The 55,791-nt window shown below is 57.4% G+C and overlaps 1 protein-coding gene and 1 long non-coding RNA gene across 3 annotated transcripts in view; one reads left to right on the forward strand and one right to left on the reverse strand.

Moving 5' to 3' along the window:
• Positions 1 to 9,108, reverse strand: part of LOC129404318 (uncharacterized) — a 19,976-nt gene extending 10,868 nt beyond the window's left edge. The window contains exons 1-2 of the long non-coding RNA XR_008629835.1: positions 8,997 to 9,108; positions 7,599 to 7,700 (exon numbers count right to left, since the gene is read on the reverse strand). This is a non-coding gene — a long non-coding RNA (uncharacterized LOC129404318). The remainder of the gene's footprint in view (positions 1 to 7,598; positions 7,701 to 8,996) is intronic.
• A 3,071-nt stretch (positions 9,109 to 12,179) lies between these two features.
• On the forward strand, positions 12,180 to 52,763 carry TTBK1 (tau tubulin kinase 1). Of its 2 annotated transcripts, none has more exons than XM_055136628.1 (15): positions 12,180 to 12,425; positions 14,774 to 14,935; positions 20,158 to 20,305; positions 21,424 to 21,497; positions 21,694 to 21,834; positions 22,904 to 23,008; positions 23,149 to 23,214; positions 24,061 to 24,153; positions 24,253 to 24,378; positions 26,324 to 26,478; positions 28,822 to 29,053; positions 29,134 to 29,312; positions 31,616 to 32,177; positions 48,500 to 50,079; positions 50,560 to 52,763. In XM_055136628.1, the coding sequence occupies exons 2-15, from the start codon at positions 14,828 to 14,830 to the stop codon at positions 50,894 to 50,896; spliced, it is 3,906 nt and encodes a 1,301-aa protein (XP_054992603.1). In that variant the 5' UTR covers positions 12,180 to 12,425; positions 14,774 to 14,827; the 3' UTR covers positions 50,897 to 52,763. The 2 variants fall into 2 exon arrangements, with proteins under 2 accessions (XP_054992603.1, XP_054992605.1); XM_055136630.1 differs by having other exon boundaries at positions 14,778 to 14,935.
• The last annotated feature ends 3,028 nt before the right edge of the window (positions 52,764 to 55,791 follow it).

Raw genomic sequence — 55,791 nt, forward strand, 5'->3', positions numbered from 1 at the left:
AAGGAAGGAAGGAAGGGAGGGAAGGAGGCAGGAAGGAAGGAAAGAAGGAAAGAAAGGACAGGAACGAGAAAGGAAGGAGGAAGAAGAAGAAGGAAGAAGGAAGGGACGAGGAAGGGAAGGAAGGAAGAGAAGGAAGGAAAGGAAAGGAGGGAAAGAAAGAAGAAAGAAAGAAAGAAAGAAGAAAGAAGAAAGAAAGAGGGAGGGAGGAGGAAGGAAAGGAAGAAAGAGAGGAAAGAAGAGAAGAGAAGGAAAAGAAGGAAAGAAGGAAGAAGAGAGAAGAAAAGGAAAGAAAGGAAGGAAAGGAAGAAGAAGAGGAAAAGGAAAGAAGGGAAGAAGAAAGAAGAAGAAAGAAAAGAAAGGAAGGAAGAAAGGAAAGGAAGGAAAGGAAGGAAGGGAAGACAAGGAAGGGGAAGGAAGGGAAGGAAGGAAGGAAGGAGGAGGAAGGGAGGAAGGAAAGGAAGGAAGGAAGAGAAGGAGGGGAGGGAGAGGGAGGGAGGAAGAGAGAAGAGGAGGAAGGAAGGAAGGAAGAAGGAAGGAAGGAAGAGGAAGGAAGGAAGGAAGGAAGGAAAGGAAGAAGGAAGGAAGGAAGGAGGAAGGAAGGAAGGAAGGAAGGAAGGAAGGAAGGAAGGAAGGAAAATGCTCTCTGGCGGGACTGGAATCGATAGTACTGCAGGACAGGCACTTGCCTGGCAAGTGCCAAGCCAGGTTCCATCCCTCACAACCCACATGGTCTGCTGAGCACCACCAGGAGTAAGCACTGATCATCTCTGGGTGCGGCCCCCAAACAAAAACCCAGAACAGTCTTACTCAGAACTTGAGCAAGACTTTTTGTTTTGTTTTCTGATGGTGCTCGGGGTTCCCGCCTGGTTATGCACTCAGGAATCCCTCCTGGTGGTGCTCGGTGGATAGACCTTATGGGTTTCTGGGGATCGAACCCAGCTTGGCCATGTGCAAAGCAAATGCCCTACTCGCTGGACTATCACTCTGGTCCTCTCAGGGTCATTTAAGTGGTGGTTGTTGTTTTGAGGCCACACCTGGTGATGATGCTCAGGGGTTACCCCTGGCTCTGTACTCAGGAATCACTCCTGGCTGTTCTTGGGGAACCATATAGGATGCCGGGGATGGAACCTGGGTGGCCCAGTGCAAGGCAAGCACCCTCGCCAATGTGCTATAGAGATGTGTTATAATGGAAAGTGTTTATTTTTTTAATTAATAAATCTTCGTGAGGGTACAGATACAGATTTACATATTTTCGTGCTTGTGTTTCAGTCATGCACTGTTTGAGTACCCATCCCTCCACCAGTGCCCGTTCTCCTCCACTGATGACCCCAGCATCCCTCCCACCCTCCCATCCCATACCCCCCCCCACCCCACCCCGCTTCTGTGGTAGGGCATTCTCTTTTTGTTCTCTCTCTCTCTCCTTCTGGGTGTTGTGGTTTGCAATGGAGGTATTGAGTGGCCATCGTGTTCAATCTATAGTCTGCTTTCAGCATGCATCTCCCATCCTGAGCGGGTCCTCCCACCACACTTTACTTGGTGTTCCCTTCTCTATCTGAGCTGCCCTTTCCCCCAGCATGTGAGGCCGGCTTCCAAGCCATGGAGCCAACCACCTAGTGCTTATTTCTACTGTTCTTGGGTGTTAGTCTCCTACTCTGTTATTTTATATTCCACAGATAAGCACAATCTTTCTATGTCTGTCTCTCTCTTTCTGACTCATTTCCCTTAGCATGATACTTTCCATGTTGATTCACTTATATGCAAAGTTCATGACTTCATCTTTTCTGACAGCTGCATAGTATTCATTGTGTAGATGTACCAAAGTTTCTTTAACCAGTCATCTGTTCTCGGGCACTCGTGTTTGTTTTTTTTTTTTTTCCAGATTCTGGCTATTGTAAACAATGCTGCGATGAACATACAAATGCAGATGTCATTTCAACTATACCTTTTTGCCTCTCCGGGATATATTCCCAGAAGTGGTATTGCTGGGTCAACTGGGAGCTCAATTTCTAATGGGAAGTTTTACCTCTCTTCACTACTTTCTCCCTTCTTACCTGCTACTTGCCTCTTTCCTCTGCTATATTCTGTGTCTTTGAAATCAGGTGTTTTTGGCTTTGTTTGGTTTTGGGTTTAGGGTCACACCCAGCAGTGTTCAGAGGCTACTGCCAACTCAGTTGCTCCCCACAGTGCTCAGGAGACCAAATGATATTCAGGTATTGAACCTGGGGTTCTTACATGCAAAGTCTGCACTCAGCACTGAACCATATCCCCATCTAAGATGGTTTTTCGCTTTTGTCTTAAGATTTCTACACACAAGTATTACACAGTGTTTGCTTTCTCCATCTGACTTACTGCACGTAACCTAATTCCATCAAGGCCTTTGTCATCACAAATGGAAAACTTCCTTTCTCCCCCAGCCCCACCCCCACTAGGGGTGTCCCATCCCATAGTGCTCAGAGCTCAATCCTGGCTCTTTGCTCATGGATCACTCCTGGTCAGGCTCAGAGAACTGCCTATGGTGTAAAAGATGGAAGCTGTGTCAACTGTACAGAAGGCAAGCACCTTACCCACTGCACTATCTCTCAGGCCTCTTCCTCACACACACACATACACACACACACACACACTCTCTGTCTCTGTCTCTCTGTCTCTATCTCTCTCTTACCCTTTCATCCATCAACGGGTATTTGCATTATTTCCCTGTCTTGCTATTGTAAATAATGAGCCTGGAAGTGCTGATTATCTTTTCAAGACCGTGATTTCATTTCCTTTGAGTAAATACCCAGTCTCGGAATTGCTGAATCACATAGTTTGTTTCTAAGTGTTTTTGTTTTGGCGGGGTGTGCTCCTAGGCAGAGAGACAGGGTGTGGGGGCCCAGTCTGAGCAATGCTGAGCTAACCAGGCCGATGGTTTAGCGCTGGGACCCAGTAGCGCTACTTAGCTCCTAAGATGTCAGGGGATCTTGGGGCCATAAAACCCAAAGCCAGACCCTGTGCTATCTGCCTAGTCTTTTATTTCTGAGATTTCGGTGATGTTGTGTGTGTGTGTGTGTGTGTGTGTGTGTGTGTGTGTGTGTGTGTTTAGTGAAAACAGGTTTTTATTTAGAAAAGTTTTTCTTGTTTTGTTTTGTTTTGGTGGGGCCACACTCGATAATGCTAGTGATCCAGAGGTTACTCCTGGCTCTCATTCAGGCATCATTCTTGGTGTTGCACAGGGGACCATATGGGATGCCAAGGATCAAATCCAGTTTGGCTGTGTGCAAGGCAAATGCTCTACCCACCTTACTATGGCCCTGGTTCCTTATTTGGAAGTTTTGAGGAAGGCGAGGGAGGGAGTATTGTGCTTAAAAGAGAACATGGGTTTCTCCAAAGTGAGAGAGAGCCCCAGCACACATCCCAGCATTAAAGTACGAAGGTGTGAAAGCGCATATCTCTTGGGGCTGGAGCGGTAGCACAACGGGGAGGGCACTTGCCTTGCACATGGCTGACCTGGGTTCATTCCCAGCAACCCATATGGTCCCCTGAGCACCTCCAGGAGCAATTTCTGAGTTCATGAGCCAGGATTAACCCCTGTGCATCGCTGGTGTGACCCAAAAAGAAAAAAAAAGTGCAGATTTCTCGAGGGGAGACACGGTGGCACGTACTCAGGCAGTACAGCACGCCTCTTATTTCTGAGTTGGAGGACGGTGCGTGCTGTTCTGCACAGGAGCTGCACCAACTGACCTTCCATGAAGCAGAGACCCTCCTCGCAGCCTTGCTGCTGCTTCATGTCCCAGTGTGCCTGCTGACTGCACTCTGAAAGGGTTTGGGAGCAGCTTCCCCGTGACACTGAGCTTCTCTCCCTGTACTTGGACGATTTCTATATTTTTGTTTGTTGGTTGGTTTTGTTTTGTTTGGGAGCTACACCTGATGGTGTTCAGGGGTTCCTCTTGGCTCTGTCCTCAGGAGTTACTCCTGCGGTGTTTGATGAGCCACAGGGGGTGCCGGCGATTGAACGCAGGTTGCCTCGTCAAGGAGAGCGCCCTAGCTACCTGCTGTACTATCACCCCGGCCTCTTGTGAATCTAGTTTGGAAAAAGATTCAATGGCTTTTATAACAGACCTGATAAGCCTTTTCCAAAGCAACTCCTCCGTCCTTTGGGGGGACACACCCAGCAGTGATTTGGGCTTACTCCCAGCTCGGTGCTCAGGGTTCCTTCACAACCATGCTTGAGGACCATATGTGGTGCCCAGGACTTACTCTGAGGTTGCAGCCCTCATGGCCACGGGTCAGGCAAGTGCCTTCCCTCCTGTACTGTCTTTCCTCTTCCTGTGTTTTCCTCTTCATATGTCATCTAAGAGTAACTCCTTGTCACATGATGACTTGCATGCATAGGCTGATGACCTGACCAGTAGTGTGGCTCTGAAGTTTTGGTGCTTGGGCTAGCAAGATATTGCTGCTCAGCCCTCAGGCCATCGATGGTGGTGTTCAGTGACATGCAGGGGCTAAGCAGAGCTGAGAGCTGAACTTGGAATTTTGTGCATGCACGACAGGTACTCCATGTCTTTGAGATATCCCCCAGCCTCATTCTTTCCCATGTTATTTTTTCCCACACCCTGCGGGGGTCAGGGCTTACTCTTGGCTCTGTGCTCAGGGATCACTCTTGGTGCCAGGAATTGAACCCAAGTCAGCAGTGTGTAATGCAAGCACTCTACTCACTGCACTATTGCTCTGGCCTCATTTCTTCCCATGTTTACACCCTATCCCGGCAGGATACAGGAAACAGCACTGTATGGCCATTAGCCTCCAGGCAGCCTAGGACAGTGATTTCCGGTGATCAGAAAGCCAGTGATTGTCTTCTGCTTTAATTATGAATTTTGCTTTTTTTTTCTTTTGGGGTCACACCCAGCGATGCTCACGGGTTACTCCTGGTTCTGCACTCAGGAATGACTCCTGGAAGTGCTCAGGGAACCATATGGGATGCTGGGAATCGAACCTGGGTCAGCAAATGCCTTACTCGCTGTGCTATCGTTCCAACCCCAATTTTGCTTTTTTTTTGAGGGGGGACATACCCAACTATGCTCAGGGCTTACTCCTGGCTCTGTGCTCAGGGATCACTCCTGGCGGGGTCTGGATGGTCATATATGGCTTTAGAACCCCAGCCTTACTGCCCCCTCTCCTTTCCACACACACATCTTTCCCTGCATAAAACTGTCACGGTATCTGTAATGCAAATTACCTTTTTGTTTTTGCTTTGGGGCTACATCCTGGGATGCTCAGAGGTTACTCCTGGCTCTGCACTCAGAGCACTCACTTTACCTATGGGAGGCCCTGGGTTTGAGCTACAATATAGGGTACAGGGGCAGCAGAGTGAGGGGATGGTAGTAACCCTTGAAATGATCAAACTGTTCCTGTCACTGTATCACTGTCATCCCGTTATTCACTGATTTATTTGAGCGGGCACCAGTAATGTCTCCATTCCTCCCAGTCCTGAGATTTTAGCAGCCTTCCCTTACTCATTTTTCCCAACAAATGGAGGCTCTTTCCAGGGTTCAGGGGTGAGGCCTGTTATTGGTTATTGTTACTGTATTTGGCATATTGAACACACTATGGGGAGCTTGCCAGGCTCTTCCTTGCAGGCAGGATACTCTTGGTAGCTTGCTGGGTTCTCGAGACATATATGTGTGTGTGTATATATATATATATATATATATATATATATATATATATTTCCTTTATGTGATTTGTTACACAGCTGTTCATGCATGAGGCTAGGCCCAAGTGTGTGGAAGCAAAAATTAAATTCTTCAAAATTTGAATCAGTGGTCAAGAAGAATTGTATAGTGATTGCAGAAGTGATTCTTCCACCTTCATTTCTCCAGGGGCCCTCAACTCCAGGATTCTCCAAGGAAATCACTTTCAATTCCTACCACTTCCAGGAGTCCATTGAAATTGCCCTATGAAGGTTGTCAATTACCTCCATGTGGTTACACGTTTGTACAGGGTCGCAGAATTCGAACTAGAAGGGACAATGGAGATCACCTCATTAATGTTTCCTATTTTGCCTATAGCAAGAAAAAAATGAATTGACATCTGTGCAAGAGCATCAGGCTAGCAAGTGATAGACCAACAGCTCAAGATTCTCTTTTCATAATCCTGCTTCGACTCTCCTCGAACAATGGTCTAGCTCTGTCCTTTTTCTTAAAACCATCCTGCTTTAGCAGTCTTAGTGCCTCTTGTTCTTCACTTCTTTGATCCAGATCAAGGGCTCTTCTGCTTGCATCACTTTGCCTTAGCTGTTTCTAATGCCTTTACCAACTGACCACACAATATACTATGAAAAAAGAACTTTAGTTTCCTTACCACTCTACTTGCCACTGTTCCCTTTTCCTATTTTTTTTTTTTAGCTTTTTGAGTCTACTTGGCGATGCTCAGGGGTTACTCCTGGCTCGGCACTCAGGAATTGCTCTCGGAGATGCTCAGGGGGCTATATGGGATGCTGGGGATTGAACCCGGGTTGGCCACATGCAAGGCAAACGCTCTATTCACTGTGCGATCACTCCAGACCCTCGTTTCCTTTTTGGAACTTGTCTTTTTTGCCTAACTTCCATCATAATATTTTGTTGTGTCACTCTCCCCTTTCTTTACCTCTCTTCTAAGTTGTTGTTCTCACTGCTGCTATTCTCTCTACTCACTCCATGTAGCTGAGCTATTTTCATGGTTTTAACTTCTACCTTTCACTGGGGACTCTCCTGATACTGTCTGCAATAGACAGGAGGGACCTTTGTGGGCTCATAGAAATATTCTGTGTCTTCACTATGGTTGATGTTACATAGCTATACACATTTATTGATATTTATCAGGTGTAAATTAGCTTAATTCACTGAGCCTATGTCCTGGCACCCAGTAAATTTATGTAGCACAGTGAAGCAAGCATTGATATAGAAGAGCAAAAAAGTGATTACACAAAGGAATCAAGTATTGTTCATTAGCCAAGTCACTCTTGTGGACCCTAAGCCATTGTAACCTACTTTACTCCATGACTGGCAGGTGTCCTTGTAAAGGCGTTACAAGAAATTATGTATACAGTTATCAAATAACTCCACTAAGTAAAAAGTAAACTTCTAAACTAAATGTCATATTTTAACAAACAAAAAATCATAGCTGAACAATAGCTCAACATGTCTGAAAAAGAGACTTTCTCCTGCACCCACTATACAATTCTTCTTGACTACTGATTCAAACTGTTCCTAAGTAAATTAATTACACCTAAGGAAAAAGCTCAAGAATATTTACTATAGGGGCTGAAGAAATAGTGCAGTGAGTAGGGTACTTACTTTGCACAGGTTTGATTCCCAGCACCCCATATGGTCTCCTGAGCACTGCCAAAACGACCCCTGAGCACAGAGCCAGGAGTAATCCCTGAACACTGCAGGGCGTGGTCCAAATATATATATATATATGTATATGTGTATATATATTACTAAAATACAATAATAACCTAACCATGACCCAATAAGGCAAAGTTCACATTATTTTACTACATCCAATACAAATTGTGATATGGGGCTAGAGGGTAATACAGTGGGTAGGCATTTGCCAAGCACAAGGACACGGCTGACCTTGGTTTGATCTTTGGCACTCCACAGGGTCTCCCAATCCATACCATGAATGATCCCTGAGCTCAGAGCCAGGAGTAAGTTTTGAGCACCACTGGGTGTGACCTAGAAACAAACAAGCAAATATTATAGCATGGAAAGGTAACTGAAAAGTGACCCAAAGTGAGAGGAAATTAATCAAAACAGATGCAAAAATTGTTAAGATAATAAAATCATTAAACAACCACATTAAAAGAGTCATTATAGCTTCCATGAATTTTAAGAAGTTGAAAGAAAATTGAACATGGAAATATTTTTAAATATCCAGAGCTGTCAACTGCATTGTAATACATGGGATGGAATTAATAGCAGATCAGACACTGCAAAAGAGAAGATAATAAACTTGAAGACATAGCAGTAGAAACTATGCAAATTGAAACGCGTGAGAGGAAAGTCTGAGAAGAAATAAGCAAAGCATCTGAGAGCTCAGTAGGGAAAATTTAAGCAGACTAATATATAGGGCAATTGGAGCTTCTGAAGAAAAGGGCAGGGTAGAGGGGCCAGAGAGACAGTATAGGGAGTAGCATGTTTGCTTTGCATGTAGCCAACCCGAGCTAGATCCTCAGCATCCCATATGGACCCTGAACACCACCAGGAGTAATTCTTGAGTGCAGAGCTAGGAGTAACCTATGAGCATTGCCAGGTGTGGAAAAAAATAAATAAAGAGAGCAGGATAGAATGAAAATTTTGAGAAAACAATGGATAAGAAATTTCCAAACTTGATGAAAACTATACATTGACAAGAAACATAAGTAAAATGACCCCAAGGCACCAGTGATAAGAAAAATTAAAATCTTAAGAGTAGCCAAAGAGGGGCTGGAGCAATAGCACAGCGGGTAAGGTGTTTGCCTTGCATGTGGCCAATTCAGGTTTGATTCCCAGCATCCCATATGGTCCCCCAAGCACCGCCAGGAGTCATTCCTGAGTGCATGAGCCAGGAGTAACCCCTGAGCATCGCTGAGTGTGACCCAAAAAAGAGGAAAAAAAGAGTAGTCAGATAAATAATAGACATAAGAAGTAAAAGTCCTGCTGAAAAACGAAGATAAGGGATCAGAGAGAGAGTACAGTAGGTCAGGATCTGGCCTTGCATGTGGCCAACCCAAATTTGATCCCTGATATACCATAAGGTTCCCTGAGTGCCAGCAGGAGTGGTCCCTGAGTACAAGCCAGGAATAAGCCCTGAGTACATCCAGGTGTCACAAGTACCCATCTCCCCCCAAAAAAAGAATAAGGGTTATTGCAGATTTCGCATCAGAAACAACTGGAGTTAGGAGACAGGAGAGTAACATTTTTATGTGAGTAGGGGAAGTGGTAGTGGGAAATGTCAACTTAGGAAATCTAACACGATACTGTTCGACTTACATCAAATTTCTCCCCAGCTTCTTATCTGAAGGTGAGACTCCCCCGGGTACTGACTGTGAGATTGAGACAATCATGCAAAGGGCCTCCTGGGATGTGCTAAGAATCCACACCTACGGAGGAGAAAACAAGCAAGATGGGCAGAGAGGAAGTTGAGCTTTGTGGTCTCAGTGAAGGCCTAGGCTGATTTCCAGGAGTAATTTTAAATATGGGATGCCCCATCGGAGTTTCTAGGGCTGGAATGAGGGAGGCCAACCTGCGTTCTTCCAGGCTGATCATCAGCTGGATATGGGATATTCAGGCAAGGCTGTGCATAACACAGTGCTCTCAGCCAACAGAAGTTCCAGGAGCGAGAGCAGAGGCTAGTCAGCCTTCTGCATCCCAGGTTGCTGGAGGAATGGGACCTTGTCCTAAAGGGAATTTACCTGGCTTACCACACTCTCTGGGGCTGGAGAGGTAGCACAATGGGTAGGGTATTTGCCTTGCACATGGCCGACCCAGGTTAGAATCCTTCATCCCTCTCGGAGAGCCCAGCAAGCTACCAAGAGTATCCCACACACACGGCAGAGCCTGGCAAGCTACCCACTGCATATTAGATATTCCAAAAACAGTAACAAGAAGTCTCACAATGGAGACAATACTGGTGCCTGCTAGAGCAAATCAATGAACAACAGGAGGACACTGCTACAGTGATACACTGTATCACTGTAGTGGTGATACATGTACTGGCAGAACTTGATGTCAGAGGACGGACAGTGATGTCAACCACACTCTCTGCTCCAGTCACCTACACAAGATGGGGGCAGGCCTGGTGTTCTTAGCATGGGGCACAAGGACTGAGACAGTCTTGGCAGTTGTTCACCTAAAGGGTTTTTTCAGCCTGGAAGACTCTCTTCTCTCTGTCATGACTCCATTCATTTATCTGTTGGAAAATTTGCATTGATCTGGCTGGGCCACAGAGATAATACAGCAGGTTCAGTGTTTGCCTTGCATGCAGCTGACCCAGGTTTAATTTCCAGCCCCATATATGGTCCCTGGAGCCTGCCAGGAGAGATCCTTGAGCACTACCGGGTTACTCCTGTCTCTGCACTCAGGAATTCCTCCGGTGGTGCTGGGGCACCATATGAGATGCCGGAGATTGAACCTGAATCAGCCACAAGCAAGATAAGCGCCCTCCTTGCTGTACTATCGCTTTGGCCCCTCAAATCCCATCTGAATGTACCTCCTCTGTGAGGTCTCCTTGCTTTTTCCAGACTCAGTGACCATTCAATTGAAAGCGTTTGCATCACTAGAGAGAGAGCTCAAGTGGCTGAACTCATGCTTTGCATGCTGAAGGTCAGGGTCTGACCCCATCATCACATGTCCCCCTGAGCACCACCAGGAATGACCCCTAAACACAGATCCAGGAGTAGGCCCTGAGCTCACCACGTGTGGTCCCCCAAAACTAAAATTAAAAAAATTAAGACAAAATCATGTGGGGTCACAGCAATAGTACAGTGGATAGGGAGCTTGCCTTGCACTCAATTGACCTGGGTTTGATTCTCAGCATCCCATTTGGTACCCTGAGCCCAATGGGAGTGATTCCTGAGTGCAGAGCCAGAAGTAACCCCTGAGCAGTGCTGAATGTGGCAAGCAGGATGGTGTGGCCCCCAAACCAAAACTAAAGTAAACAAATAAAATCATGAATTTTGGAGCTGTGTGACCTAAGGCAAATTACTCAACCTCTCTATTCATCATCTATAAAATAGGTATAACCATATTACTTCTACTTCACAGGGTGGTCATGAGAATTAAATGACAATATATCTGTCAGAACAGTGTCTGGTAGGAATAAATTGCTACTGGCGTGATTATTGCCATTGTTGTTACTGGAGATGCACTGGCTGAAGTTGTTAAAGATAGGAGGAAGGGTCTAGAGGCGGATAAAGTACAGGTAGTATAAAGAACATGCAGAAAATATTGAATAATCCTCAATCCTCTTAAAGGAATTGTTAGGAAGAATTTTTAATATTGTAGTATTAACATAAGTACATGTTTCTTTGTAAGAAGTAAGGCCAGAGAGATTGTACTTGCCTTTCATGTGGCCAACACTGGTTCAAATCCTGATGCTACACGTAGTTCCCCATCACCACCAGGGTCACTCCTGAGTGCAGAGCTAGAAATGTCATTATCTGGTGTGGGCCCCAAACCAAACCAAAACAAAAAGGAAGTAGTAAGGAACAGTGCCACAGAAATAGTGCAGGAGGGGCTGGAGAGATAGCACAGCGGGTAGGGCGTTTGCCTTGCATGCGGCCGACCCGGGTTCAAATCCCAGCATCCCATATGGTCCCCTGAGCACGGCCAGAGGTAATTCCTGAGCGCAGAGCCAGGAGCAACCCCTGTGCATCGCCAGGTGTGACCCAAAAAGCGCAAAAAAAAAAAAAATAGTGCAGGAGTAAAGGCCCTTGCCTAGTAAGCAATCAACCTGATTCAATCTGGGCCACTGACTATGAAACCTCAAGTACCACCAGGACTAAGCCCTGAGCACAGCCGGGTGTGTCATCCCCCCAAAATAATCCAGGGGTATAGAAGTAAAGAACAATGGCAGAATTCAATCAACAGATGGAAGAAAGTGTCAGAGAGTGATGATGGTGCAAGGAGTTAAAGTGTGCACCTGTATATGTGTGCATGGGTGTACACACCTGTGTGAATATGTGCGTGTGTGCATGTATGTGTGCGCACGTGTGCGTGTCTGGGCGCGCGTGTGTGTATACTGGAGTTATGGGGAAGGGTATGTGAGGAGCAATGGGGAGGGGGAGATCAGGAAGGCTGCAGGGAACTGAATTTAAGGAAAACATGCAGGTATGGAGGATGGAATGAAGGACCAGATCAGTTCAGGCTGACGGGACAGGTGAGCAGTGATCAGGACCCTCAGAGAGTGGAAAGGATAATCACAGGTATGGACACAGGTGAGCCTCACGGGGACAGGTAAGAAGTGATGGGGCCTTCCTGGGGAGAGGCAGCAAGTCACTGCAGAGCCCAGCAAGGAAAACTGAGAGCCCAAAGCCCGTGGCGGGGCGGCGCGGGCGACGGGCGCGGGGCAGAACGTGATGTCAGAGGACGGACGGTGATGTCAGCGGCGGGCGGGGGGCGGGTGATGTCAGGGCTGGTGCTGATGCTGGCGGCGCGGTGCATTGTGGGCAGCTCCCCGCTCTGCCGCCGCCGCCGCCGCCGCCGCCGCCGCCCGAGAAGGATCGGGGCCGGGCCGGGCCGGGCCGGGATGGTCCGGGTCGGGAGGCCGCCGCCGCCGCCGCCGGAGGGAGCGGGCCGTCCAGCGCCGCACTGAGCCGCCCCCGCCCCCGCCCCGCCCCGGCCCCGGGGGATGCGCCGCCCCGAGCCGCTGCCGCCGCCGCCGCCGCCGCCGCAGCCGCAGCCGCAGCGGGCACAGAGCAGGTGAGCGGGGCGGGGCCGCCGGGCGGGGGGCGGCGGGGGGCGGCGGGGGGTTCCTGCCCCGGGTCAGCGGGGCTTCGGGCCTGGTTCGCCCGGCTGCCTTCTCTAGCTCCCCCTCCCTGCTGCCATCGCCGCCCCGGGGACGCTGGCCTACACCGCCTGGGCCGCATCCCCGGGCCTGGAGCGTTCCCTGCCCCCGCACACAGCCCTCCGACTCTAAGGCTCCTCTCTCCCGGCACCCCTTCCCCACCGGCTCCAGAACCTACCTCTCTCTCTCTCTCTTTCTCTCTCTCCCTCCTGTTCTCCTCCCTCCATTCCTCACTCCCTCTCGCGGTCCCCTCGCCCCCTCACCTGTCACTCTGATCTCTGCTGTCTGTTTCTTCCCCAACCCCCTCCTCCTCGTCCCTTCCTTCCCTGTCAGCCCCCTTCCACACCTCTGTTCACCTGTTCCCATTACTCCTCACTGGTCTCTGCTCCTTCCTTCCTGAGCTTCCACATTCCCACACACACCTCACATAGCTGCACATCAGCACCTGCACCTACCCCGCCACCAGGGAAGTTAGGTAGATCTCTCTCTCTCTCTTTCTCTCTCTCTCTCTCTCTCTCTCTCTCTCTCTCTCTCTCTCTCTCACACACACACACACACACACACACACACACACACACACACGCCACACCTGCTTGTGTGCATGCTGTGACTGCTACTCGAGACCTCCTCCTTACAAGCCCCCTCCCCACACCCATGCTTCCACACACCAGAAGGTCCTGAGGGGGTGGCAAATTCCTGAAGTTTGTGGGGTCCACCCCAGTGTGAGCTGAGTGTCATCCCCCGAGCAGAGAGGGAGTCGGGGGTCAGGGAGAGACAAGGGGCCCCCATTCGCCTCTTGCCTCTATGCTTCCATTCCCCACCTCGCCTCTCCCTTGGAGGCTTACCCATCCCTAAAAATGGAAGCAGCACCAAATTTTCCTGTCAGTCCATAGACTACACCTCCCAGCCCCTGGAAGCCCCCCAGAGCTCACATGCTTCTGCTTCTTTTGCCCCCTGCCAGCTGCTTCCGTGGCTTCTTCAGTTTTCTCCCCATCCTTCACTGTGTCCTACTCCATCTCGGCCACCTTCTCTCTAGGGCCTCCTGTCCCTGGCCTCGCCTTTGTAGTCTAAAGAGGCCTCTTTCTCTCCACAGTCTTGTATCCTCAAGTCTTGTGGAGTGGAGCAGCCAGTCAGTCAGGTCATTCGAACAAAGAGAGTGACAGTTACTGTTCCCGTGACGATCTCTCTCCCACATGTCCACAGCACACCATGACCCATGAAGGTGGTTCCCACACCTGCCTCAGGGACTTTGCTCCCTCTTCCTGCCCTCTCTTCCAACCTGTCACCCAGAGTCACTGTGAGGGCCAAGCAGTAAGCAGAGAACAAGAGCAGGAGGAAAGGGGGTGACAGGTCCTGCTGTCCACCCCTTGCTAGCGTGGCGCCGATCTCCAAAAGCATCCCTTACCCCTTGCCTGCACACCTGCCTGTCACACACCGACGACACAAAACTGCACCTTAGCACACACACAGACCCACACAGATGCACACAAACGCATCTCCATTCCTCGGGTGACACAGGCCTGCTCTCCCTGCCCTCACAGGAGGGACACTCGCCCCGGGAGCCAATTGCTGCCCTCCCTAGTGCTATGTTCCTTCTTGCTGACCCCTGAGCAGCCACAGAAAGGTGTGGTCACTGGCTCTCACCCCTGCCCAGTGATCTTCAGCTCCCTGGCATTCTGCTCCCCCCCTACTTCCGCTGGACTCTGGCTCCCCAGCCCCCTTCCCTTCCCACCTCCCTGGTGAGCTGGGGCACCCCTCCCTGCCTCCATCTCCAGGCTCCTCCCGTGTTCTGGATTAGCAACACCCCCTCCCTGGGTGAGCAGGTCCAGGGTGCATGGCCCACGGGCCCTTCTCCTTGGGCACACAGCTCCACAGGCGCCCTGTGGCATAGCAAACGTGTGGGTGCTTTAGGGTCACAGAGGAAATCCCTGAAACTGTTCCTCCCCCCCCAGCCCCTGCCCCATCTCCCTTTCACAAGGTGGGTCCCAGTTGAGGCTGCTTCCCTGCTGTCAGCATGTCCTGGCGAACTCCTTCCCCCCAGCCCCTCTCTGCCCATCCGCGCGCGGGGAACGCTTTCCCACCGCTACTTGTAATTCTCGTCTCCTCTGACCTCCACGGGGCTGTTCACACCGCGCTTCCCGCTGGCGAATGTACCCGGTGGGCCAGGGAGGCTGCCAGCCAGGACTGGGGGGTGCTTCTATCAGCCTGCCAAGTGGCCCAGGGTCCAGAGTCGCCCCACTCACAGCCCCTCCGCACCCCCCAGGTAGATGGCCTCCCCAGGGCAGGCCCTGCGGACACCCCTCCCTCCGGCTGGCGGATGCAGTGCCTAGCGGCAGCTCTTAAGGACGAAACCATCATGAGTGGGGGAGGGGAGCAGGCCGACATCCTGCCGGCCAACTACGTGGTCAAGGATCGCTGGAAGGTGGTGAGTTAGTGACCCCGCGGGGCAGTGGGAGGGGCCGAGGGCGGGGGGGGGCAGGAGAGGATCCGGCCGGCAGTTACCCCCCCATCCCGCCCCTACCATCAGAGGGAGGTGGCCCTGTCTCATTTGCATAATGCTTGCGGAGCCTTGAATTTTGTCTACACTTGTGCACAGTCGCCTCCCCCGAGCCTGCTCCCCGACCCTGCCTCGGCTCCCCCTTTCCCCGCTGGGTCATGTTGGTCGGGCCCGGCCTGGAACAACTCCTGGTTGGATGCCTGAGCCGGAGCTGCAGAGCGCGGGGGGGGGGGGGGGGGGAGGAGGGACGGGGAGGGGGCTCTTTCTCCGCCGGACCTTGGGGACGGGCGGGGAGGCCTCTGTCGCTCCGCTTCCGCGGAGGTTCGGGAAAGAGGCTCCGCAGCCGGCTCCCACCGCAGCCTCACTCCATCTCGCCATCCACCCTCCTCCCCTCGCGGCTTCCTGCGGCAGGTGCAACACGCCGAGACTCCATCTCCCAGTGTGCCTTGCTCCCGCAGCCCCAGCACTTCAGGCTGCTTTGCCTGCCGGGAGTTGTAGTCCGAGCTCCTCGGGGCGGGGGCTGGGCGCGTGGGGAGAGGGCCACGTGAGGGTCGTGGGGGAAGAGCGTCTCTGATAAGTGGGTTCCGTTGGAGACCAACCCCTGCGACACCGCCTCTCCCCGCTCCCGCCCCCCATCGCCAAGAGCGCTCTGGAATCCTCTTTATCTTTCTGGGGGGGAGGGATGGTGTGGGGCTGAGTGTGGGTCTGCACCAGGGTCGGGAGCCAGGAGGAAGGAAGCGGGGCGGGACACAATAGTCAGCACTGAATTATTGTTGGGGAGCAGAGGGGGAGCTGGGAAGCAGGTTCAGCTCAGCAGGGTTGAGGGGAAGGTCGGGTCTCCATGGCAACAACCCCTGGCCACAGGACCCCTAATAGCCAAGGGAGTGTCCCGCCAGAGAAGCCCCTGGGACTGGAGGGTGGTGGGTGGCGGGAGAGAGGGTAGGGGAGGAGGGAAGGAGCTTTCTTTCTTTCTTTTTTTGGGAGGGTGGGGTGGGGGGCACACCTGGCGGTGCTCAGGGGTTCCTCCTGGCTCTGCACTCAGGAGTTACTCCTGGAAAACTCGAGAGACCTATGGGGTGCTGGGAATTGAACCCAGGTTGGCTGCATGTGCCCAACCCACTGTACTATCACTCCAGCCAGGAAGGAATTTTTTATGCTGGAAGGAAGATTGCAGAAGAGGGAGAGGAAGAGGGCAGAAAATGGGGATGGAAGGGGGACCAGGACGGTGATGAGAGGAATGAGTGTGGCCACGGGGCGCTTTGGGTGTGGGGGGGAGAGGGAAGATAATCCCAGAGCCCCAGAGCCTCTGGGTTCTCTACACTAACGCTTAGCCTGACCACTTCGGGGAGGAGAGAAGGACCTTTGCGTTGAAGAGGTCTGGAAATGTGGGTTACATATTAAGCTCGTGCTAGTTGGCCTTGCCTTGGTTTTGAAGGATGAAGCAGAAGGTGAGGGCGAGAGAAATGGCTGGGGAAGGGGTGAGCTTACATCTGTGCCAGGACTTCGACCTCTCTTCTACCCCTCTCCCTCCCCAGCCCCTAGGCAACCAGAAAGGACAGCATGGGGTATCAGCTGTCCCCCCTCCTGTTCCTGCACCCAACTCCCAGTGGAGGGGGTGGAGTGGAAGGCACAGGAACCCAGAACAAGCCCCCAGAGCTGCACAGTGACAGGAGAAAAATGTGGGTCTGAGACACTGGGTGGAGTCCTAGAGCAATAATGACACTTGACTCGAGGGAACGTGCTCTCGGCAACAGAAGGACAGATACTAATACTAGGAAGAAACCTTAACATTTGATTTAAACTCTTACTGTTTCCAGGAACTATCCAAAATGCCTTATCTCAGGCCAGAGCAATAATACAGCTGGTAGGGCGTTTCCCTTGCATACCGCCAACCTGGGTTCAATCCCCGGCATCCCATATAGCCTCCCAGAGCAACATCAGGAATGATTCCTGAGTGCAGAGCTAGAAGTAAGCCCTGAGCACTGCCAGGCGTGCCCCCCCCCAAAAAAAAATACAACAAAATGCCTTACCTGCATGATCTCAACACCTATGGAGTAGACAATATTAGTATAATTTTCCCTGTCTTGCAAGTGTGGATACTGAGACCCAAAGATGCGCTATCCTGCCAGATTCTTATGACCGGTCAGGGGAATCAGGTCTGTGTGACTGTTGTTGGCTCAGAGGCCAGCAGGCTCTGCTGTTTGCCCAGGACTGGAATCAGAATCAGAATCAGAATCACAGAGCGAAGGAAGCTTTCACCAGCTCTAGTCCCAGGCTGCCATTCTACTCATAAGGAAAATGGAAAGCTCAGAATTTCAGAAACTCACCCCAGTGCACCAGAGCTGGGCCAAGAACATCAGGTTTCCATCAATGCTTTGTGAAATCTGGGCCCATCAGGTCATATTCCACCTGCAGTTCAGAGAGGTCTTTCAGCAGGGAAGGGATCCTGAAAAAGGCAGGCTGGGAGGCGTGGGGTCTGTTTGTTTTCTTTTGTTGGGCCCCATCTGACAGTGCTCAGAACCCATTCCTGGTTCTGTGTTCAGGGATCACTCCTGGTAGGGCACGGAGGACCCAGGTTTGAAACCTGGGTCAGCTGTTTGCAATAGATACTTGCACACCAAGTATGCTCTGGCCTCCGCTCTCACTTTATTCCAGCTTAGCCCTCCAGTCCATGAACACCCAGGTGAAGACTGTGTTCTGCACTAGATCGCCTGGGTTTAAATCAAACCTGAATTGGGGGCTGGAGCAATAACCCAGTGGGAAGGCTGCTTGCCTTGCTTGCAGCCAATCTGGGTTCTATCCCCAATATCCCACAGGGTCCCTCCAAGCCCCACCAGGAGGGATCCCTGAATGCAGAGCCAGGAATAAACCCTGAGCACTGCCAGGTGTGGCGGTAAAATAAAAACAAAATAAACAAATGAAATGTGTCTTTGCCATGTCAACAGCACCTAGACAAGATCCCTAACTCCGCATCATCAGTTACCTTCTGTACAAAATGGGGGAATACACTGAACCTTCCTTCCTCAGTCTGAGCTACTGGGAGTTGGTTTTTTTTTTTTTTTTTTTCTGTTTTGTTTGTATGTGGTGGTGTGAGGGTAACAGATGTTGATGCTCAGGATTGACTCCTGACTCTCTGCTCAAGGATTATACCTTGCAGTGCTCGGGGAACCCTATGTAGTTCCAGGGATCAAACCCAAGTCAGCTGTGTGCAAGGCAAATGCCTGACTATCTCCCCAGCTATCCAGCCGGGAGCCTTGAGGCATGAACTGAGGTAGTGTCTGTGAGTTGGTTGGAAGAGGTGGCACTTCCCTCTCCCTCGCCCTTTCCTCTGTGCTCACACACAGCAAGCTGCAGAGGAATCTAGAAGATAGCAGAAACTCCCCTGAGCTTAAGGTTCCCAGGGAAAGACATGCCATTGCTCCCCTGTGCGTCGGCATGCTCTTGGTTCTGAGACGCTCCTCCATGTCTGCTCTTCTTTGGCACCTCAAGAGGTGATAGACTCTAGTTTATTATAATTCTTCCTCCGTCCTCTTTCCCTGTCCCTTCCTGGACCCAAGCACCTTCCAGATCCCCACCAGCCTTCCACTCCTCTTCTGCAATCCTCCCTCCAGTCTTCTCTCTGCCTTTCTAGCAGGGGTTCCTATTATTAGCTGCTGGGAAGTCCTCTGCATTGCCATGCCCTCCCCCACGCCCCTCCACTCATACATCAACATTTATCTTGAGCCATTAAACATTTATTGGACACCGAGTGAGTGCTGGATAAATGCTAGACAAGGGCTCAGTCAGAGATTGGGAGACTCTGAGAGGGCAGCTGCTCGGCAGGGCAGTCTGGGTGCTCATTAGCAAGCCCCGCTGCTCCGAGGAGTGGTGAGGCTACAGGACATGAAGGTGGAGGGGGTGCTGGCAGGTACTGGGGAGGGACCCTCTGGAGGGACAGGCTGCCTGGGCAGCTGAGAACTGAAACGTACATCATCTTTGTGTGTTTTGGGCCACACCTGGCGATGCTCAGTGGCTACTCCTGGCGGTGCTCAGGGGACCATATGGGATACTGGGATCAAACCCGGGTTGGCTGTGTGCAAGTATCTCTCTCTAGTCCTGAGGTGTATATCCTAAGCCCAAGGGAAAACTTCTCGGATCTCGGCACCTCCTCCTCAGTCCCCATCACTGCCACCTCCCCCTCACTCTCCATGACCTTGGGGCCTGACTGGGAAGGACTAGCTAGCTGACTCTCACCCCTTGCCCATCCTTCCTCCATCACTGCGTGTCCCCTGCCTTCTCTGGGCACCCACCCTGGGCCAGCTGTCCATGGCCCTGTCCTACAGCAGTTATCTCCCTCCTGCCAATCTCTTGCAGCCCCTCTTCCCTGAGAGAAGGCTCAGGTGGGCTTGTGGGTCTGGGCAGTGAACGCCCTTTGCTGGATGCTGTCCTCCACTCCCTCTCTCCCTCTGGGGACAGCTTTCAGGGAACACTGCCAGCCCTGGCTGCTTCCCCCAGGGGCTCTGCAAGAAGCTGGGAGCTCCTGAAACTGATTTTCCTTCTGGAGGGAGGGGAGTAGTGGTGGGGTTGAGGGTGTCCCCCAGAGAAGAGAGGGTCCAGAGGGCCTGTTTTCTCCTGACTCCCACCCAGGCGGGTCCTCATGTCTGTTTGCAGTTGGTCTCCAGTCTTGCACCACCCACTCTGACATCTGACGCATATGTGTACACATGCATACATACACATATGCATACGCATGTGCTTGTGTAAACTGCATGTTGTACATGAGCACGCAGTATGCACATGCACGTGTGTGCACCTGTGTCTGTATGTGTGCATGCTTGTGTGTACATATACACATGTGCACTGTGTGTATACGTGTGTGCATCTTTTTTGTGTCTGTGTGGCTGTGCATGTGTATGCAAGCGTGTATATGAATGTGCGCATGCATGCAAGTGCATGGGATCATGTGTATGTACGTGCGAGTGTGTGCGTGCATATGGCTGCCCACTCCTGGACTGACCAGGTCGGGGGTGGGTGCAGGAAGGGCGACACTGTCCTCCCTTTCACAGAGTCCCCGCCCCCGCCCCGCCCAGGGAAGATGCCACCCCGCTGCGGGTGGGGTGTGACACTGCTCAGCCCCTACTCCTACCGCCCCCCCCCCCCCGTCTCTCCAGCTGAAAAAGATCGGAGGTGGGGGCTTCGGTGAGATCTACGAGGCCATGGACCTGCTGACCCGAGAGAATGTGGCCCTCAAGGTGGAGTCGGCCCAGCAGCCCAAGCAAGTCCTCAAGATGGAGGTGGCTGTGCTCAAAAAGCTGCAAGGTGTGTGGGCAGGGCGGGAGGATGAGAGCGGGTGGGGCTAGGGGCGCTAGGCGAAGGGACGGGGCGAAGCCAGTGAGCAATGGGTGGGGCTGGGGGCGGGGCGGGAGGATGAAAGGCCAGTGGGTGTGGTAAAGGGCGGGGCTATTAGAGTGAGCCAATGGGTGGGACCGGGGCGGGGCGGGAGGATGAGAGCGGTCAGTGGGTGGTGCCAAGGGCGGGGCTATTAGAGCGGGCCAATGGGTGGGACCGGGGCGGGGCGGGGGGAATGAGAGCGGTCAGTGGGTGGGGTAAAGGGCGGGGCTATTAGAACGGTCAGTGGGTGAGGCCGGGGCTCCTGGAGGACAAGCCTAAGAGTGAGGATGGAGCTAAGGGCCCTTCTAGACTAGGTGGTAGGGAGGGAGATGTTGGACAGGCAGAGAGTGTGCGGGGAGTTCTTAGGGTTGAGTGCGAGAAGGAGGAAGCTGTGAAGAAGGAGGACTCAGGGGCCTGGCGCACCTGCTTGGCTGACCGAGGTCCAGCTGGGGAGGTCCTGAAAGAAAATAATAAATAGGGCCGGGGAGAAAGTACAAGTAGGTAGGACTCTTGCCTTGCTTGTGACCGACCAGGGGTCAATCCCCAGCATCTCATATGGTCCCCTGAGCAATGCCAGGAGTAATCCCATAGCACAGAGCCAGGAGTAAGCCTAATGTGGCACAAAAACTTAAAAAAAAAAACTATGAAGGAACATCTCTGAATCTCTGAATTTCTTTCTGCCAGAAACAATTTCTTTAGTTGAGCATCAAAGTAAATATTTGAGAAGCACAGGTAGGACTGGAGTGATGAAACAGCAGGAAAGGCGCTTGCCTCCTACGTGACCGACCCAACTTCATTGGCACCTCGTATGCTCCTCTGAGTCCTGCCAGGAGTAATTGCTGAACAGAGTCAGGAAGAATTGCTGGGCACTGCCGAGTATGGCCCAAAAGCAGAAAGAAAGAAGAAAAAAGAAAAAGAAGGAGAGGAGAGAGAGAGAGAGACAGAGAAAAGGAAAGGCAAGCAGGCAGACAGGCAGACAGGAAGAAAAGAAAAAGGCCAAGGAAGGAGGAAGGGGTGAGGGCTGAGCTGCTGTCTTTGCCCCTCAGGTAAAGACCACGTGTGCAGGTTCATTGGCTGTGGCCGCAACGAGAAGTTCAATTATGTGGTGATGCAACTGCAGGTGAGGGCCAGGGTGTCTGTCTGTCTGTCTGTCTGTGGACCCAGGGCGGGAAGTGGGAAGGAAGGGTAAGGAGAGTCCCTGCAGGAGTGGAAAATGGGCTTGAGCTGTGGCGGGGGGGGGGCAGGCTGTGCAGAGCCCAGGGTGGGGGGTGGGCAGTGGTCAGGATGGCCGCTGAGGGCTCCCTCTGCCCCCCCAGGGCCGAAACCTGGCTGACCTACGCCGCAGCCAGCCCCGAGGCACCTTCACGCTGAGCACCACACTGCGGCTGGGCAAGCAGATCCTGGAGTCCATCGAGGCCATCCATTCGGTGGGCTTCCTGCACCGTGACATCAAGCCGGTGAGGTCACTGAGCCCCCTCCCCCAGGGCAGCCCCTCCCCCCTCCACTCCCCTTCATTCTCCTGCAGAATAGAAACTGGGTGGGGGACACTTTCTTCCCTCTGCTCCCCACCCCGTTCTGTAGCGCCCCCTGCCCTCTCTGTTCTCTTCTCTCTCCACCCCCCACACCTCTGATCTGACCTTGAGCCCTAGAGAGGGGACGTGGGCGGGGGCTGAGGGAAGGTACAGTGGCTGCAGTTCAGGAACTGCAAGTTGCTGCTTTTGTGACTTCTTGGCTCTGGTGCGAGGAAAACATCTCCGGTCCCCTGGGCCACAGACTGAAAGGTGAGAGGGCTGCGGGGCTCCTGCGGCCTTAGGACAGGACGCCACGCTGAGCCACGCTAGCCACGCTGAGCACCGGGGCTCAGGCTGACACCCCCATGACACCCCCAGCCCCCGGGTTCTCGCTGCTGTGTGACCTTGGAGACCCCCCTCCTCTTTTGGTTTTTGGGCCACACTCAGCGATGCTCAGGGGTTACTCCTGGCTCTGCACTCAGGATAACTCCTGGGGATGCTAACCTGGGGATGCTAATGGGACCTGGACCATATGGGATGCTGGGGATTGAGCGGCTTGCAAGGCAAACGCCCTACCTGCTGTGCTATCACTCTGGTCTCCCTCCTCTTTCTTTTAACCCTTTCCCTTCCTCATGAGAAAAGGCACTGGAGAGACAGTACAGGAGGTAACACACCCGCCTTACACACAGCTGACTCCAGGTCCATCCCTGAGGACTGCTGTGAGCAGGCCATAAGCACTGCCAAGGTGTGGCTCCCAAGCACCCACACACACACACACACACACACACACACACACACACACACACACACACAAAAGTAAAGAATATAAAATAAATTAAATTAGGAGACCCAGTCCTGGCTCAGAATTTGGCTCCTTCAGCCGGAGGACACAAAGGTGAAGGAAGAGGTCTTAGCTGTGGGCCCAGCCGCCCTCCCCATTAGCTGTTGCTGGTGCCTCTGTCATGGCCAGGTGGCGGGGGGATGCCAGAGGCTCATGTTCCCTGTCCCACCGTAGTCTAACTTCGCCATGGGCCGGCTCCCCTCCACCTACCGGAAGTGCTACATGCTGGATTTTGGACTGGCCCGGCAGTACACCAACACCACGGGGGACGTTCGACCTGTGAGTAGCTGCATACTACTAGCTGCAGCGGGGGGGGGGGGGGGGGGGGTGCGGGGGTCAGGATCCTGCAGGTGGGGCCGGGCTGGCAAGCAGGGTTGGGGGGCAGTGAGAGAGGACCCTGGTGCTCTTTTCCTTTGCAGCCTCGCAATGTGGCCGGGTTTCGAGGGACCGTCCGCTATGCCTCAGTCAATGCCCACAAGAATCGCGTGAGTGGCAGAGCCCAGACCCGGGGGCTGGGGCAGGGCCAGCAGCTGACACCCAGTGTGGGCAAAGCGGTTCTTCAGAGACTCTTGGTCCTTGCTGGGGGCGGAGTCGGGGGGAGGGGGGCATGCTCTTTTGATGGCTGTCGCCCATCTCCATAGCATGGTAAAGCTCAGACAGGGTTCTTGGTGTGCGTGTGCTCTGTGAAGCCAGGAATGGAACCCAGGTCCCTGCACAGGCCGGGCAAGCACTCCCGGGCTCAGATCCAAGCACTTTTTTGGGGACCCAAAAAGGAATACTTGGCCTGGTGTGGTGAGCTCACAGTTTCAGTGCTCAGGCCTGTTGGTGCTGGAGGCCACCGGGGCTGCTCACAGTGGTGCTGGAGACGCTGGGGATTGAACCTGAGTCCTCCCTCAGGCACGCACTCCAGCTTCTGGGCAGCAAATCCAGGGCCATGCGCTGTTGCTGAGATGCACGCCCAGGCCAGGCAGACGCTGAACTGGGAGACACAACCATGGTCTCAGAAAAATCCCAGTTCTGGGGCTGAAGCAGTAGCACAGTGGGTAGGGCGTTCGTCTTGCACGTGGCCGACCCGGGTTCGATTCCCAGCATCCCATATGGTCCCCTGAGCACTGCCAGGGGTAATTCCTGAGTGCAGAGCCAGGAGTAACCCCTGTGCATTGCCGGGTATGACCCAAAAAGCAAAAAAAAAAAAAAGAAAAGAAAAATCCCAGTTTTGCTTTAGGGCCTGCATGTGGCACTTCTGTGGCTCAAGGAAGGGTCAGCCCTCCTTTCCAGGGAGAAACCTGAGAGCTGTACCTGTCCCCCCTCCCCGCCCCGTGCCCCACCAGGAGATGGGTCGCCATGACGATCTGTGGTCCCTCTTCTACATGCTGGTAGAGTTTGCTGTGGGCCAGCTACCCTGGAGGAAGATCAAGGACAAGGTGAGCAGGCCAGGTGGGCCTGAGGAGGGGGTGGCAGGGCCGTCAGGGGACTGAGGGCGGCATCCGGGGCTCTATCTCCCCCTGTCCGCGTGCCTCCAGGAGCAGGTCGGGATGATCAAGGAGAAGTACGAGCACCGGATGCTGCTGAAGCACATGCCCTCTGAGTTCCACCTCTTCCTGGATCACATTGCCAGCCTCGACTATTTCACAAAGCCAGATTACCAGGTGCCGCTCGCCCCTCCACCCGCTCGCCAATGCCTTGTTCTGAGCCCGGGGCCTGCTGAGGCCAACACCTGCCGCTCTATTCGCTCCTGTTTGGGGGCCATATACGGCAGCGTGCAGGGCTTACTTCTGACTACACTCAGGGGCCATCCTGGCAGTGCTAGAGGGACCATACAGGATGCAGGGGATTGACCCTGGGTCAGTTGCATGCAAGGCAAGCGCCCTACCCACTGTACTATCTCTCTGGCCCCAGTACCCTGCCATGTGGTCCCGAGCATTTCCCCCGTCTTCCCACTGCACAAAAATGTAGCCCCCTTGTAAACAGCAGCTATAGCTCACCATGAATATACCTCTTCCATGGTTTTTTTTTGTTTGTTTTTTTTTTTGTTTGTTTGTTTGTTTGCTTTTTGGGTCACACCTAGCGATGCACAGGGGTTACTCCTGGCTCATGCACTCATGCACTCAGGAATCACTCCTGGTGGTGCTCAGGAAACCATATGGGATGCTGGGAATCGAACCCGGGCTGGCCGTGTGCAAGGCAAACGCTCTACCTGCTGTGCTATCATCCCAGCCCCGGGTTTTCTTTTTATGCATTACTTTTCCTGCATTCATTCTTGCAGGAAACATTTTCACTTCTAAACACTTTTACTCTCCTTTGTGACAATGAGTGTACTTGTGTTACTGATCTAGCACTTAACAATTCATGAAGCCAGGTGCTTTATTTAATTAGTTTTTGTTGTTGTTTTTTGGGTCACATCTAGCAGTGTTCAAGTGCTACTCCTGGCAGTGGTGCTCAGGGGACCATGCAGTGCTGGGGGTTGAACCTGGGACTCCTGCGTGTGAAGCATGCACTCAGCCCTTGGCCTCTTTCGGTCCCCTAATCATTCTCAAGACTTTACACCCCAGCTCTGCAGAGGGTCAAATGGCACAATTATTCCCATCTCCTGGTTGAGCAAACTGAGGCCCAAAGGTAGTTAGGGCAGGGCTGGGCCCATCTTCTCCCTTCATGCCCAGTGCCCTTCCTAAAGCCCCTCATTCTGGGGGACGCCCCTGACCCCATCAGCCTTGTTCTGCCCCATGCCAGGCACAGAATGAGCACTCACCGAAGTGGGTGCTCCCGGCAGAGCACAAGCTGCATGTTCTGGGGAGAGCGGTTAGCAGCAGGCAGGCTCGTCTGCAGCTCCGTGCCCCAAATCCCTTGAACCACAGTCCTGGTACTTGACGGAGAGCCATGACCCCCCCAGTCCTAGTTCGACCTCGGGGCAGTGGTGGAGCCCAGACCACACAGGTGTAGGGGGCCCCTCTGGGCCCCTGCTGGCTATGCACTGCAGAACCTACCAGATCCCAACACTTCTTCCTTTTTTTTTTTTTTTTGCTTTTTGGGTCACACCTGGCGATGCTTAGGGGTTACTTCTGGCTCTGCACTCAGGAATTACTGATGGCGGTGCTCGGGGGACCATATGAGATGCTGGGAATCAAACCCGGGTCAGCCGAGTGCAAGGCAAACGCCCTACCTGCTGTGCTATCGCTCCAGCCCCAGATCCCAACACTTCAGACCTGCCCAGACCTCATGCCCCGCTGGGTCAGCAGCAGGAGCCATCAGGAGAGGCCTCAGAGGGGTCAGGGTGTGGGAAAGCCGGAAGGCCAGGGGGCAGTTTGGGAAACACATGGGGTTTGTTCGCTGAGAGGCTGGAAGTGGCCAAAGGGATGGGGCATGGAGCGACCAGCAGGGAGGGACATGTGGGTGTGGCTTAAATAAGAGTCATTTGCATGATGATTTGCATATCCTCTGCATGTTTTCATTGAAAATCAATGTGCCCTTCTCCTTCCAATGTCCCCTCTCCTGGATGGCCCCTCTCTCCCCCACCCCACCATCCCAGCAAGTGCCTGCTCCTCCTTGCTAGCCCCCGGGGTCACCTCTCTGTCCTCCCCCCTCCGGCCCCCCCAGCTGATCATGTCAGTGTTCGAGAACAGCATGAAGGAGCGGGGGATCGCAGAGAATGAGGCCTTTGACTGGGAGAAGGCTGGCACCGATGCCCTGCTGTCCACGAGCACCTCCACCCCGCCCCAGCAGAACACCCGGCAGACGGCAGCCATGTTCGGGTGAGTCTGGGGGTCGGGGAGTGCAGGGGCCCGGGTCGGCCTCTCGGCCTGCCAGGACACCGCGGACCGTCTCTCCTCTCCCATGCTCAATGCTGGGCTCTTGGTTTTGTGTGAAACTTTATTTAAACACTATAACTTATGAAGTTGTTCACCATACAGTTGTTTCTGGTGTCCAACATCCCAACACTGGCCCCACCAGCAATGCGCCCTTCCCTCCACCAGCACCCCCAGTTTTCCAGCCACCCCCAAGCCTGCTCTCTCAGCAGACACTAATTCATGTTCTTTCATATTGCCCGTTGCAGCAGGTATCTTGTAATGGTGTTGCTGCCGGCCTGGCCGAAGGGTTTCCTGAGCTGTGAGTGAGGCTGGGCCTTCTGTGTTACTGTTTTCACTCTGTGAGCTTAGGGGGCTTCTGCTCAAGTTTCCCATCTAATTTTCTTGCTTCTACGGGGCTGTCAGCTCACAGGTGCCGCATGCCTGCACTCGGCACCTCCTCATGGTGACTTCAGTGGACAGTCCACGGGCTCCAGGAGTGCTCCTAGATGGTGGCTCCCGACGCTGCTTTGTTTTGTTTTTGTTTCTGGGTCACACCGGTGGTGCTCAGGGGTCACTCCCGTTCTACACTCAGGGATCACTCCTGGTGGTGCTTGGGGCACCATGTGGGTGCTGGAAATTGAACCCAGGTTTGCCACGTGCAAAGTAAGTGCCCTTGCCCTCTGTACTATCGTTCTGGCCCCATTTTTTGTTTGTTTGTTTTGGGCCATAGCCGGAGATGCTCAGGGTTACTCCTGGCTCTGTACTCAGGGATCACTCCTGGCGGTGCTCAGGTGACCAGATAGGTACCCACAGCTCCCCCCTGGATGCCCTCACCTTCCCCCTGGACACTGGGGACTGAACTGGTTGATCATGTGCCAGGCAAATGCTCTACCAGCTGTGCTACCACTTGGGCCCCTGAGGGCCTGTTTTTTGGGTTAATTTTATTAAGTGGCCATACCTGGCAGTGCTCAGGGGCTACTGCAGGCATCCCCGCTAAAAAAGCATGTGTCTCTCCCTTCCCTTGGAGCAGCCCCCTTCAACAGGGGGATTCTTGAGCTTCAGGCTGCCTCGTCTTCCTCTCCACCCTCAATCTGGGTCCGGGGTGCCCTCTCCTCTCGGGGATTTGGTCTTACGGGGAGGAGGGGATCCTGACTGGGGTTACCCACATGTCTCTCAGTGCTGTGGGGAGTGAGCACAGCCCCAGCCTGTGGCCCTGTGGGGCCTCAGACAAAGCATTTGCCTTCCAGACCTCCCAGATGGGGCCCCAGGGCTGAGCACAGGCGTTTTTTGTTTTGTTGGGGGGGCGGGCAACACCCAGCGATGCTCTGGGGTTACTCCTGGCTCTGCACTCAGGAATCACTCCTGGCCGTGCTTGGGGGACCCTATGGGATGCCAGGGATCGAACCTGGGTTGGCTGCGTGCACGGCAAACGCCCTCCCTGCAGTGCTATCACTCCGGCCCCAGCACAGGCTTTTAGATATCACGTGGTTGCCACTGGTGAGTCAGAGTGGCCACCAGTCCCCGCACTTCCCAGAGGGCGCCCCCAGCCAGCACCATGAGGTGCAGCCCCCAGACCAAAAAACCAACCGTGGCATGCTCTGTTCTGAGCTGTGGCCCCGCTACCTAATTTTAAAGCTTTTGTTGTTGTTGGGGAGGGGGCACCCATCAGTACTCAGGGCTTATTCCTGGCTTTGTGCTTAGGTGTCACTTCTGGTGGGGCTCAGGGCACTATATGTGGTGCCATGGCACGAACCCAGGTTGGCCACGTGCAAGGCAAGAGCCCAGCCTGCTGTGCTATCACTCTGGGGTGACAGACCCTTTCAAACTCTGCGAGGAGCACCAAGATAGGGCTGGGGCATGCCGTGAGAGGTGCTGCTGGTGGTGGGGGGTCCCCCCATGAGCCCCAGGAGTGAAGTGGGGAGAGGTGGGCTGGGGAGCTAGGGGTTCTGGTAAGAATTTTCATTTTATTGCTGGGGGCTGTACAGAACCCAGGGACTGGGATGCCAGGTGCTGTGCCCCTGAAGCCTGGGGGCACATTTGTCAAGGAGACACCAGGACGCCCCCATCTTTCCCCAGGCACCCCCCACCTCCCCACAGGACTCCCCCACCTTCCCTCTGGATGCCCGCACCTCCACCCAGGACGCCCCCACCTTTCCCCTGGAGCCCCCACCTCCTGAGTCTCTTCCGAAAGAGGCGCACGGAAGCCCAAGGGCCGCGTGTCCAGCAGATCCCGGGCGGGGAGGAGAGGGCGTGGGGGTCAGCCCCCGCCCCTCGCCCCTCTCATGCCCCCCCGCCTGGCCCCCGCAGTGTGGTGAACGTGACGCCCGTGCCTGGGGACCTGCTCCGGGAGAACACTGAGGACGTGCTGCAGGGCGAGCACCTGAGCGACCAGGAGAACGCGCCTCCCATCCTTCCAGGGAGGCCCCCCGAGGGGCTGGGCCCGGGCGCCCACCTCAGCCCGCACCCCGGGGGTCCCGAGGCGGAGGTGTGGGAGGAGACAGACGTCAACAGAAACAAGCTCCGGATCAACATTGGCAAAGTAAGCGCGGGGAGCCCGGGCGGGGCGCGCCCCCCAGCCCCCGCCGCACGCTCACCCCGCTCACCCCGCGCTCTCCGCAGACGCCCTGTGTGGTGGAGGAGGAGCAGAACCGGGGCGTGGGGATGCCCGGCTCCCCGGTGCGGGCGCCGCCGGACTCGCCCACGACCCCCGTCCGCTCCCTGCGCTACCGGAGGGTGAACAGCCCCGAGTCGGAGCGGCTGTCCACGGCCGACGGGCGGGCGGAGCTGCACGAGAGGAGGTGGGTCTGGGGGCGCGGGGCGCGGGGGAGGCCAGCCGTGTGGTCCCCAGAGCCCGCAGAGCCAGGAGTGACCCCTCAGCATCCCCGGGTGTGGCAAAAAAGGGAAGAAACAAAAGATGTGAGGCGACTTGGGCTCCCCTGCAAGACTCAGAGGGACAGACCAGGTCCTGGCCTGCTGGTGCGTTGGGGTGGGGGGCAGGCAGCCCAGAGAGGGACCATCAGGTGGCACTGCGGTTTCCAGAACACTCCCTGGAGACTCCTGAGGGATGCCAGGGTAAAACTCAGGACCCCTCTGCCTTAGGACAGGGGCTGGGGCGCCACTCAGTGGCAGGAGGGGGGATGCAATTTGGGATTAGTACAGCAGGTCGGGCACTTGCCTGGCACACGCTGACCCAGGTTCTGTTCCCAGCACCCCGTCTGGTCCCCTGAGCCCCCCTGGAGTGATCCCTGAGTACAGAGTCAGCCCTGAAGCCCTGAGCACAGCCTGGGATGGCCCAAAAACTTACAAAAAAAAAAAAAGGAAAAATGGTGACTGTTGAGGAGGGACCTGGCTTTTTTTTTTTTTTTTTTTTTTTTGGTTTTTGGGTCACACCCGGTGATGCACAGGGGTTACTCCTGGCTCATGCACTCAGGAATTACTCCTGGCGGGGCTCAGGGGACCATATGGGATGCTGGAAATCGAACCCGGGTTGGCCACGTGCAAGGCAAACACCCTCCCCGCTGTGTTTTGCTCCAGCCCCCGGGGACCTGACTTTTATGTGCTCTGAAAGTTCCAGTCTCTGGAAGCCTTGAGGACCGGGCATGAGAGGGAAGGCTGTGGGCCTCGAGTGGCCAGCAGTTGGCAGGGAGCAGGGCCATGTCCCCCAGACACTGCTCCTAGCAGCATCCTCTCAGCCTGGCTGTACTGGTACTAGGGGGCCCCAAGGCTAATCTTGAGGACCTGGGCAGTCCCAGGGGTCAAACTCAGGGTCACAAACACCCTGTGCATGTGAGCTGTGGGGACAGGATGTTCTCTGGAAGCCCATCAACAGGAGAATATGGCATGCATCGTCCCGTGACGCCCGCCCAGCTCCCCCGGCCACGAGCTCTGATATGCCCCCTCCCCTTACAGCCCAATGATGGGGGGGGCGCAGGGGGACAGGGAAAGTCAGCCCTGGTTTGAGTAGGGATGTGCACAGCAAAACTTGGGGAGGGGCAGGGCACCGGGATTTAGGGAAAGGGCGAGTCTTCCTTGTGTTGCATCCACCCACCCTACAACTGAAAGCGTCTCCATAAGGGTGTCAGCCCCCTCCTGTTTCCCTCCGCGCCCCCTGCCCCGTCGAGGAGCCCTGGAAGCAATGAGAGTCTCAGCATGGGTTTACGATAATAACAAGCCCGAGTCTCCGAGTGGGTGAGTTCCCCAGGGGTGGAGAGTCCACCGGGACCCAGCCCTGCTGGCGGAGGCAGGTACGTAAACACAGGCCTGCAGGGCAGAAGGGACCCCGGAGAAGCACACGCTCCAGGCGACGGGCTGTGAGGGCAGGCTGAGCTCGCAGCCATGGGGGGAACGGTCAGTGCAGCTGGATGGGTCTGACTGCAGCGGGGAGGGGGGCGTGGGGGCTTAGACCCCTGAGCCCAGGGGTCTGCACTGCCCAACTGAGGAAGGTGGACTTTGTCCTCACGGCTGGGGATTCCTCCGGAGCTTGTTGGGGAGCAGCGAAGGAGGCCAGAACCATCTCCACACACAGGCGCCGGGCCGGAGGGGGTGTCCTGGTGCCAGCAGGGTGGAGCCCCTGAGGGCTTAACCCCAGCAGGACAAGCTTAGCATTGACTTCAGGAAGGCTTGGTGTCTCTGGGGGGGGATCCAGAGGAGTGATCCCCGGACACACGAGCCACATTTTACTCCTGATCTTCCTCATGCTTCTATTCCTGGAGCTTGGTACCACTCAAAACGGTGTTGACTTAGTGTGTGAGTGAGAGTGAGTAAATGAACATGAATGAGTGAATAAACGAAGGTATGAAAAAATGAGTGAATGAATGTATGAATAAGTGAGTGAATGTATGAGTGGGTGAATAAATGTACGAATGAGTGAATGAATGAGTGGATGAGAGTGAATTAGTGAATGAGCTGTGGATCAGTGAGGCCTGTACTGGGTGGAGTGAAGCTGGAGGGTGACAGACCGTCCGGAAGTTCCTGGGTCTGGTTCCGAGGGAGCAGGTTGTGGCTGTCAAGAGGCTCAGGGCATCTCGTGCCACCGCCCCCTGCCTGGGGTCCTGGGGACGCGGCGAGGCCGGGCACTGAGTCCCAGTGGGTGACTTTGCAGGTCACGCATGGATCTGCCCGGCTCGCCCTCCCGCCAGGCCTGCTCATCACAGCCCGCGCAGATGCTGTCGGTGGACACGGGCCACGCCGACCGCCAGGCCAGCGGCCGCATGGACGTGTCTGCCTCCGTGGAGCAGGAGGCCCTGAGCAACGCCTTCCGCTCGGTGCCCCTGGCCGAGGAGGAGGACTTCGACAGCAAGGAGTGGGTCATCATCGACAAGGAGACGGAGCTCAAGGACTTCCCCCCGGGGGCCGAGCCCAGCACGTCGGGCACCACGGACGAGGAGCCCGAGGAACTGCGGCCGCTGCCCGAGGAGGGTGAGGAGCGGCGGCGGCCAGGGACGGAGCCTTCTGTCCGGCCCCGGGGACGCGGCATGCAGACCCTGGCCGAGGAGGACACGCGGCAGGTGCCGCCCCTGTCCCCGCACCCCCAGCTGAGCCAGGCCGACGGCCGGTCAGAGACATCACAGCCCCCCACGCCAGGCAGCCCTTCCCACTCGCCCCTGCACTCGGGACCGCGCCCTCGGCGGAGAGAGTCAGATCCCACGGGCCCACAGAGACAGGTAAGGCCGGGCTGGACCCCCGTACCCCACCCCAGGAGGGCCCACAGGTCCCGGCATGTCGGCCGGGTGCTCCCCAGGAGCTGTTGGGCTGTGATGGAAGCAGGCAGGGGTGAGGGTCCGCCACCCATGCCCGGAAGGGGCGGTGAGGGACAAGGCTTCCCGGAGAAAGGACCTTCCAAATTAGGAGTGCGGTCCTGGACTTGGGGGGGAGCGAGCCAGGTGATCAGGAGACCACTTCACATCAACCATCCTCTAGGACAAAGGCGGGGCGGGGGCAGGGGCAGTGGTCAGAAGGTGCCGGAAGGGAGGCCGCCAGGTAGGTCAAGAGGCTTCAAACAGCGACACAACAGGGCCAGAGCGGTCAGCGGGTTACACGCTGGCCTTGCACGCAGCCGCCCCAGTTCAGTCTCTTGCACTTCATAACATCTTTGGAGCCCTGCTGGCAGAGAACCCTGAGCACAGAGTCAGGAGTAAGCCCTGAGCACTGCCAGGTGTGCCCACCCCCTAGCCCCCCGAAAAAGAGAAAACCATGGATAAAGAAACTTGGTGTGACTCAGTCACATTGTCACCCCTGAGAGAGCCCTGAGGCTGCTTACAGGACACCAAAGCAGGAGCTGCACAGGCCAGCACCACCGGGAAGGTCCTGGGGCTGTGGGCACAGGGCAGGGGGCAAGGGGGGGGTCCAGAGGCACCAACCGGGAAGGGCCACATGGGCTGTGAGGGAGACAGGGTGGGCTTGGCGGATGGCGGCGCCATGCTGAGTGGGCTTAAGGAGAGCGTGGACCCGGACACGGCGACCTTCCAGGCCCTGTGGGCTAACTGTGAGGTACAGACTCGGGGGGTCCTAGAGCCACGGGTGTAGATGACATCACTCAGGACGGGTGAGGGGGGCCACACAATCTCCTCTGGGGGCTCCAAGAAGCCTGGAGAAGGGCCGAGAAGGATGGGTCGGAGCAGGGAGGCTGCCTCCTGGGGAGGGGACAGGGCAGATGGTGGGGCCCGGCTTCGTGTGGGAGGGGACTCCCGGAGCCAAGGTGGATGGTGGTGATGGCCTGCTTTCTGTGGGGACAGGCTCACCTCTGACCTAGGAAGTGGATTGCCAGCAGTTGCCCTGAGTGCTGAACGGTTCGTGTGACATCCTCCACCAGGGGCTGAGGAGAGCCGAGGAGGTCGTGCTGGGGGTTCCGGGGCTGTGCCGCGTTCCGCCCAGTCCTTCCACACTGAGGGTTTTGGGAGATGCCAGGGTGCAGGGCGGTGCAGAGCCCAGTGGGAGGCCAGCCTGGGGGCAGTGCTGGGCCGCAATACTCAGGTCCCGTCCCTGCTCCCAGAGAAGAGGAACTTGGGAAGAAACTGAGAGGTTCGTGCCTTGCTCTGGACGTTGAAAAAGTGGGGGGTTGGAACGTGGGCACCGTGAGTCCCCACCCAGAGAGGACCTGGCTGGTGGGAGTTGGAGGTTCAGAGGTGGCAGGGTGTGGACTAACTTGGCTGGGCAGCTGACCTGGATGAGTCGGCACTAGGATCAGTGGTGGATGGGTGAGAGAGGAAATGGGTCTGCTCCAAGCTCCCTGACCGCTCGTTCACTCACGCGCTCCCGTACTCAGTCACTCCCTCACTCGTGCACTCAGGAAGTCAGTCACTCACACACACACTCAGTTATTCACTCGTATATGCACTAAGTCACTCAGCCATTCACTCACTCACACACTCAGTCACTTACTCATTCAGTCACGTACTCAGTCACACATTCAATGTCAGTCACTCATTCAGTCATCTACTCAGTCCAGTCACTCAGTAAGTCAGTCACACACTCAGTAAGTCAGTCACATACTCAGTCACTCACACACGCAGTCACTCAGTGACTCACGCGTAGTCAGTCACACATTCACTAAGTTAGTCAGTCAGTCACTCATTCAGTCACACACTCAGTAAATCAGTCATTCACTTTGTCACATGGTCAGTCACACCTAGTCATTGCATACTGAGCAGCAGCTCTGTGCCAGGACCAGGGCCCCTGAGACACGCCAGGAGAGGGCAGGAGCAGGTGGCCTTGTGGAGCTGAGCAAATAAATCAGCCCCGGGCCAGGGAGAGGCCTCAAGGGCTGGTTTGGATGTTTTGTACACAGAAAGCGCCAGTTTTACTCCAGGCACTGCATGGTCCTCTGAGTGGCACCAGGAGTGACCCCACCACCTCTCGAGCACAAGCACAGTGTGGGGAGAGCCCCCGAGCACCTGCTTCTTGTGCCCCCCCCACCAAACCAAACACAAAAGAAGAGACTGTAAAATCAGCCCGAAAACTAAAACCAGGAGAGCCAGACCCGGACTGGAGCTCTCTGTCCCTCCCTGATGCCACAGGCCATTTGGGGTCATCGTGAAAATTCTTTCCTTTCAGGTGCCCTGATGTACAGTCAGTCAGTTGCTCACACACTCAGTCACTCACATAGTCACTCACTCATTCTGTCACATAGTCACAGTCCAGTCCAAAAGGGGGGGGGCGCTGCCTCGCTGTCTGGCCATGGGGGGAGGAGAGACTTGTGGGGAACAGGTGCTTTGGTGCCTTGGCCCTGAGTTGGGGTCCTGGTGAGGGCGTGGGAGGGTCCTGCCAGCCTCAGAGAACAAGGAAGTGCCTGTGATGACCAGGGTGTCAGGTGTGGGGGAGGGGCCTCAGTCCTGATGCAGAAAAAGCAGGTGGAGCCGGTCGCCCACCAGGACATCGAGTGCGTTTCTGCAGCAGGCGCCCCTGTGCGTGCTGCAGCAGCTGGGAGCGTGTGCCCGTGCAGGATGTGGCAGGTCGCGGGCACTCGGCCCAGCGGAGTGAGGTGGAGAGTGCTCCCCGCCATAATCTCAGGGATGCGGCAGTGAGGGCACTAGAGTTTGACGTGTGTGTGCTCCCCACAACAGCGCCGTCACCATGCACCCCTCCTCTGGCATTTTGTTTTATTCCACTTTGGGGGCCTGCCAAGCAGTGCCCAGGTGCCCCAGGAGTTCCTCCTGCGGATTCTCTGCCGGTTGGCTGGTGCTGCATGGACCCTGCAGTTTAGAAGATCATCAAGGCCAGCCGGGCACTGGGCAGGACCTCCAGGGCCTCCCCCAGTGATGCTGGGGGGGGCGGTGCCAGGATGAGCTATGTGCAGGGCACATGCCTCAGCCCCCCGCCCCTGTACTGCCTTTCCAGCCCCCGTTCCCATTTTAAAGGCGAGCATGTGTTGGCTTGGAGGAACCAGGGCTTTGGCCTCCAGCTGGTCAGTGGTGGAGGAAGCAGGAGTTAGGGGCTGGGCACGAGGCTGGCACTTCACCTGGGCCTCGTATGTTCAGTCACAGGAGTAACAGAGCCGGGCCGGGGAGGACAGAAGCTCAGAGCCGCGTGTGCATGCCCATGGGCGTCCGCCTGTGTGTTGTGGTCACCGGCATGTGTGTGTCTGCTAGACGGGTGCCTGAAGGTGGGCCCGTGAGCATGTTGCTGTGGGCAGTGGGCCCCCCGCTGTGCCTGGCGTTGCCGTCTATTGGGGGGGCAGTGGGGGAGGCTGACTGGCCCCGTTAGGGAGTTCTGGCCAGCCTGGCTCCCAGCTGTGCACCCCCACGTCTGCACCGCTAGTTGGCCACATTCGCCTGTCTCGGGGGCGCTGGGGTGGGGCAGGCGCCATTCTCCAGCGTCTATGGGGGGGCTTGAATGCTGGACACAACCCTCTCGACTTAAAGTGGACTTTCCGCCGCCTTTTGCCTTTTTTTTTTGCCCTGCGGCGAGGGAGGATCTGGGCGGCGGACACGTGGCAGCCGTGTGTGATTTGGGGGAGGGATGTTTGCCCTCCGCAGCCGGTCTGTCTGGCCGATAACACGGGGGTCAGCGCTCCTCAAATCCCCGAGGATGTTTGGACCGGGCAGTGGCACACACATCTCCTGGGCACCCAGATGAGGCAGGGGAGGGGCTACGGAGCCTTCACTGTCCATCTCCCCCCGCCCCTGCCCCCTCAGGAGATGGCCAGGCGCTACTCTGCTTCCCAGCACAGCGCCCGCACTCGGCTAGAGAGGCTGGCAGGGTGCGGGCAGCCTCTCCTCCCTCCCCGCCACAGTGCCCAGCACCCCACCAACAGCAGAGTGTTGGCACTGGCTGCAGGAGGGGCCCATCCCCTCACTCCCACCCGCACCTGCCAAGCCCACCCAGACCCACTTTGCCTTTTCTCTCCCGGGGCCCCTGGTCTTCCTCCCTTGCCATGGCAGCGAGGGGCCAGAGCGTCTGCTACCAGGACATCACCTCCTTGGAAGATCAGGGCGCACCTAGCAAGGGTGACCCCCCCGCCCCCGCCAAGGGTCCTCCTTGCCTGGGGCCCAGCCCCGTCCTCATTCTTCCTGCAACTGAGCCACCTGGCATCTCTCTGCCCCTTTGCGGGGGGCAGGGTCTGACCTGTGATGACCCTCCGCGGGGATGGGGGCACCGGACCCCCATTTTGCAGATGGTGAGGTCAGGCATGGAGCTATAAAGTGACCTGCTTGATGGCACCGGCAGGTGGGCAGTGGGACTCCAGTCTACTTTGGAGTCTGCCCTTGGGGTGCCATTGGCTCTGGCCCGGCCTTGGGGGCAGGGGGGCGGAACAGAGGGGCGTGTGCGCCAGGACAGAGGCAGGGGAGGCACGGAGCGCCCCCTCCAGCAGACAGGCCCCCTCTGCCAGCGCGGTCCAGGGATCCTGTGGGCCAGGGCCCCCTACCCCTGCCCAGAGTTCTAAGTTGGGTTGGGTTGGGTTAAGCCAGGAAGGCTTCCCAAAGGAGGTGAGTGGCCAAGGTCTCCCAGGAGACTGGGATGGCGCGGTGTCGAGGGAACAGGAGGAGGAGGAGGAGGAGGAGGAGGAGGGAGGAGCAGGGCGGCGCAAAGCTGAGACAGGTCAGGGGCTGGCCTGCACCCCCACCCTGCTGGGCTGCCCGCCCCAGGACGCCGGCGCCGTGGGGGGCTGTGAGCGGAGCTGTGGAGTCTGTGCCTGACGCCTCTTTTCCCTCCACTCTCTTGGTCTCTTTCAGTCGGAGGAGGACAGACTCTCGGGGCACTCCCTCCCGCGGTACAGCCCCCTGCGACGACTGGCGTCCTCCGTGTTCTCCTCCTCCACGCTGGAGACCGAGCATTACCCTCACCCCGGCGTTGGCGGCTCCGCGGGCTCCTCCTCCGGTTCCCTCATTCAGCGCAGCCGCTCGGCCGAGAGCAGCCCCGTGCGGGCGCCCCACCGGCGCCACGCGCCCCTGGCGGCCGGCAACCACAGACTCGTGCCCTCGGTGCTCCGCATCTCCCGGTCCCAGCTGCAGCAGGTGTGGGCCCGCTTCACCCACAAGACCTAGGCGGGGACCCCCGGGGGCGGGGCTCAGGCAGAGCCGAGGTCCCCCCCCCCAGGACGCAATAATCACCCCTCACAGGCCCATTACCCCCCCCCGTGCAATACAGCCCCCCAGAACAGGCCCGAGGTACTGTAAGGCACCCAGCCCCCCCCACCCCGGGCTCCTCTGCGGAGCCTGCCCATGGTGCAGGGAGGGGGCCAGCTTCAGGGACGGGAGCCAGCGGTGGGGCAGAGTCCAGGGAGCCAGGGTGGGGGGAGACTGACCGGGCTTGGGGTTAATCCGGTTTAATCTGTCATCCTCTGGCAGGGCCAGGCCGGTGTGGGCGTGGGGCGGGGCCGGGGATGGGGGTCGCTGGCAATGAGCCCGGGCCTCACTGCCCCAGGGGACAGAGTTCCTTGTCTCGGTGGCCTTGGTCGCCCAGGAGGGCAGTGGGGCCCGGAGCTCAGGGTGCTGCTGGGAAGCAGTGGTGGGGGCGGGGGCGCCCGAAGAGCAGCCCCCAGAGCCCCTTCTGTTCGTCCGTCCGTCAGTCTAGGGGGGCCGTAGGGAAGACAGAGCAGAGTGGGAGCTGGGTGGGGGCGGATGCTTCTGGTGTCAAAGCAGGGTTCCCCCACCCAGCTATCTCAGCCCCCCTCTGTCACGGGCGGCCTGGGAAAAGGGTGCCAGCAAGGGCCGTGCCTGAGGACGGCCTGCCCTGGACTGTCCAGAGACAGCCGTGTGTCGGGGTTTGCGCGTGCCTGTGCATCTGTGTGTCTGTGTGTCAGTGTGTGTCTGTGTATCTGTATGTATCTCTGAGAGTCTCTGGGTTTCTGTATGTGTGTCTGTGTGTATCTGTGTGTACCTCTGTGTCTGTGCGTGCCTCTGTGTCAGTGTGTGTCTGTGTGTCTATGCGTGCCTGTCTGTGTGTCTATGTGTGTGTGTCTGTTTGTGTCTGTGTGAATGTGCGTGCCTGTGTGACTGGTGTTTCTGCGTGAGCTGATGTGTCCGCATGTGCCAGTATATGTCCATGTGTCTGCGTGTGTCCATATGTGCCTGTGCATCGTTAGATGCTTGTTTGAGTGTCCATGGGTAAGTTTGTTTAACTTCTGTCTGTATGTGTGTGGATGTCCTGTGCGTGCCTGTGTGTCTGTGTGTACCTATGTTTGTCATGTGTGTGCCTATGTCTGCCTGTGTGTGTCCATGTGTGCCTGTATGCTTCTGTGTGCACCTGTGTGTGCCTGCGTCTCTGTGTGCATGTCTGTGTCCACGTGTGCACCTGTGTGTTTTTGTGTGCCTGTGTCTCTGTGTGTGTGCCTGTGTGCATGTCCATATGTGTGTGTGTCTGTGTGTGCATGTGTGTGCCCATGTGTGCCCATGAGTGTGCATGGAGACCTGGCCCAGTGGTTATGGAAGGGTGTGTACATGACCATGGTGGGGTGACATGGGCACGGGTCGGGCCGTGCAGCTCCAGATCCCAGGGGTGCATTGACCACCCCCGTGTGTGTGGCAGCTGCCCGGCGCTGCGGCCCCTTGGGAAGTGAGTCTGAGAGGAGTGGAAGATGCTCACGTCCCTCTCTCCCTGCCGCTCCTCTCTCCCCTCCCGGGCTGTGTGTGGCTGGAGGCGTGGGCAGTGCCCTGGACCCGGCAGCCTCTCCCATGGGGATTGCAGCAGGGCTGAGCAACCCTCCTGGCCCCCCTGTGGCCCAGAGCGCCCGCCACAGCGCAGTGAGAAGCCGCTCCACCCAGCCGCGCTGCTCTGCCGCCCTCCCGGCTTTCTGGGGTGTTCTGCACCCCACCTTGACAGGAAGTGCTGAGGGGTCAGGGTAGTCCTTCAAGACAGGATGGACACACAAAGCACAAAGGGGAGGGGTGAACCGCAGCCCCCCTTCTGGCACTGCCCCCGCCTGCCGCCCAGCGCCCTTAGACCATCTCCCTCCCCAGGTGATAAGAAAGGACCTATCCCCAGCCCCGCTCCCACGGGGCAGGGCCGGGCTCTCGGGGGGGGGGGCGGGGGGGGCTCCGTTGTCTGGCATCTCCTTCCAGAGGGTTCCCTACCTGTCACCTCACAAATTGACCAGAACTCTGAGGTACTCAAAGACCCCCCAAGTGCCTTGTGACTTTTCAAAGATGGTGGCACGAGCTTCAGACCCCCTTAACATTTAACATGTAGTTCCAGAGCTTTGGGTGCATTATGAAGGTGGCTGGATTTACACAGAAACACACACACACACAAATTCACACAGAGACATGCACACATTCACACACAGGCACTCAGACATATACACAGAGACACACATGCAGACACACACATATACACTCACACATAACACACAGACACACTCATACACAGACGTACTCATACATATATACACACTTGTATGCATACATACATACACAATACACTCAGTATCCTGAGTGTATACATATGCATAGTATGTATCCTTTATGCATACATACTATACACACACTCTCATAAACCCATACATACATACACACACGCACTCATACACACATATATACCCGGGCACTCACATAGACATACATATACATACTCATCTGCATATACACAGGCATCCTCGTACGCACAGACGCACTCCCTCGCACACATTTTCAAGTAGACATACACAGTGCTCTCACATAGGACACTCACTCACACACACAGACATGTGGACATACACACACAAACACACGTTTCCCACGCTGCAGCCTGCAGGGGAGGGTGTGGGTTAGTGAGCCTTGACTCAGAGCGTCTGTCCTTCGGGACTCTCCGGCCTGCCCTCCTAGGCGGGGGCGTCTCATAGACTGCACTGCCAGGAGGCGCTCTTGATACTGGGCTTCTCTTCAGGGGATGCTTTGTTCTGCCCCTGCAGCCCGTGTCTGGGTGCCAGGCCTGACCGGGAAGGTGGTCGGGAACTTTTGGGAGGCCAGGATGCTTCCGGAAACGCAGCTCTGCTTGGGGAGAGGCCAGCTCTGAGTGGAGGCCGACTCTGTGCCGGCCTTTTGGTGTTTTCGTACTTGATGCTCACGCGCACATGCTGTGGGTGCCCCTTGATTGCTGTCACTGAAGGATCCCTCACCCCCACCCCCATCCTTCGCAGGCTGCAGGCGGTGACCTCAGCTCTCCACCCAGTGAACTGATTTCACCCTTGCAGTGGCCTCTGAGAGACCCCGGGACCACCTGCACTTCACCATCAGAATAGCGGACGTCCTGGGGACAGGGGTCTCCCCACCAGTGCTGGCTAGTTTGATTTCTGTATGTGCTGCTTTGGGCTGCGGGACTGGAGCCCAGACGGGTGCTCTGCACCTGTCGCGGCCTGTGATGACGCTGTGGAGCGTTTGCCTCCATGGCTGCGTCTGGGCCTGGCTCTTGTTTGTGCCCCTCATGCCCTCTAGGAACGGGAGTCCCCTAGTCTCTCAGCCCCACGGCAGTTCAGAGTTGGGCAGGCAGAGGACGAGGGAAGAGGCCAGTGCTTGGCTCCTGGCTTCAGTGGCCCTGGGAGGGTCTTTACAACAGCCCCCCAGGGCAGAAAGCAGCCCTTGGCGGGCCCTGAGCAGAGCCCGAGGGACGTCACCAACTCACACATGAGACCCAAGTGGTGGCAGGCGGGGACTGCACAGGGGCCAGGATTAGTACCCAAGCGACCCTCCCCCGATGGTCCCCGCTCAGCCAATTCTTGCCACTTCTGATTTTGATGTGAAATCTCCCATTTAAAATGATAATAATAGTTATAGTCATTGGCCTCTTATTTTTCTAAAGCAACTTTTTCAAGTCAGAGAATCACTGTGTGAGTCCCAACAAAACCAGCTTTCAGGTCGAGGCCCAGAAGTGAGCGTGCAGCCTCTGCCAGTGCCAGGTCCCAGCGCCCACTCTCGGCCCGAGTGGAGTGGGCTTCTCGGAGGAGGTGGCTGGGAGCAGCAGGGATGTGAATGGGGTGGGAGGCGCATGGTGGTGTGAGTGCACCAGACGTGTGTGGGGGTGAGTGGTGTGAGTAGGGCCTCGCTGGAGGCCTGGTGCTTTCTCTGGAGGACCCATGGCAGATACCCTGCAAGCCCCTCAGAAGGCACGGCCCCCACCCCCCACTCCAGGCAGCTCGGGTCACAGCAATAACCACCCCGTTCTCTTCCCGCCAGGGCCAGCCCTCTCCCCTTGTATATCCGGTTTGCCCCCGAAGCCCCGTCCTCGGAGGGATGGGAGCTGGGGTGGGCAGGCCCCTCTGAGCCACGCTGCTTCTCTGACCAAGGGGAGGAGCAGGCCCTCTGTGAGGGTCTCAGTGCCCCCTTTGGCCCTTCCTCCCCCCTTCCCTGCTGAGGGCCCAGTTTCCCTGCGGGGAGCAGGAGCTGTCTTCCCAGGCAGTGAGGTGGGAAGTGGGCAGGAGAGGGGGTGTCCATGCAGCTTTGTGGGGTGGCCAGGGAGGGGGCCATGCTCGGGGGGGTGCAGGAGCCCCAAGAACGCAATATGAATCCTCTGCTCTGGGCCCATCTGGTGCCTAGGACAGAAGCAGAGCGGGCCCCCCAACCCCCGAGGGGGGGTCTGAACACCACCCACCCCGCCCTGTATGCCACTGAGACCCCCCCCAAAGGGCACAGATCTCCCCACCCCCAAGGGTCATCCTTGGAAACACGGGGTAATCACCAATCACCCTCCTTATGTTGGGGGCGTGCCCCCAAAATTTGTTTCATTCCCACTAGGGCCAGGTGCCCCTGGGACTGGTAGAATTTTGGAAATTTTAAAGCATCCTTCTCCCTAAGGGAGAGAGGCCCCCAGCCAGAGGCCCCATACCCGCAGTGGGTCTCCACACCACCCAGCCGGCTTCCCTGGGTGCCCCTGAGCCCGGCCCCCCGGTCCCCACCTCTGAGAACCCTTTTAGACCTCTCCGTCCGGGCTCCCCACCTCCCCACACTGGAGGGGCGCACTGGGGTGTATTTGCCACGTCTAACTCCCCCGAACCCTCCCGCCCGCCCTAGCTGCGCGCTCACCATCCTCCACGCGGACCCCTGGCGCGGGCAAGCACAAGGACCGCGTTTCGGGGTTCCTCTGGCAGATTTCTAACTGTCCCGGGACTCCAGACCCCCGACTCTTCACTCCACCCTGCCCTCCCCAGCCCCGCACAGGCGCCAGCGCACCACGAATGTACGTTCCGTCTTTGTAACTAGCTGCTACTCGACCACGGTGACACCCACCCCGCCGCTTGCTGCTACAGTGAGGGGCTCAGGGGGCTCCCCGCCCCGCGGCCCCTGCCGGCCCGCCGCGTCCCGGGCAAGGGCAGAAACTGGAGTGGCGGGGGGCTGCCCTCTTGCGCTTCCAGGCCCCGGGGTGCTGACCAAGGGCTGGGAGGGGGTAGCTGGTCAATTTCCCCGACTCCAGTCCCATCCCCCACCCACCCCCCTATTCCATTCCTGTTACCTCACCGCCCACAGGGCTGCTCATCCCCCCCCCCCCAAATAATTGGCCTTGCAATTGGATGCCAAAGAGCCCAGAATTAAGGGGAGGCCTAGCTCTGAGGCTCAGTCTCTCAGAGCTACCCAAAAAAACACCATTTTGGCCCATGCCCCACCCCCACTGCACCCCTGAGGGCCCTGGGGAATCCCCAAACATGCCCCCCACCTCCAGTTCTTCTCCCTCCCTACCCCCTCAAATAAAACTCAGGGACCAACATCTGCTTCCTTTGCACTTGCTCCGTCGACCTCTCCCGTTTCGTGGGGCGGGGGCATGCGGGTTCGGGCCCGATAGAGCTGACAGTATTGAGCGAGAAGGGGGGCTTGGACCCTGCCTTCTGAGAGGTGGGACCCGTGGGATAAAGGGGGCTCTGCCCGGGCGCAGCTGAGCCCCTCACCTCCTGCCCCTCCCTGCCCCCCCTCCACCTCCCGGGGCCCCCTTCCTCCTTCCTGGCTGGACTGAAGTTTCCTCAGTCATGGAGAGGCAGGCATCCAGGAATGGGAAGGGGGTCCCAAATCCTTGCTGGTTTATTCCCAAATCCCCCTCCTATCATAGTCACCACCACCCCTTTTTTTTTGTACTGCAATAATACTGTATTATAAGCTTGCACTATCCCCGAGCTGGCCGTAAGCATGCAAGAAAAACTCAACACACATACACACACACACACACACACGCACACACACACACACACATACACATACACACACATATGCACACATGTACACACACACACACATTAAGAGGGGACGCTTCCCCCCTTTTCTCTTCTCTCTCCGGGGTGCGTCCTCAGTGTACATAGCAGCGTCGGCGCTGGGGCGCGGGCCTGGGTGGGCATGCACGAGCCCTGGCCCAGACAGCGAGTACTGTACAAATCCAACACTTGAAACCGACACACGCGCATGCGCGCGGCGCCACTGGGTGGGACACGGGCACGCGCCCACGGTCATGCGCGCGGGGGCTGGGGGGGGGGTGCCCCGCCGTCTTGCGTCGCTGTGCGAGGGATCTTGTGCCTTCTTAAGTCCCTGTATGTTCATGCAGACAATCCGGAGAGCTTGTGTACTACCAAATCCTGATTAAAGACGCCTTCCAGGAACCCGCGCCTCGCCTGCTTTCTTCCGGCCAGACACCCCCAGACACCCCAGGCCAGGTGCGGGGAGCCCCGGCCACTCTCCGCTGACTCGGGCGTTGAGAAGTGGGGGTGGTGGCAAGTTCTAGGTCAGTGGAGCCAGCCCCACCCTCACCACAGCTTGGGCAGCTAAGACCAGGCCGGCCAATGGGAAGCGCGGCAGAGACCCCAGGAGGTTTGGGGGCCCCCTCGCCCTGCCGACAGCCTCCTTTCACCCGGAGGGTTAGGGCTGGACTCTGGTCTCTGTGGCCTGAACCCAAGTTACCAGCTTGGGCTGGAGAATGTGTACAGGGGCGAGGGAGGACTTGTCTACTCGTTTGTCTACGGATCCGTGTGTTGAAGCCACGTTTGGACTGGGGTGAGAAGTAAGGCAGAGGTGAGGCTCTCTGGGGGTGACGGGGGCTGAGCTGTGGCCTGGCTGCCGGGAAGGGCTGATACGGGGACCTCAGCGAAGGTATGGATTGGGCAGGTAGGGGTGCAGGAGGGCGAGGAGGGAGAGGGGAAGTGGAGGGGTCTCCCGAGGCAGGAGGGGAGGGTTAAGAGACAGATGCACTACAGCTGCGTTTATTTACATACATGGACTAACACACAGACTCCCACATGCTCACACATACCCACACCCCCCGCACGGGGACTCAGCCTTGATGGTCACATGGGTGTGACCTGCATGGATGGGGCTGGGGGAGCAGCCGCCTTCCTAGGGTCCTGCTCCCCCTGTGTGGGGACAGAGGGCTGCTGCTGGGAGGTTTCAAGGGGACGTCCGTGGAGCAGCGAGGCTAGAGATAGGTCCCAGAGGGGCTCTTCTCCTCGGGTCTCTGCACCCCCACTGACTGGGGCCCTCAAGTGTGGGTAGGGACGGGAGGGGGCTGGGGGTGCTGCTGAGGGGGACAGTGGAAAGGGGGTGGGGTTTGGGGCACTCAGCAGCCCTCCCTCTGACCTTCAGACTGGGCCTGTGTGCAGCTGTGGGGGTGGGGGTCAAGGTCAAGGAGAGCCAGTGGTGTTGGGGTCAGGCCCTCTCTCCCCCCTGTAGTGCAGAGGTCTGGTCCCCAAACAAACAAAATACCCCCTGGGACTGGGCTGAGCTGAGCCCGGCAGGGGGCTGGGTAAGCACAGAAGGTCACTGCACCCTGGGGAGGGAGCAGGCGCCTCTCCTGCACCCCTGCCCTTAGGGTCAGGCACACCAAGGCCGCCTGACAGAGCCCAGAATATGGGACAGTGACAGCACAGCGGGTGGGACGCTGCCCTTGCATGCAGACCTGGGTCCAGTCCCAGCACCTCATGGCCCCTGAGCTCTGCCTGGGGTGATCCCTGAGTGCAGAATCAGGAGGAAGCTCTGAGCTCCGGTGGGTGTGGCTCCCCAAATAATGCAAACAGGAAACCAAACTCCCCACCTCCAAAACAAAAAAGTGAAAAAAAAAACCAAAAAACCCTCCAGGCACCCATGGCTCCTGGGCCAGCTCCTCCTGCCTCCACGGTGGCCACTGTGCAGGGCCCAGAGCACGGGTACACAGGACACTAACGCTTGGCCCAGTGCCTGCTGAAGGGAAGGAGGGCGACAGTGCTGGGGCTGCCTGCCTGTGTGTGGAAGGGGCAGAGCTGCAAGGCTGGTTGGGGTCCTGCTGTACCCACCTAGCCCTCGCCTGGTCTCCTCACCGCTCCCCCCCACCCCAGATGATGGTGGCAGGGAAGGGAGCTGCTCAGTCTTGGGGCTCCCGGCCTCCCCGTCTCGACCTTCGGGCTAATGCCTGTCTGCAGAGGTCTCGGCCCTCTCAGTGTTGGCTGGGCCTTGCCAGCCTGGGGCAGGCTCAGAGGAGGACTCAGGGACGAGCGTTTACACTCCTTGGGTGGCGTGTCCTGTTCCCATTTCATTCCCTAATAGACACTTTCTGAACCTTTTCCACTCACAACACCCCCTCCCCACTTTTCCCCTTTTCTTTCTTTTTTTCTTTTTGGCTTTGGGGCCATACCTGGCAGTGCTCAGGGGTTACTCCTGGCTCTGCACTCAGTCATTATTCCTGGTGGGCATTCCATAAAGGATGGCCAGTGATCAAACTTGGGTCTGCCACATTTAAGTACTGCCTACCTGCTGCATCTATCCCTTGAGTCCCATCAACAAATCTTTTTTATTTTTCACCCTTTTTGTTGTTGGGCCACACCGGCAATATTCAGGTGGTGCTCAGGGGACCTTATGGGATGCAAGGATCGGCTGTGTGCAAGGCAAACTCTCGACCCGCTGTACTATGGCTCTGACCCTCACAACCCCATTTCTCCCGAGACGTGGCCCACTGATACTGCCAGAAACACCTGGCCACATGACACGATCATTGCAAGTTCCCAAAACTTTTGAAATAAAAATTTGTTTGTGGCCCCCACTTCCAGTGAGATGACCCCCTGTGGGGCTGTGGGCCCTCGGTTTAAGAAGGTGGGTTCTAACTAGTTGGAAATGATCACTCTGGACAAGAACAGAGTGTTGAAAGCAGGTAAAGGGATATACACGATAACCTCTCAGCATCTGTATCACAAACCATAATGCCTAAAATGAGAGAGAGAAAGAGAGAGAGAGAGAGGGAGAGTCAACATTGTATGACTAAAATGCAATCATGAGCAATTTTGTAATGCTCTATCTCTCATGGTGAGTCGATTAAAAAAAAAAAGTGTGGGTTCTAGAGGACCACACATTCCCTGGGAGAACTGTGTATGTGTGTGCCTATGTGCGTGTGTGTGTGTGTGTGTGTGTGTGTGTGTGTGTGTGTGTGTCTTGATCCAGAGACTCACAGCCTCTCACTTGTGCCCAGGACACTGAACACTCATGGACTTTGAATGAATGAATGAGTGAGTGAGTGAGTGAGTGAGTGAATGATTTAATGAGTGAGGGAATGGGGCCCCCCGAAGAGTCTCAGGCCCAGCATTTACTGGGAGAATCATGTCAATACCAGCATGCAGAGCGGAGGCTGGAAGGTTCTGTAGTGAAGGGCTCGGGAAACCAGTAGAGGAGAGACGTTGGCTTCAAGAATGGACAGAAAGGCTTCTGTTTTGCTTGGGGGGTCACTCCCGGCACTGTACAGGGCTTACTCCTGGCTCTGTGCTCAGGCTTCTTTCCTAGCAGTGCTCGGTGGACCATATGTGGCGCCATTTGAACTGGACTCAGCCCCCTGCAAGGCAAGTGCCCCACCTCCTGTGCTCTCTGCCCAGCCCCTGGACAGGGAGACTGTGAGAGAGACTTTGGGAAAGGAGTGTCCCGGGCGGGCTCCCGGAGAAAGAATGTGGACTCGTTACGTGGCTGTGGGAGGACTCAAAGCAGAGGATGCGGCCCAAAGAAAGACCAGAGGTGTGAGGGGCACAGGGCATCTCAGGAGCTGAGGGGGAGCAGAGGGCACTGCAGGAAACAAGGGAGAGGCCAGCGCCTGGCATCAGTCGTGTGCCAGGGTGAGGGTCGCTGTGGGGGCTGCGGCCTCTGCAGATTTCTGCAGGATCTCAGCAGAGAGAAAGGGGATCAGATGGGGGGGCAGGAAATGGTGTGGGGGCAAAGCTGAGCGGGCCTAGGGCGTGGGGGGCCGGGGACCAGAGAGGGTTAGGAGAAGGTCAGGCCTTTCTAGTCTGGAAGGAAGGAGGCTGAGGGGGCACCGGGACTAGCAACAGCTCTCACAAGACCACGAACTCTTGTATTAGTAAATTCTTGTATTCTTATTTTCGAGGGCACACTCAACAGTGCTCAGTGCTTACTCCTGACTCTGACTCTGTGCTCAGGGACCACTCCTGGCAGGATTTGGGGGGCCATATGGGGTACCAAGGCTGGAAATGAGGAGTCTTACCAGCCCCCCACCGCCTGTCTTACCTCTCCAGCCTTGTAGTTTTTATTCTTTTCCTTTGGGCGTGTGGGGTGCCACACCTGGTGCTCAGGGCTTACTCCTGGCTCTACACTCCAGGATCACTCCTTGTAGGCTCAGGGGACCATATGGGAGGCCGGGGATCGAACCCGGTCTGACTGCACGCAAGGCAAGAGCCTTACCCACCCTTCTATCACTCCAGCCCCTCCAGCCCTGTCTTAAGGGCGTTTTAAACTTTTGGGTCACAGACCCCGAAGTGCTGGGGTGAGAGGGGGCTTTCCTGGGGCCAGGGGCCGGGCGTGTGCTCAGTCCCCTGACGTGCTGGAGCGGAGGGACCGTCCTTCCTGGGAATGAGGCCCTGGCGTCTCATGGCCGAGATTCCCTTCTAGCCACAAACTCTAGTGGGTGCCTCTGGGGTCCTGAATGCAGATGACCTATGAGGGGCGGCGTCAGGGATGGAGATTTCGGGGGATCCGGAGCACAGGTGGTGTCTTGGGCGTCCCCGAAGTGCCAGGTTCCACTGCCCACTGCTCCCCAGAGACCAGAGGCCCCTCGGGGCACTCCCGCTCCCGCTGGGGAGTGTGGCCGGCCAGGAGGGCGGGTGACCTCAGTGGGTCCCTGTGTGTGCTCCCTGCAGGTGCTGTCAGTGGCGCCCCTGTTTGAGGTGAACGGCACCCCCCGAGCTGTGCCCCTGAACCTCCCTTACCAGCACTTCAAGAAGGACCTGTCTGACTACCGCGAGCGCGCCCGGCTGTTGCGCGGGCGCAGGGTGGGCTTGGCGCACATGCTGCTCCCCGCGCCCCAGCTCGCCCACGCGCCCCTGCAGCCTCAAGCCAATGGGAAGAAGGAGGAGGAGGAGAAGGCAGAGGAGGAGGAAGAGGAGGAGGAAGAGGAAGAGGAGGAAGAGGAGGAAGACGAGGAGGAGGAAGATGAGGAAGACGAGGAGGAAGAGGAAGAAGAGGAGGAGGAGGAGGAGGAGGAGGAGGAGGAGGTCGTGGCTCTGGGGGAGGCCCTGGGGCCCCACAGCGGTTCCAGCAGCGAGGGGAGCCAGAGGAGCACCGACCGCAGCCAGGAGGGGGCCCCGTCCACGCTGCTGGCTGATGACCAGAAGGAGTCTCGGGGCCGGGCCTCCATGGCCGACGGGGACCTGGAGCTTGAGGAGGGCTCCAAAACTCTGGTGCTCGTCTCCCCTGGCGACATGAAGAAGTCGCCCGTCACTGCCGACCTGGCCCCCGACCCTGACCTGGGCACCCTGGCCGCCCTGACTCCTCAGCACGAGCGGGCCCTGCCCACAGGCAGCCAGCTGGACGTGTCCGAGCCGGGCACGCTCTCGTCGGTCCTCAAGTCTGAGCAGAAGCCCCCGCCCCTGCCCCCGCCCCCGCCGGGCCCCGGGGCCTCGGGTGCAGGGACGGTGGCCGTCACCACCTCACCCTTCACCAAAGTCGAGAGGACCTTCGTGCACATTGCAGAAAAAAGCCACCTCAACGTCATGTCCTCTGGGGGCCAGGGCTCCCGCGCCGAGGAGCTGAGCGCGGGGGCTGAGCTGGGCCCGGAGGCGGGCTCTGGGGAGAGTGCTGCGGAGGAGGGGGTCTCGCTGCCCCTGCAGAATGGCCTTGCCCCCGCGGGCCCCGAGGGGGTGCAGAGGATGGAGCGCTGTGCCCCACCACGCCCCCCTGCAGGACCCCTGGCAGAGGTGCCCGGGGACTCACTGCCCAACGGCCCAGCCCTTGCTGACGGGCTCGCCCAGGTTCCCCTGCTGGAGCCAGGCCCCGACGAGAAACTGGGTCCCGCGTCCCCCAGCCTGCAGGCCCGGCCCGGTGCCCGGCCCAGGAGCCGGATCCCTGTGCTGCTCTCCGAAGAGGACACGGGCTCCGAGCCCTCGGGCTCACTGCCGGCAAAGGAGCGGTGGGGCAAGAGGGCGCGGGCCCCGCAGGACCTGGCGCGGCTGGTGATGGAGAAGAGGCAGGGCCGGCTGCTGCTGAGGCTGGCCTCGGGGGCGTCCTCCTCCTCCAGCGAGGAGCAGCGGCGCGCGTCCGAGACGCTGTCGGGGCCCTGCTCCGAGGAGGACACGCCCACCTCTGAGCCCGCCGGGGCCACCACCGCCCGGAGCCGGCTGCCCAGGAGCCGGATCCCCCGCCTGGTCAGCGTCCGGGCGCCCATGCCTGCCGCCCCCAGACCCCAGGGCACCCCAGCATCCGACACAGCCATCACCAGCAGGTAAGAGACGCCGCCAGGGGGTGGGGGACAGGGGGCTCTAGAAGCCCCCTCCACTCGCAGGGCCTTCCCCAGAGCCAAGGTCCGGGGATTCAGGAAGACCCTCAGCCGCCCCCCAGGCCAGCGAAGTCTCTTGGGAAAGGCGGGTGGGGTCCAAGCCCACAACTTCCCTCACCAGAGTGTGGGGGGGCGGGGGTTGGGGGCTTGACGTCAGACAGAGCCCAGAGCTCTGCAGCTTCGGCAGAAGCCGCCCCCAGACTCATATCAGCTCGGTCACTGGCAGAGGAGAACGCCGCGGGCATGAGATGAGTAAAGCAGAATCGGACTCAGAGCCAGCCGTCCCCTAGCGAGCCCTGCCCCGGACGGGGGTGGGCCCGGCCTCGGTTTACCCGCCGGTGCGTGCCCGCAGCCCCCCGGCCGAGCGCTGACGACGTCTCCTTTTGCTTCTCTGCTCTCCTCTCTCCCGGTCGCCGCCGCCCGCAGGCTCCAGCTGCAGAAGCCCTCGGGGCCGGCCGCTGCCGCTGAACTCCGGCCCAAGCAGCCCCCCGCCCGCGGCCCAGCCGGGCCCCGGCCCCCCGCGTCGGCGGCGCGCCCGGCCAGCGCGTCCCCGCGGAGCGGGTCCCTGCACCGCAAGGAGAGCCCGTCCCCCTCGCACCAGGCCCGGCCCGGGGGTCTCGCGCCGCGGGGGGCCCCCGCGGCCCGGCCGCAGCCCGACGGCGGCGCGGCCCCCAAGCACGGACCCAGAGGGAAGGCGCAGACCCCGCGCGCAGCTACCAAAGGCCGGGCGGGGGGCGCCGAGGGCCGGGCCGGGGCCAGGTAATGACGCGCGGCCCCGCGCCCCCGCCCGCTCCCAGCACAGCCTTATGCCCGCTGCTCGCCCGCCCCCGCGGGACTCCGCTCGCACCTCCAGCCAAAGCCCCCCACCCCTCTTCAGAAGGGCCCAGGCCGAGGGGCTCCCCAGGCTCAGGCCTTTCCTGGGCGGCCGGGCTGGGGGCTGAGGAGGTGGAGGATCTACTCAGGTGTGGGGGGCAGCTCCGACCTGCCCCAAGTCAGCTCCATCGACCCCCGGCTGGGAGGCAGCGCAAGTGATTCTCGGCAAGGGGGCGCCCGGCCCACCCCTGGGTTGCAGCCGCCCCCCTCTGCCCCCTCAGTGGCACCTCAGGTGCCTTCCCCAGCAGGAGGGGGCTTTAAAGCAAGTGGCGCCCCGTCCTTTGCCCCCCCCCCTTCAGTGCTCAGGGCCCTGGCACAGCAGGAGCCCCTTCTTGCCATCGAACCTCAGTCTTGCCCACTGCGATTCCGGATGCCACCCCTTCGGCCGCCAGGGAGGCGATGGCTGCTGGCCTCCTGCTGGCCTCCACTCTGGCCTGTGAGCTTCAGGGACGGGGGCTGGTCGCGTCCCCTCCCAGTCCTGGCTGTGGGGAGCACGCTGGGCCAGGCCCTCAGCTCTCCCCGTCCCGCCCCACCCCAGGCAGAAAGGCCCCTTCCAGATGTGTCTCTTTCCCGCGGGGTGTGGGGGGCTGCAGCCCCTCCCCTCCCACCCGCACCCCTTCCGGGGCCAGGCACACCCATCTGATCGGGAGCCCCCGTGACCGGCCTCTCTGCTTCGCTCCCCGGCCTGGCCCTCTGTCCTTCCCCGGGGTCCAGAGCAGAGGAGGCAGCCAGGGGGAGCCGGGAGGCCCAGCAGACCCCAGGAACCAGAGGACCAGGCCAGCAGGGGCCTGGCTGCCGCTTCCTTGCCCCACGCCCAGAGGAGGACTGCAGGGTGGGTCCATGGCGGCACACCCCACGTTGACGCAGAAGCTCCCAGAACACTCAGGAAACCTCCCCAGAAGAGCCTCCTCCTGGATCCCACCTCTTCTCGGCGCCCTACTGCCCGCGGGGCTGCCGGAGGGGCTGGAGGCGGGCGGGCGGCGCCTTCCCACCCAGAGCTGCTCTGACAATCAGCTCGCCCCACCACCGGCAGGCCCTGGGTTTGTTCCTTACCACCAACCGAACCGTGAATGTAGGCCACCCCCCACCAGCCTCACCCCTGCCCAGCCCCGCCCCCCAGCCCCCAGCCCCCCAGCTTCACACAGCACCAGAGCTGAGCAGAGACACCCCAGGACTCCCAATGAACCTCAGGCCTCTGCGTCACTGTCACCGAGGAGGGGGTGTGAGGGGGGAGGGCTAAAGGGCTGACACCCATCCCAGGCAGGGTCCCAGTGACTGGCCCCAGCAGCAGCCTCTTCTCCCTGGAGCGCACCCCTGCCTCCTCCTCCAGGCCCTCCTGGTCCCCTTTGAGAGCATCACAGTACCTGCCACTCCAGCACTTCCCCACAGCCTGTGTCACGCCCACCCCCAGCCACGCCTCCCCTCCCTCTTTGGGCTAAGGGAGTACAGGAGAGGGGACCTCGGACGCCCCACTTCCAGGCTCCCCCCAGGGGCCCGACTTGCTCAGTCTTCGCTGCTCCTAGGGACCAGCCCTGATGAGCACGGGGGAAGGGAGGGAGGCAGGGTTGCCCAGCCTCTACCCTGGAGAATGTTTACATGCCAAACAGAATGTAACACCCTCCCGAGCCCTCCCCAGTCACTGCATGGCCTCTGCCCATCCCTCGCCCCACACAGCCCCCCTGGAAGCCGCTGTCCTGGTCAGTTGGGGTCTCAGAAGGGAAGTAGCCATCACATCATTAAAGAACCTGTGGACCTTTCCGGTGGCCTGGACTCTTCTTCCTGGGGCAGATGGCAAAGTCTAGGTCCCTCGACTTCAGGTGGGCAGGAGGGAAGGGCCCAGCCTGGTGGCACGCGGAGGGGACTGTCACCAGGGACACGGCCGGAAAGGGCTGTGGGCGCAGCAGTAGAGGGGGCTGCCTCATCACCCCAGAAAGGGCCACTGCCCACTGCTCCCCAGCTCAGAGCCTCTCGTTCTCACTTGGGGCTGAGAGAGGGGAAGGAAACCTGGCGATTGCCTGAAAACTAAGGGACAGAAGTGACAGGGTGTGGGATCCCAAACAGCGATGGCTCCCACAGGGAAGAGCTTGCGTGTCATTCCGGCAGAAGCCATGAGCCATGGACGTCACGGGCGAGTGGTGTCTGGGACAGCGGCACCACACCGGGCAATGGATCTGCTCTTGACACAGTTGCCCCCTGCAGATTCCACAGAGCCGCTTCCCGACCTGGCACTCCCAAAGCTCTCAGAACTAATGTTTTTCATTACATTGGAGCAAGTTTACTCAGGAGTCAAAGCCAACAAGACCGCCTGTGGTCATGAGTAATTCCATTCATCATACATGTTTGCAGTGCGAATATCTATGTTCAATTATAGGGCATGGCCCAGGGTTTCCTACTATGTGGAATACACTTTTTTTGCTTTTTGGGTCACACCTGGCGATGCACAGGGGTTACTCCTGGCTCTGCACTCAGGAATCACTCCTGGCGGTGCTCAGGGGACCATAAGGGATGCTGGGAATCGAACCCGAGTCGGCTGCATGTAAGGCAAATGCCCTATCCGCTGCTATCGCTCCAGTCCTCATGGAATACGCTTTGAATTGCTTTTCTAACCAAGCAGTAATTCGCTTGTTTATCTGAATGCCAAAAGAAATCTGATTTCAAAACAATTCACGTGGGTCCTGGGGCCAGAGAGATGGAGGACAGGCTGGTGTGCAGGACTTGATCACTGGCACCACGGAGCAACCGAGTTCACTGTGTGTGTGTGTGTGTGTGTGAGAAAGAGAGAGTGAGAGAGAGAGAGAGAGAGAGAGAGAGAGAGAGAGACAGAGACAGAGACAGAGACAGAGACAGAGACAGAGAGACAGAGACAGAGGCCCCGAGACTATGCAAGAGAGAACAGGAGTTTTTTTGTTTTTTAATTTTGGTTTGGGGGCCACACATGGCGATGCTCAGGGGCTACTCCTGGCTCTGCACTCAGGAATCACTCTGGAGGTGCTGGGGGACCAAATAGGATGCCAGGAATTGGACCCATGTCAGCTGCATGCAAGACAAATGCCCTATCTACTGTACCATCTCTCCTGCCTCAAGATTGTATTTTTTTTAAGTGAAAGGTTTAGAAGCAATCTAGATGTCTGATATTTAGGGCTGACTGATAGAGCATGCCCCCCACAATGTGATGGATAATGTCAGGAGTCTTTGGGGAGATAAGTGGTCTTTATGGACCAGTCCCCGAGGCAGCCTTAGGGAAAGATCTGTGGTTGAACCTTTTCACAGAAAAGACAGCTTGGCGGTGTCCGGGAGGCGAGCTGGGGAAGCAGCTTTCTCTGCCGTGTGTGTGTGTGTGTGTGTGTGTGTGTGTGTGTGTGTACTTTTGCATTTTGGACCCAAGGTTCACTAGCTGTGACTCTTTTGTCTAGGCAATACATAAACAATTTCTCTCCTCCTGCTGGGATCCCTGCCGGGGGCGGGAGATAAAAGGACCCAAGCTCCAAAGTCCTGTTCTCTTCTGAGAAGACCACTGGGCCATAGCTTGGACATCTGGGCCCTCTATAACCTCTCCCGGACCCTGCACAAGCTCCTGGCATCCTTTCCCCTCCAATAGCATGCCAGGGTTCTAGACCAGATTCTCTAAGCCTTGGTGGGGTTCATCCCAGAGCCAGGAGTAGCCCCTGAGCACCATTGGACGTGCACTCTGCCTCTAACTGCTTTTTAAAAAAAGTCAAAAGTAGGGGCCCCAGGTTGGCTCAGTGGCAAAGTATCTGCCCTGTCCTGTGGAAGCTGTGAGCTCAATCCCTGCTCTCCCCCTGAGAGCATTTCACCCCTATACAAGCTCTTTGGCCCTCGACTAGACTTTACAAAATTGTATTACCTGTTTGTAATTTCTTTTATTGTCACCATTGAGGCTGAGTGAATGAAAGCTCCTCATTCAAGCATCATCGGCATCCTTCTAGTCACTCGTTCATTCATGCAACTGGTTCGATAGGATACTGTGGAAGGCCCTGTGTCCTAGATGCTGGCCAGGGACCTGGCAGGCCTGGGAGCTCAGCACGGTGCTCCCACACAGAGGTGGCTGTGACATACACTAGACAAGGGCCATGTGTGCTGACCCCTGAGGCCGAGGAGGGATGCACACAGCCCAGACTGGGAGTGTCAAGGAAAGTTCCCCAAGATTCTTTGACTGAATTGTGAAAGACCAAAAGGAGGTGGCTGGGCTAAAAGGAGAGGAAAATCCCAGGGAACAGGGAGCAGCCAGGGCAAGGTGGGGGACGGCTCTGGGGGGAGGTTTAGAGGCTTAGACCTGCTGAGCACATTCACCTCCCACAGGTAGCAGGCTGACGGTCAGGCCTCACTCCACAGGTAAGGAGTGGCCAGCCACTAGTGGACTCCTCCCCGATCTCCCTGAGAAAGCTGGCTCTCTTTCTGTCCAGCCGTCTAGAGACCTCTGCCATCAGGGAGCAGAGAAATAAAAGTCTGGAACAGAGTGCTCAGGCAGGATTTGCAGGAGCCCCACCACCAAGGACCCCAAAAGGGCTTGTGATAGCAGAGGTGTTCCCCGAGGACATGCTGGAGGAAGTGGCCAGCATAGGAATGTGGCAAGTGCTGCTGAGATTTCCCCACAGCTGCTCAGGTGGCGTCTAAGAAACTAAGTCTAAGGATGATGGGAATGGGGCCAGAGCTAGAGTCCAGCAGGGAGGGCGCTTGCCTTGCACGGGACTGACCCAGGTTTGAAATTGGCATCCCATGTGGTCCCTCGAGCTCTGCCAGGAGTGATGCCTGAGCACTGCTGGG

The sequence above is a fragment of the Sorex araneus genome, chromosome 4 (assembly GCF_027595985.1).
Source record: "Sorex araneus isolate mSorAra2 chromosome 4, mSorAra2.pri, whole genome shotgun sequence".
Taxonomy (NCBI): domain Eukaryota; kingdom Metazoa; phylum Chordata; class Mammalia; order Eulipotyphla; family Soricidae; genus Sorex; species Sorex araneus.

What these genes read in the sequence shown, in the direction of transcription:
- TTBK1 (XM_055136628.1), top strand. Translation starts at nt 14,828, where the DNA reads ATGCAGTGCCTAGCGGCAGCTCTTAAGGACGAAACCATCATGAGTGGG. An exon ending in TCCGGATCAACATTGGCAAA is followed by an intron (nt 29,054 to 29,133) that starts GTAAGCGCGGGG and finishes CGCTCTCCGCAG; the next exon opens with ACGCCCTGTGTGGTGGAGGA. An exon ending in GCGGAGCTGCACGAGAGGAG is followed by an intron (nt 29,313 to 31,615) that starts GTGGGTCTGGGG and finishes GTGACTTTGCAG; the next exon opens with GTCACGCATGGATCTGCCCG.